This window comes from Pseudopipra pipra, chromosome 4 (assembly GCF_036250125.1).
Source record: "Pseudopipra pipra isolate bDixPip1 chromosome 4, bDixPip1.hap1, whole genome shotgun sequence".
NCBI lineage: Eukaryota > Metazoa > Chordata > Aves > Passeriformes > Pipridae > Pseudopipra > Pseudopipra pipra.
Window position 1 is genome coordinate 34,399,790 of NC_087552.1, and position 72,089 is coordinate 34,471,878.

Here is a 72,089-nt window from a genome sequence, read left to right on the forward strand (position 1 = left end):
GCAAACTCAGGCACAGTTATGGAGGCATTAAGAGAGACATGAAGATAATTTGTAGGTTCATGCTAGCTTGCTACAAAGTGAAAGCAAAAAACCCCAAAGATTCCTAGTATATCCCGAGTGTAAAATATTTACATTTAAATAATGTAAATGCTGTATTGCTAACCACTAAAGTATATAGCTAAACAAAACTGAAAAAAAATCATAAGAGAAGGTCAGAAATGTTTCATTTGCAAAGGCAGACACTTGAAGGATTGTATTTTTGTTTTCTTATGCAGCTTTAATCCTGAGTGAGACAATACCCTGTGGTGAATATATGTGATTCTGAAGTTGAAGATCATGTCATGTTGCATAAACATAATGACAAAGAAATTACAGTTTTCCAAGGAGGTGTAAATCTTTCATGATTTAACATTTGAGATTATCAACCTAGATAACCCTAATTTAAACTATTTTGTATAAAGATTATGTAATTGATTAAGATTGACATTTAATGAAAACCAGTTGAAAACCTATGAGTGTGTTTTCTCCAATGTAATGTAGAACTAAATTAAATTTACAAGATCTGAGCATCTTGGGGGAAACATGGAATTCCTGTACTATGTTTATTGATGTTACTATTTTTGTGTTGCTGTGTACTTGTCACATTAAAGCATCCAGTATTATTCTCTGCTTTTTCAGAAATGCTTGCACAGAAGGACGTGTGAGTTTATGATGCAAAGGAAACTAAACACCTCTTCCACTGGGGAAATGAGGGGAGGGACGTGCTTTCTTAGCCTGAAGGTTTTTCCCTGTCAAAGTTCACAGGCTTTGGCAACTAAGGAAATGGATGTATTAGATTGTCTTGAAAATCTCCTGTCAGCTTTTCGTTTACTATACAAATGGCTTTTTACAATTTCAGAGCAGAAAATACAGCAAATTTTGTTAAATATAAAGAGTAGACAACAGAGCCCTGATCTGATCTGTCTGATCTGTGCTTTCCTGCTTTTTTAATTTATTTTATTTTTCCCATCTTCCTTGGTTCTCTTTCTTGAATCCCTGTTATTTTTGCTTCAGAAGTAGTATTTTGATTCAGAAAGTATGATCATTGTTGACAGTACAGACTGCTGGGTAACAGCAACAACTGTACCATTTCTTCCTGCGTGGACATGATCCCTTGTGAGGGTCTTAATGGCTGCAGGAGAGCAGAAGGCAGGCTCTGTCCCCTCAGCTGTCTTCGCCTAATGGGGAAATGTTATATTTTTTTATGTTTAAACACTGGAAGTACTTCTAAACCTATGCATAACACGAATGGAGATGTCTGAGAGTAAATTTCTGGTTCTAAACTGTGCTTCCAACCATGATTCACTTAAAAAAAACTATTATAGTGGTTTATATTATAGTGGTTTAATCACAGAGCCTGTACTTTGCCACTATTACAAATCTAAAAATCTCTTCTCTCATACGTTGGGGCTCTATATTACTGCTAGGACAAACCTCAACAGTTCTTGTCAACTGGTAACAGTTTACTATATTTATAAAAAAATATATGTACAGATTGGAAAGCACTCTATTATTATTGGCATAAATCTACTAGAAAAATTCAGATATGTGCAAGTTTGGAAAGTCATCTATGTGTGTTGACATATTATAATGTGACAAGAAGGAACATTTCTTCATCTGATGATGTTCATCCATATATGATGATACATGCAATTAATGGTATTGATAGCCTGGATTTAACCTTATTATATTTTGACTTTGAATTACAAAAACTTTAGCAGGTTGGGTTTTTTTCCAGTTTAGGTCTAGCTGTTTGATCATTAGACCTTGTTTCTTTAAAATAGCTGGAACATTTTTTAAAAATTAAAATAACAACTGTGCAGTGCTCTAACACTTCTAACTTTAGGCATCTGTGGACCATAGAATCCATTTTTATTCCAATTTAGCAGCATAATTCTCATTAACTAAGGTTTCCATTTGATTTCTAGCCTCTTGTTTTATCTAGGACCCAGGCCTTGCTGAAAAGTTTTAACCCAGAATTTAGCTTAGAAGAATAAAAATACATTTAATGGAAAAACTTATTGTGCTCTTTCTGATACTAAAATTATTTTGAAAATGAGAATAGTAGGCAAGCTATCTATCTTTTTGAGCTTGCAGTTCTGAACCTAAAAAGTTAAAAATGTTGTATTTAAGGTACTGTATATAGGTGCCTTTCAGCTGTTTAGCTTTGCAACCTAAAGATATACTGTAAATATCAGTTCCCTTAATTCTTCCTCCTAGCTCTTTTAATTATACCACGACCAATGATTTTTATGTAGTATCTCCAGTTAAAACTTCCTACCTGTCCAACATTGCAATTTTATATAAAAACAAATAATTTAAAAGATACAGCATTAATTGTTCTACTCAGAATGTCATGTTCTTCAGTTCCTCAAACTCACATGCAATCACTCCTACTCAGGAACAGAATTTTTGCTTGTCCAGCTAACTAGATCTCTGCATACAGCAAAAGGTAGTAACACACAATGGCATGTTATTACAGCAGTAATAAGGTGACTGGATTTTAACAGAACCAAAACAGACACTAAAGACATAATCATGACAGGAAACATGCTTCTTGTGCCTTCTTACATGGCAAGGAAAGCATCTTAATATGCAAAATAAACTGTCATTCCAGTGTTTTGTGGCTCAGAAGTCTAAACTTTTGAATTGTTTTAGTCAACACAGAACAATATTTTCTCTACTTTCCAGACCGTAACAAGTTTATGCTCTGCTCACTTGGTGCTTTCATAAACTCAGATCTGTCTGCTTGCCTGTGTATATGCTTACTGGATCTTGAACTATTTTCTTCCGCGAGGGTTCTTTTAGGTGGGAAACAATCAGAATCATAGTGATTGTTCTCTCCCATGTTAAGCATATTCAGCTGCAAGCCTTCTACTACACTTTTGCCCTTGGAAAAGTCTCATAAGGTGCAGATTATTTGGGGAAGCTCACAGAATATTTGCTTTTACCATACCAGGGTCTACTTCTACATCCTTTAAAGAGTGGTGGTTGAGTATGCACTGTTTTCTCCTCCTTTGCTTCAGCTAAGGTAGGACTACACGTATCTTTCTGGGGATAAATCTTACTACAGTATTTTGGACTTCATTTCAGGATCCTAATTTTGCATCTCATCTATAAAAGCTGATAGCAAATGTGTATTTTCTAGGCTTGTGGATTGAAAAAAAACAACTGTAACAACCAAAAGTATCTCCTAGCATTTCTCTTTATCTGGCCTTATGGTAAGAATACAAGTTCCAATAAAATGGGTATTATTCCAAGAACTCATGCACATGCTCATATTGTTTAGAGCCCTGTTTTTTTCATCTCTATTTCTCACAGCATAAAGAGATACAATTCATACTCATTTTCTTCTGTATTTACAAGATACAGTCTAAACTCTGAGACTAGAGATGTTAAGTGCTGAAGATGGCAGTTGAGGAGCAATGAATAATCTCCACTATAGCTGGTGAGACACCCATTTAGCAGGAGTTACTCCTTTTGAATCCTATATGCCTTCTACTTTCCACATCTGTTATTTTTATTCTTATTGAAGGTAAAGTAATCCTTTTTTGTATCCACTGGAGAACTTGAGCATTTTAATGACTGAGCTCTTAAGGAGAAATTAGACTGACTTCGCTCACCAGCCAGTCATCCTTGAAATAAAACCTAATAAAATAAATTTTTCTCTTGGAAACTAGAGTAAGATGAACATAGCATTCCCTTTATATGTTCAGATACTAAAGAGAACAGAACCTTTCTAATATGCCAAGCAGCAAAATGAGCTCAATGAGCTGATACTTCTGTAAGCATTTTTGCCATTGCATCAGGAAATGGTTGCTATGGAGCGAAGGTCACTGCTAAGGTGACTGTAAAGTAACGTTTCTTTCTTTCTTCCTTTATTTTCTTGGAAGACCCTATGTTTTACACTTGTTGAAATGGTAACATTTTATTTTTCTTAAGGAATGACAAGTATTCCAAAACATGCAGTGGACCTGAATCAGTGAGAATATAAAATAGTAATTACTACCTTATTGAAAACATATACAAAAACTTCCCATTCACTGTAATTTCCAATAAATTCCTCTACATTTCCTGCTGCCTATTTGATATCATAATTACCCAAAGATAAACTTATTTTCCCTTTCATCTCTTGATCTGCTTTCCTTTCATTATTATTAAGCATAATTACTTATATCCAGCTCCTACTGGCTGATGTCAAGAAACAGTTTCTGATGTAGTGAAAATATGAGCTACTGTTTTGCTGTGAGTGTATTATCTGAAATATGATGACTGTGACAGAGCTCTGGTCAGTCTTCTATTACGTGCAATGAAGGTGACCTTGCTGTTTGCTGTGGTATGTAGACCTTTGCAGTGAAATATGTTGCAGATATGTAAAACATGTTACTACTTGGAATTTTGAGTCATTATTCTGTTTTGCTTTTTCTTTTTTTGAACTTTCTGTTGCAAAGAGATAAGTATTAGTAGGGTTTTAATTTAATGTATGTGCATTTTTCATATTACTAACACTTAATACTTAAATGTTCCTTATTACAATTAGAAAATTATATTATAAACTGATTAGAGGTGACTATTAATTTTTCATGGATCACATGCAGTCGTCTAATGAATTTCATTCAGCAGAAAATCCTCAATTTCTGGTTCTTTCAGTTTTTAAAAGACCCATTTCAGGATGGAGTAAGTCTGTACTCCTATGTGTTTCCTTTCATGACTCATTCCAATAAAGAAATCAGATTAAGAAAACAGAAGCTTATGAAAATAGCACCTTCTAGAGCTAAGAGTAAAAATCTCAACTTCCTAGAAGTGTTCTTCCAGATAGTTCTATGCACCTATGAATATAATTAAAGCTGAATGAATGAAGCTAATTTCTTATTAGGGAGGTTTTGTTTCTTTATTTACTTATCTGTTTATTCTCGTTGACTGCTCTGAGAGTCACAGGATGTCAGGAAGGATATATAACAGATATATACCTATATATATCTCAGGATATAAGGAAGCTACCACACATGGAATTCAGTGGCTGCTGAAAGGAAGGTATTACTTACCCGAATAAAATTTTTCTAGGCATTAAATACTCAAGGAGCCTGTATCACCTCTTTCTATTTTTCAAATTGATTTTTTCCCCCCTTCTTTTTAGAATATTGGTGTTACTTGGAAGTGTAAAAGTGGATCAACACTAGGAAAGACAGTGGTGCAAGATGTTTGGCATATGATGAGTAAAAGTACCCATCCATAGCAGAAAGCACAAGTTTGACTCCGTAGAGGTGTTTCTCTTGTTTTGAACAGGTATGTGGGGCATGAGTAAAGAAAAAGGATGCAGATAGCATTCCATCTTCAAAGGTCATAAATCAAATATATTGTTTCTTATTAGTTCCAGAGTATTGTCAATCAATCAAATCTTCTTTTAGGGATGGATCAGTTTTTATTGGCATTATGGACTAACCAGCCAGAAAAAATATTACTCAAGTTTACAGTGCTCTGTGTGATCCACTGCTAGAGCACAACTAGCACTGCTGCACTGTTGCAATAATTTACTTAGTGTATTTTTAAAAATACAATTGCATAGTAATCTGAACTGTGAGACTATATCCATTTTATCAAAAAATCTTTACTATGCAGAATATTTTTTTCAGTTTCCATTACGATGGCATGTACCTGTGTGTACACAGACATAGTGTATGTGTGTGTCTGTGTATGCATGTATGTCGTGTGGTCTATATGTAAATTTCTGTAATCTCCAGTAAATAACTGGAAAAAATATAATATTATTTGTTCTATGTCCCCTCAAAAATATATTTGCATTATGAAACAAGCTGTTCATGTTAAACTTAGCACAAATTAACTGTAACCATTCCTCAAACACAGCACATCTGCATGTACTTCATACAACTGTGGTTGCTGGTATTTCTCTCATGTTGTAGTCTTGATCTCCTTTTTCCCCCCTCATTATTCCTTTTATTAAGTAGCTTCAGAAAATCTCTTCATGAAGCAGAGGCAAATGAATACTTGATCTTGTAATCTTTTAGCAAAGTACTTGAAGGGATTACTGAAATGTATTTGATCCTTTTCGTGCTATTTTTAATGTGCATTAAAAGCATGCATAACCTTCCAAATATTTCTGGACAGCTCCCTGATTTTAGACTGCCATCCTACATTTAGAATCACGTAATTCCTGATTTTAAAACCAGAGCTGTAGGCTACAATATAAATGAGTATGCATGTATAATATTTGTATTGGTCTCAATATGGAGAAGATATAAATATTTTATAAAATAGACATATGAATTAAAAAAAAAAAAGCCAGTACCTTTCCTTGTTTTTCATATGTGGAAAACACTGTGATAATTCTCAGCTCCCGATACATTTTTCTTCTTATTTTTAGTATTTTTTTCCCACAACATTTTGGAAGAACTATTGTTAATCTATTCTTATGACTTAAATATTTGAGAAAAGGGGGGAGGTCTTGAATCCCATGGGCTGGTCCAGTGCCATTTCATTTTACCACACATGTGATGCTTTGTAAGTTAAGGCATAACAGAATGTGACTGCAGCTGGATGTAGAGGTTCTCTGGACATCATGAAGAGAGTTCTTGAAGTCAGCTCTTCTAGTCAGCCCTCGAAAAAGAAGCAGCACAGCCTTTTTGGTGCATCACTGTGGGCCTAGCTGCCTGGCTGAGTGGTAAGGTTAATTAAACAGGTCTCATTGCTATGCAAACATCTATCTTCTTCCTGGGATCCAAGTTAACAAGACCACTGAGTATATGGCTGTGCTGTACAACATGTGCAATGCTTAGTGTGACATCTCTACATGGTGATGCCTTCTACAATTCAGACATGACCTGAGGCACAACTCAGCTCTTAATGCCTTTTAGGAAAACTCCAACATGCTATTGCTTTTCCCTGCATTTCTCCTTCCAATCTTATCTCCTTTCTACCTCTGAAAGTGACTGTATGTGTATTCATTGGCAGAGAGGAGATTAAGTGAATCCTCAATTTTCTCTGATTTTTATGGGACAAGTGAAAACCAACTCAAAGAGTCAGGTGAAGATGTCAAGAGATAAATTTCAGCATTTTTTGTTTCATTTTATATCTTGTGAATATTTCTTGGTAAAATGTAGTCCCAAATTTGTAATGGAGAATTCTGAGGAGATATTTTGAATACCATCTCTGTTCTTTATAGTCCCTCAAATGAAACCTTGGGGAACAATTTTCATAGGCGAATACTCTTACTTTCAGATCTTTCTTCACTCTTTCCCTTTGAAATATCTAACTCTGTGAAAATTTGGGTGTACACTACTGTATTTCTGTTCGTTATAAAATGTATCTGAGACACTTTCTCTGGTATGCTAATTTGTTTAGCTTATCTTTCTTTGCATGCTCCTTTGTCTGTCCAGGTCAGCAAAGTCTTACAAACTCCTTCATGGAATATTTTGATTATACTGTAGAATCTACAGTTTTAAAATCCTTGAGAGTTTTTATGCCTGCAGAGTTGAAACTTACCTTGTACATCCAAGGTCTTTCTCAAATCAGAATTTTAAATATAATGTCTTTATTTTGTGCCTTTCCTGTGTGTTCTGTTTATGAAATAAGAAGACTGAAAGCAGACAAGCAGGTCAGCTTCCCTAGTGAAAATGGATGCTTTACCTTTTGGGTGTATAGTATTTCTCAAAATATTTTAAATAATTATAAATACATAAATTTAATTTTAAAAAATCCCTAAAAAAAAGGTTTATAATTTAATGTAATTCATTTATGAACTTTTGGTTATTATCAATACAATTTTATAAACACTAAGGTTACAAAAATAATTAGTTTCTTTTTTTGCCATAATCATACTTTAATTCCTGTCTCAATGGAGCAAAAATAATTTGTTAAGATAAGAGGACGTTGTCTGTCTGTATAGGTGAATACAAAGCTACTTTAGTTCATCAACTGATGAGATGTACTGTAAAGTTTTGTTTCATTTATAAATAAAATTGCTTCATTCTTGTCCCTGCCTCTGTCTCCCTAAATGACATAGAGTACTCAGGAACAATACAATACTATGCTGCTGTTTCAGTCAGCCTTGCCCTGAGCTGGAACTACTTCAGGGAGGCAGATTATTCCTTTAATCTTTAGCTGCTTGTGCTGGTTTTAGCTGGGGTATGGTTAATTGTCTTTTCAATAGCTAGCGTGAGGCTGTATTTTGGATTTGTACTGAAAACAGTGTTAAAAATCCAGGTATGTTTTAATTATGACTAAACACTGTTTACACAGAGACAAGGCCTTTTATGCTTCTCACCCCACCAGCAAGGAGGCTGGGAGTGCATAAGAAGTTGGGAGGAAACGCAGCCAGGACAGGTGATACCAACTCACCATAAGGATATTCCATACCATGTGGCATCATGCTCAGCATATAAAGATGGATAAAGAAGAATGAAGGCACATTTGAGATGATGACATTTGCATTCTCAAGTAACCCTCACATGTGATGGAGCCCTGCTTTCCTGGGGATAGCTGAACATCTGCCTGCCCATGGGAAGTGGTGAATGAATTCCTTGTTTTGCTTTGTTTGTGTGCATAGCTTTTGCTTTACCTATTAAACTGTCTTTACCTCAACTTCTGAATTTTCTCACTTCCACTCTTCCGATTCTCTCCCCCATTCCATTGGGTTGAAGTGGGATAGTGAATGCATGATGCTTAGTTGCCAGCTGGGGTTGAACCGTGACACTGCTCTGCTGGGATTGCTGTCTACAGGTCTCATGTGCAATACTGCCCACTGCAGAATGAATGCATATGAAATGATTCTCTGTACGTGTCTCACGGTCCACTAAACAACCATAAAATGAAATTAGTTTTTCTTCATTACCAACTCAAATCATATTCAAGTGAAAATATTATGAAAAATCATTCCTGATTATCAATTTTCCGACCCATCTACTATAGCCTGACTTGGAGCTTTTGTGCAATTGATGTAGGGTTTGGGGTTTTTTAAAGGCAATAGTTTCTGATTCAAGCAAATAGCACCTAGAAAAACTCTAAAGCTTCCTCCCTCTCTCCTTTGCTTTGAGTATGATAAAAAACTTTGATTATAATTGTAAATGTAAATGCTTACTCTTTAGTCATCCTATTGTATGTCTTTGTCCTTGTGTTATCTTACATACCTTCCACAAACTAGCTTTAGGTTTCCTTTTCTAGTGTACCATTTCCATTATGAGTAAGCCCTAAGGAGAAGGTATTAAGATAAAATGTTTTCTCTGGTTTTGTCCACCTCTTCTGTCTTTTAATTTATTTAGATATTTAATCTATACTTCCCATTTTACCTGAGAATACTTAAAATATTACAAAATCCTGATGTCTGCTTATTAAAGGGTGTGATCTTCTGTCCTGTTCTACAAATTGGCAAATGATGATCTTTCATGAAGGCCTAGTAGACTTCAAATAAACAGATGGTGACATTTTATTCGATGCACACAGGTAGTTTAGTAACCCTGAGATTAGGTCAGTTGATTAGAGCATAGTACTAGTAACACTAAGGTTGTGGGGTAGATCCCCATATAGGCCATTAAGATCAGAATTGGACTCGATGATCCGTATGGGCTCCTTCCCACTCAGAATAATCTGTGAAGATGAGGGAGAATAATTCTTTCATTGACTGAGTACTACACCAAGAAAGGAATTTCTGTAGACAGCATAACTTGAGTTGAAAACAATGCACTCAAATACATACAGCCTTCCAATGGCAACCATCAAGTTTTACATTTTCCTAGAGGAACACACATAAACATAGGGACAGATTAGCCTGGGGATGGATAGAGGAATGAGTAGAAGATGAGCGACTTTATAGTATCAAGTTGAGTTATGCCAGATAATGAGTTTTTTGTTTGTTTGTTTGTTTGTTTTTTTAATTGGTGATTTATTAGTTTTATGAAAAGAAAAAAAAAAAAGGACAGGTATAGCTTGCTGCCTTTCAAAACAAAAAACCCTACTCTCTTTCAAGTTGGAAGCAGCATACAGCCAAATATTACAGTACCTGGGAGAGAAATCCTTAGGTAAGATTCTTGTGCCAGGAGCTGGCAGCAGGAGCTGCAGGAGTGGCCTCTGAGACCTCTAACTACCCTGTGCCAGACACAGCCCATCCCAACAGACTCACTACAGGGTACAACTGAACCTCTCAGCCACACTCATGACATTTCTTGGAAAATGCTCAAGAATCACCAAAAAGAGAGGAGGAGAGAATAAAAAGTTTGATGAAGGCCACTGTCAGGTGAGGGGGAGGTGTTGATGTAACAAACCAACAAAATTAATTTAAATTTCTCCAAGTTGAACCTATTCTGACCAGAGTAATAACTGGTAAGTAATTTCCCTGCCTTCATCCTGACCCACAGACTTTCTCCTTCACGTTTTTCCCATTTCCTCCCCTGTCCCACAGAGAGTGGGGAGTGAGTGAGTGGCCAGGTAGCTACTTGGCTGCTAGCCTAGGTGGTCATGGACTCAAACTAGAGCACTATATGAAGCAATAGCAGTTGCAGAAATATATGAGAACAGCAAGGGAAGCTGGAATTTGCCCCACTCCCTCCTTTTCTATAAGTCAACAACACATCAACAACTGCATCAGGTGAAGATCATCAGATTTAAAAGGTGCTTGCTGTTTTTTTCAGGCAAAACCAATAGAATTGATAAATATTGCAACTGGATGAGACAATATACACAGTTTTGTCTTCCAGGGAGCTTCTCAGTAATTTTGGTGCACTGGCCAAACCAGATATTTTTGGCAGTTCAAAGAGGGGCCAGCTGAGCAATGGTGCCAGCAGAGCAGTGAGTGTCACTTGTAGTTGTCATTCTTATTACAAAGCTGTTGGTCCCTCAGGAGGCCACTGGTGGACTTTAAAGTTGCCTTAACAACTCTGCGTTACTCTCAGCTTCCACCTTTCCACATTGGGTTGCTTAGTGAATACCATCTCTCTTGAGTATTTTATGGAAGAGGCAAGTTTAGAACAGTATTTCGTTAAGAGACAAAAAATAGTACAATTAATGTAAATGTCATGATTTCTTAGTCACTACTTTTTTTAATATTGGCACAATAGATTTGCACTTCTGTTTAATAGACAAAATGGACTTAATGCTGCCAATTTTATAGCTTTTATTAATTGAATCTAAAACATGTTAAATAAACATATGGTTCTTTTCAGCTGTCTTTCATGCAAATAACAAGCAGAAATATTTATTTGTTTTCCCAGATATTAAATTTCTCTTGGCCAAATTGTGCCTGTGGGTATAACAATGCTGAGGGTGTTTAAAGTATGTTTTTGTTTTCTGCAATGATTAATGTGTTAGGGAATCTAGGAAAACTTGCCTGAAGAAATTTTTCTTTATAGTGACAGGAACAAACACCTATTCATTGAAAGGATAAAACAGAACAATTTTCATTGTCTAAAGAACATTATAAATTAATGAAACTCCAAAGAGGGATCAGTTATTTTGTTTCAAAAAGCATTTGCTTGGATTTCTCATTAATAAAATATGAATTCAAGTATGAAAGTTAATAAAATTGATTTTGTACCAATCAACACATATTGCCTGCCTATGGCATTAATATTATGCTGATGTGCTCGGTAAGAGTGGTCTGAGATCAATTTGAAAACACTTAAAGCAATGTTCATGACTTTCAGCTGTTATGTTTTCAGACTGTTTGCTTTATAATTAACTAAGCCAACAAATTGTATGAAGAAAAAAATATTAAACCATGCAGATTTTCTGAGAAGGAAAACAGAATATTATTAGCACTAAAGGTATTCATTATTCATCTGATACAACAAATTATGTAATTTTTTTTATATGAAAATGCAACTATGGAAATGGCTTTAAGTTTTCTGGAATACAGAAACATCTGGATGCATTTGGGCTATATTTAATTTGGAAATTGGTATTTTCTTGTCAACATGAACATTCAGATTGATAATTTTTTGTTTGTTTACCATTTTTTGTCATATTTATTTTCATTTGGACTATAAGATCTTTATGATCAGCACCATGTCTTCACATACTTTTGTATCAGCACAATGGTACTGTTATATGGATGAGAACTTCTGAATTCATTTGTAAGATCTTACTGTGTAAGATCAATTACACAGTGATTGCAGTGACTGTTAGCAAATTCCAACTTCCAGTGATCTAGGAAAGATTTTATTTTTATGTTTAATTTTAACCACAACTGAGAAAAAAAAAGGCAATGTGTGGTACAAATGCTAATAATTAAACTGATGCCAGTTTAAACACTGAAAATGTTTGTAGAAGTCTAACTGCTTGATGAGGTGATGCTCCCTGGTTCATAAATATTTCAATTTATAAAAACCAAACAAACCCCAAAAAACCTCCATGCAGGAAATAACACTCCAGTACCCAAAAGTTCAGTAATTTCTTGTAACTAGATTTTCTTAGAACAATTAAATTATCCCAGAACACATATTTGAAATTACTAAGAAATATCTATAACCCAAAAAGCAAGACAGCTGATGCAGCCTTCCACAAGGGCCCAGAGCAGCGCAGAACAATCACATGTCTCCTTTGTGTTTACTCTTCAAAATGTTAACAGGTCTGACAGGGACTTAAATATTTAGAGTAGAAATTAAATTTTTATAGTTACTATGGGGACTGTGGGGAAACAAGTAATAGCAACCTTACAGTAAAAACAGCTTTAGAAGACAAGTGACATTTAGTTCATACAAGGCAGCATATGCTTTGTCTCCTTCCTTCAGCTGTGGAAATGCTCAGGCTTTGGCTCTGTTCCTACAAGATGATGGCTAGCCTCAACTTCAAGTTCTGTTCTCCTTCTTTACTGAAGTAAATCTGGAGACATCTCATTTATCAGGACAATTGCCACTGATTCACATCAGTGTAGAGTAGCAGAATTGGGCATTTACTTAGGTTGCAGTGCAGGGTTCTTCAAAACATGTAGAGTGAGACCCTTAATTTGCCATATGTTTGAAAGAGCAAACTACCACCGAGGAAATTAGCACACATCTTTGTAATTTTTTTTTTCTTGGTATAATTGCTGATTTTTTTCTCCCTCTCCTGTCATAACTTGCCTGTACAGATCAAAGACTGCATAAAATATGAAAAATATGCATAGGAACACCAGAGCGAGAACATGTTGAGGCATACAGCTGTATGGCTGGGTCGAACCATGGGTCATGTGGAAGGCGATGCCTCCTGGAGCTCATTTGTCTACAAGACTGTGCACAAACTCACACCTCACAGTGGGGTGCAGCACTGTCCCTCCGCACAATGTCTCTCCCTTGCTATAGCTTTACCAGTGTACTGCCCCTTACTCTACATCTTTGGAACAGCATGCAGACTCAGAGAAGATCAGGGGTTGAAGCATCAATTCTGTCTGGCCCATATGCTGGAAAAAAGGACAGGAAAAAAGACAAGGCATGTTATCCTCCACACCTGAAACAAACCAGCCAGGCATACTGCGGCTCAGATTTGTTAAGGTGTTCTTTTCATTAAACTAAAGATAAGCAACTCATAAAGAACAAATGTACTACAGAATTACAGTCTTTTATCTTGCTGAATTAAAATTGTTATTTATGTTTAACAATAATCAAAAGACACTGAAAGCACGTAAATAAATCATACTACAGTTGTAGATTACTTTGGTTTCTAAGTTATCTATAAGAGCCACTTAGGATGTTAAATCATATTATTGGAAACTTTGTTAAACATCTCCTTATTTTCGGTTAATGCAGTTACTTTTATCCTTAAAACTACCATCACGACTGCTAGGTGAGTTATAAGTGATAGATATATATATGTATCAGATGGGGATTGTAGTTATGTGCAGCTGAATCATTAACAGTCTAGTTATTTATCAAGAGCCAGATTCTATCAAGAGCTTAGTCACTCAGAGTGAGGCTTTTAAGTAGGGATAATTTGGGACTTGGTGCTTCTGTGGAGTAGGGTGTTGGAGTAGGGATACCATTTGTGCCCTGCACCAAGGGTAACACCATATTTAGAGTGCTAAAGAAGTAACATCATGAATTATGTGTGTGGTTTAGGTATTCACATAAACTGCGAGGTTTTATTTTGTATTATTTATTTTATATAATAACACTGCATCTGCTATGAGAAGATGGTTGCATGAGATTTTCTGTGTTTGCTAATTATATGAGATCATCTTCCTACTCACAGGAAAAATTAAGTTGTGGATCAAATACTTTTGAAATAACTTTGGCTTTGTTTAGAACATTTTTCCTTGAAGACACATCTCATATGCCAAAATCTGTTCTTTCATTGTTTGCAAATGTTATTTATCACTTCTATGAAGGTTTTGTCTTAAAGAAAACAATATCTAAGTATTGTGTTGATTTTCATGGATGTAAGCTCTTTATAAATATTGCAAATTTATTGCACAGTATCCAAGCACATAGGAACATTGACAGCTTTTTTTCAAGAAGGGAAAACTGAGGCATCTATTGACAAAGGCCAAAACTATCAAGTGGCATCTAAACTTTCCACGCTTAATTTGATAAACCTACTCTTGTGTTGTGGGCATGTAGTATTTTGGGGGATTTTTTTTGGGGGGGAAGGGGTGTTTGTTTGTTTGGGGGGTATTTTGTCTTTTTTGTTTGGTTGGTTTGGTTTGTTTTTGTGGTTTTTTTAAATTTTTTTTCCCCTTGATAGGTTAATAATTCTGCAGTACTGCACATGTTCAAAATTGATTCTGGTTACATTTGGATGCAGTCATGAATACTCACTAATTCTACAAATGCAGTTACAGATATCTCATACTAGGCATATAGAAAAGGAGGAAGACAAGATTAATGATAATTCATGTTCCACTTGCTAAGCATCCTATTCATGGACAACGTTTCTGTCTAGTTGTCTATACTAAATTTTTCCTAATTGCAAAATAGTCTCTTTTCCTGTCCTTGCACCATGAATTCCCTCTCAATCACAGCAATGACTGAAGCATAGCTAAGATTGTTCTCTAGTACACAAATAACATTCGTTCTCTGAATTCTGTTTTTCTGAAGTCATATCCAAGTAGTTAAATTGCAATTAAATATTTACAAATAATTAAAGATTGTGACTGAAAAGCATTTCTCAAAAATGGTATCAAGTCACCTCCTGGACATGAACTTTATAAAAAAAACCATTATCATCTAGAAAATTATATGGTAAGTTAGAAAGAAAAAAAAGAGTAAGGAAGGAAGGACTAGAGGAAACAAACACAATTAAAGAACAATTAAAAGGAAGAACAAGTAAAAATTATTCTTTAACAATTTTTTTAAAGAATTAAAACTGATGTAAAATACAGCACTGTCTGTGCTGTCTGTTAGCATTTAATGTGCATCATCAATTTGCATTTAGGCAGCTTTACTCCATGGCAGAGATTGAAGCCAGCTGAAAATAAACAAACAAACAAACAAACAAATAAATAAATAAATAAATACATACAGTTAACTAAGGAATTTAAATAATAATGTCATTATTTATCAAATAATTTGAAAAATAGTATTTTGACTGCTACAGAATTGGTTGACTATCATAAGAAGTATTTGTTGAATAAATTAGTCAATAAAAAATGACAAAAATTTAGTGAGTAACGCATTTGATAAATAGTATTTAGCAAGCTCAACTGAATACATAATTTTATTTTCTGAATCCTGTATTAAGTAATTTTCTTAAAAAGCAGAAATAGTCAATTTTTTTTCCCTCCAGCTCTCCTATGGTCAAGTGGGAACTGCTGGTTTTTTTTCTTGCAATACTGTTCCTCTAGTTGTACGTGAATGAAACTGAAAATTAGATATTTGCCCTAGGAAAAACATATCTGATAGAGTTCATGACATTAAGGTGTGAGGGACTGGAAAAAGTTATGAAAAAGTTATTAAAAAGTTATAAATGGCTTAAAACAATCCTGGGTAGGGAGGGGGCAGGACAATTTCTGCCAAGTCAGGATGCTGCACTGCCTGATCATAAGCCTTGAGCCACCGGTGCACCACTGGTGCAGCTCTCAGTCACTGGCACATCCAGGAGTGCTGCCCCATCCCCCCTGACCCTGGAGCTTTTGGTCCAACGCCATGTTTGCTGTTGATTAAATGTGTGTTTTAAACTTTTGTCAAGTTCCCTTATTTTCCAAAATTTGCCAGTAAAGTGTGTTATTTTGACCCCCTGAGAGGTGTTGTAACGTCTCTCCTGTGGGCGGTCTCAAGGTGTAAATGAACTGAAGGCCTCTTTTAATGGATCCATTGGACGAGTTTTGGGAGCCTTATATATTTTTAATGTAAAACCCCTTCTATGAGCTCATGATAAGAGCCTGGAGTGTTACATAAGGACAGGAAAGTTTTCATCTTAGGTTTAAAGTTATGGCAAGTTTTTGTAGTGTTCCACATTTTAAACATAGTGGAAGTTGTTGCTTAAATTCAAAATCCAATTTTAATTGCACCTCTTTTCTTTTTGGTAAATGCACAATGATGATTGTAGACATATGCAGACATACTAAAAGCACTATTTCTTACCATAAAAATCAAACATTCCAATACAAACTAGAAATGAGGATTACATAAAAAAAAAAAAAGCCCAAAACTCTCATGTTTAAAACTTACTTTATTTCAAATTTACATTTTTAGTGTCTTTAATTCAGTAGAGTTTTAAGCTTCTTCAACTGAGTAGGTGATGAACTTCCACTACTCTTTTCTGTGTGTATGTGTGTTCTTTCTTCCTATAACCTGAGAATTACAACTATTAATTCTCTCAAAATGTTTAGGAGCAACCCTAGAAAGAAAAAAAGAAGATCGTGTTGGTTATTTGAAGTCATACGTCATCTTCATTCTCTCTCTATGAGATATTTCAAAGATTTTTCTAAGACATTTTAAAATCATCTCCAAAGGGATGTTATTTAATGCCCTTATGTAGGAGGTCAGTATATCTGGCTAATACTGTTCTCCCTTTACTCTTCAGATGTCCTGGTTAGTGCTTGCAGGTATAAAAAATATGAATTCAGGAAGAGATGTAGATCAGAAGAAGAAAACAAATGTCAAGACTGAGAGGCCCCCTTGGCCTTGCAGAACTTGAAAGGGAAGGGCGGGCACAGTAGCAGAGATTGTCTGTATGGGTCCTCAGGCACCAGCAGTTCCTTAGTGTGTGCTGTACCCTACCTGAACCTCATGTTTTAATTTTTCTGCAGATTGAAATATTTTGCTTGCTAAAGTTTTTTCACCTGATAGAACATATCTGAATGAAACCCAGTGGTTTTTGATTTAAGACAGGACAGACAATGTGGTAATTGAAATTTCTAAGGAAGGATGGCACAGCAGGGGTTAGAGATAAAAAGGTGTTTTTGAGGCCTTGGGCTGCCAGTGTGTCTGGCTTATGCTGCAGCTCCCTGTGGGCTGCTTGAGACCCTGCAGAATGTTCCATCTTGTTTTACATTCACATCTTCTTAAGAAGAAATTGTATGTGTAGGATCATGCAATGGTACTGCTGGATTCAATTTGTATGATGTGATGAAATTTCCAGAGGAATAAACACTTTGTGTCATCTTATACAGAAGGAGTTCAGTTCTGACATTAACTGTGGAAGGATGAAACTGTATAAAGAATCTGTCAAAAAATGAGTATATTTTGCTGTACTGTAGTGATATAAACAGGATGAATACTGCCTTCATTGCAGACAATGAGATATTTATGCTTGGTTTAGTAAAGTCAAGAGGTCATCACACACAGAGTTAAATCAGATGTTAAAATAAGCCTTTGTCCTTCTTTGGATTCAGCAAATATTTTAACCATCATCTAAGTTAGATAAAAATATTGACAGTGTGCATTTAAACATCTGCTTGGATAGTTTAACTGTTAATATAGAATCATGTTGTAATACTCCAGACTAGTGAATGTGGAGTGAAAAGTCCTAATAGCAACAACTCTTAATTTCTTTGTGATACACAGAAGTATATTTTACCAGTTTCCTCATGTTAGCTTAAACAAAATAGTGAACAAACTAATAAAACCAACCAAACCAGATAAACATTAAATACAATAACCCCAAATAAACTATCTAAACCCTACCTTTACTCCTTAATCTATAAACAATGCTGCATCAGGAAACAAATGAGAGAGCAGCTGCCATTAACCCGGCACGTGTTAGCAGTATCGGTGTATCAAGCTGCTGCATGTGCTAAAGCTGCAGTGCTTCTGGCATAGGTCCAATCAGGTTTAGAGTGATGACAAGGGGATTCACTGGCCTGCACAATTAGATGGCTGCACACCTTTCAGCTGTCATCGAATGTAACAGCTCTGATGAGTGTCACAGTCACATGCAAGCTTGTGGGGTGTGTTATCTCACTTTCCCTCTCGCTGCATATAGAGCACATGAAGTGAAAAATATCCAGAGGACCTCTTTGAGTACAGAAAAGAGTCACCACAGTGTTACTTTTTTTTTTTTTTTGTTGAAGCTGCAGGGTTAGGATGTCTGTTTATTTCAGTGAAGAACCTAGGGATTTAAAATAAAACCTCCTTAAATTTGGTGTCTTAATTACTGAGTGCATTCACATGTCATTTCTAATTTAACCACAGGTAGTCCGCCTTCTAGCTGTCATGTTGTGCTTTCAGGATAAGCTATACCAGTTTAGACAAGTATGTTTTCCTCATGTTCAGCTGCTGAAATTTAGAAATGAAGTAACAGATTCAAACCAGTGAAAGCTGTTTAATTTTGTTAATGAAAACTGGAAGCGTCCTACATGTTATGCTTTTGAAACTGTCATATCCTTACCCAAAGCTGAAGTCATAAACTGCACAAAATGCACTATATGGACTTTGAAAGGGAGCCACTCTAATGCAAATAGCATATATATATGCCATGGCCAGACAGCAGGTAATATGTTTTTATAGCCTTGTCACAAAGACAAAAAAAAAGTTAGACATTAGTTTTAGACATTGACAGTGAACCAAGGACTGTTGCTATTAAAGTCTATGTCAAAACTTCCACTAAAACTTCCAGAGCAGAGTACTGACACCTTGCAATTCCAGAACAAATTTCATAATTTTGCTGTTTCAGTTGCATTTTCCCCCTAATGTTTCTGCACCTTTGATTATAAAGATCCACTGATTTTTTCTCTCTCAGTTGGTTCAGAAAAAGCATCTTATTAATGAGAACAGTAGCTTTAAGTTTTCAAGTATAGTTTTTCGCGGTACTGTTCTGAACCTTTTTTAAATTATACTATTAAAGTTTGTGCCCTGACTGTGCCATGCCACAGAGAACTCAATTTGTTTTACACACAGGGTGATGACAGAACATTAAGAAGGAGATATGAAAGCTTGTGAGTGTCAAGACCAAAAAAAGGAAGAGAAAAGTGACACGGGGTAGTCTAATGGAGGAAGGGTTGAAGGAGTGAAGGGCAAAGCATAGACTTAAACCAAATGGAAAGAACAAGAACAAATAGGAGAGGATATGTCAGAGAGGCTACCTTTAATCCCAACATACCAGCTAACAAATTGAGTTTCACTCTACACTTACATGGCATGTAAAAACACATACATGTAAATATTTTAATGCAGGTAAATACATGTATTAGGTAATATTCAAAGAAAAATGTGAGTGCATGCAAATAAGTAAAAATATTGACATGTAAAATATTTACACTGACTCCCTTTCTGCATGAAGAGGGGAAAGAGAGTGAGTGAGCGACACAGCATGCCTTACATTTCTCTTACGAAGATGAGCACATTTTCAGGGAGTCTGTTGACATTTGTGCAAAATTGTTGTTTCATAGGAACAAATGGAAAGTACAGATAAAAAAGGGGCTTAGAACTGTGCCTCTAGGACAGTCCAAGGATTGATTTGATCACATATTATAACATTTAAGAACAAGTCCAAAGTGATTGCTCTGTTATTTCAAGGCAAAAAAATTAGATTTTATTACATGAAAAGAAAATAATGCCAGGGTAGTCATGCTAGTAAACCAAACACTTTCTGGAATATCTGCTGATGCTCTAACTGAACAACATGAACTCCCCTGTAGATTAAAATGTAAATTTTATTGAGCAAAATCAGCAATGCATGAAAGAGTAGACTTTCCACTTTCTGCAGAAACCCTGCAATTAATCCCTCAATACCTTCAAGCATCCTATTCTTACCTCCCCATAAAATATCAGTGTGGTCAGCCCTATCCAGTGTTAACTTTTGAACTGGAGATATCTTCACACTATCAACTGTTGGTCTAAATGATTTTGGTAAATTTAATTCGAGCCTATCATCCTGAAACATTGTGGGCTCAGCATGATGGGTTTGGCTGGAGTAGAGTGGCTGGTGTGGGGCTGTGTTTTGGATTTATGCTGAACACTGGGTTGATAATACAGTGATGTTTTTGTTACTGCTGAGCAGTGCTTACACAGAGACAAGGCCTTGTCTGCTTTTCATGCTGCCGCACTGGCAAGGAAGTTGGGGATGTGTGGGAGACTGGGAGGAGACACAGCCAGGACATGTGACCCAAACTGACCAAAGGGATATTCCATACCATATGACATAATGTTCAGTATATAAAATGGGGGGAAGAAGGAGAAAGGGGGGGATGTTTGGAGTGATGGTATTTGTGTTCCCAAGTAATCATTGCCTGTGATGGGGCCCCGCTCTTCTGGAGATGGCTGAACACCCACCTGCCCATGGAGAGCAGTGAATTAATTCCTTGTTTTTCTTTGCTTGTATGTGCAGCTTTTGCTTTCCCTATTAAACTATCTTCATCTCAACCCACAAGTTTTCTGCCTTTTACTCTTTCAATTCTCTTCCCAATCCTGCTGGTGGGGGAGTAAGTGAGTGGCTGTGGGGGCTTGGCTGCTGGCTGGGGTGAAACCATGACAGCTCAACAAGACCTACTCAGTAGCTACTAACAAGGAAACAGGTCTGGTTTGTGGTCTTTTAAATATATGAAAGTTAAAAGAAAAAGCCAGTGCAATCACTGTAATGGCAAAAGAGTTGAGAAATATAAGACATGTACATTGACAGCTTTCTTACTATTCTTAAGTATGTTTAGAATCAGAGATTAATTTGCTACTTTAAAAGTAGCAAACTTTTATAAAAAGTTTACAGAAAGGTGTTTCTTGCATTTGCAACTGAGAGCCCTCCTGTTGGTTCTTATGGAGTTTATTCTCGTAGTAGAGGGATTATAAATAAGTTATTAATATAAGCATGAAACATAGACCTTTTGAATTAACAGAGATTGTCACATTCAGATATGACATTTGCCGTTTTTTCTGTTTTATTGGTATTACCCCAGGAAGTGGAGACCATTTTAATTCTGAATACTGACAACTAGTGGAACAGAGGTGAATAATGTGTTTCCTAGCTAATCTGAGTGAGGAGCTGCAAACATGATGCACAGTGTTTTGTTTTCTTGCACAAGATCTGGGAGATGTCATAACTACCAAGCTAAGGCAGGTGGTTATTCTCTCTAGGTTTCCTCTACAAACAAACTAGAAAGAGGAGGATCCTTTAGATGTTAATCCAAGGAATATTTCTTGTAGGTTCCTTAATAGTACAATAAATATCTCAAATGACTAGAAAACCACTAGAAAAAGTACTTAACTCACTTAGCTTTTTAGTTTGGTGCCCAAAGTCAGATGATATGAAAGCTCTTGCATTATGCGTAAGATATTGGATTCAAATCTAATTGAATTATTGATACAACTTGGATCCAACTCACTGTGAGTGAGTATGTGTGTGTGGGGAAGGGGCCTAAGGCCTGCTGAGAGCACATGGCCTGCAGCCAACAGGGCCAGGCCCCAGAGAGCACATGGAGAGCCGGAAGGGCTGCAGCCAACACGGCTGTGCCCGTGCAGAGCACACGGTATCACTGAATATAGCTGGGCTGTCAGTCAAGGAAGGCCGGCCTGTAGCCCGCCCACACCACGCCCCTGGAGCCTGCGATGGCTACGGCACACTTCCCTCTGGCCTAGAAGGCACTGAATGGTCAGTGACTGGATATCCTGCCTGGGAGGAAAAACCAAACAGTATAAATACAGGAGGCTCCATATGAGCACTCTCTCCTTTTCACCTCCTGTTCCAACCTGCACCATGTGCACCACTGAATCATGTCATTAACTACTTTTCTTTCCTCACTCTCCTTCTCTTTTTCTCCTTTTTTTACTCTATTAATCTGTTTTCTTCTTTACTCGTTTCCTTCTCCTGTGGGTAACTTAAAACCAAGGAACTGTGTTTTGCTAAAGCTGGCATATCGATTGTTTATAGTGAGTGTTTTCTGTGGAATGGGTCTTTGTGCTGGCTGTTTTAGCAAAATATTTTTCTTGGTTGTATTTTATTCCTGTAAAACATTTCGCCAAAACGTCATATTTTTCTCACTAAATTAAAAGAAATTCTCTTAGATAAAGCATAGCTGCGTTTTGTCCGAACACAAACTCGAGGCTATAATGAACCAAAAGGCTTTTAAAAAGTCTTAAATAAGTGTAATCATTCTGGGCAGCCTACGGCTTAAAATCCAGAGTGTACCATTATGCTATCTTTAAAACGTTGTCACTGCTTCACTTTTAAGGCATGGACAACAAAAGCATAGGTACAGATGCAATTTAGTGTCATCATACTCTGTGTGATCCTAATAGTAATATCTCTGTACTCCAGCTGTGTCCCCACAGTTTTGCTAGGAAGAATTACCAATTTTGAACTGCATGTTAAAAAGCCATCTGGACACAGTTCTCTCTAGAACCACCACCTCCACTCTAAATGGCCCTGCTTGAGTGTGCGAGGTTGGAGTCAGACAAGATGATGCTCAGAGGTCTCTTTCAACCTCAAAAATGTTGTGATTCTGTGATTCCTAATTTCATGAAAATACTTGTCATTCTCATTTAGATGTTATGAAATAATAGTAATTTTGATTATATATTAAAACACATCACCTGAAGACTCATGAAGGTCTGTTCTGGGATTCATAAGACTACAAAAAACTCCTATAGCATTGTTTCCAGGATAAAATATATTCTGACTTCACAGAAGAACTAAAAAAATTTTGAATGATACATGAAATAAAAAAAAAAATCTGACCTACTGCTTAGAGAAAATGCAGTCAGCATTGTGCTTTCATATTTGGGAGAGACGTGTCTGTTAGCTGTGAAAAATACACTCTGAGAGAACAAAAAAAGCTCAAACATCTTCACATTAAAAGCCTACTCCTAACCCATATCAATATTTTCTGCTTTCTTTGCCTTCCTTAGGTAGTCAATAGCTTGGAATCACTGTAAAACAGAAAACCTGCTTTCTTACAAAAACTCCAACTCCCCAACTGCCCTTTTTCACCTTGAAAATGAAAGGTAAAATATAGAAAACTTATTTCAGTTGAACCTTGGAAAAGTCTTGAGAACTTCTAAGTAATTTCTTCAATTATGCCCTTTTCATTTGACTATTTTTTACTTTTTCTCACATTTAAACCATAAACTGGTTTGTATAAAAAATATAAACTAGAGTTGGAAAAGTTAGAAAGGTCAGAAGACAAAGAAAGCAACTTCTCAAGGAAACAGCTGGAGTGCTTTCAGTGGCAGAGAATGTTCATGCTGAAAATTTGGTGGCAAAATCAATAGTGGTAGGAAGATTACACTTTTACCACTTTAATGATCATATATTCAGCAAAAAGTTTAGAGTTCTAACAGAATTATCAGAATGGAGGTTCCTCTGGAAAAAAAAAAAACAAACAGTAAAATGTCTATCAAAGGCTTTGGCTTTTATTTTCTGCACTCTTATATGGAGAAGGTCTGGTTATACATCTATCGTGAAAGTATTATTCATGATTAGAGACCATATGGTGCAATAGAAACGTGCTTATGATAAATTAGACTCAGACTATTAGCTAGAAGTAAAAAGTGCATAAAAGAGGGTCAGAAAGAGAGAGAGATACAAAGAGCTTTTCCTCCACTTGCAGAAGGATGGATCAGCTTGGCTCTTCACCTCTCTTATTTAAGGATAATGTGAGTCTGATATTAATGCAGAAACTGAAGTCGTGAACATCAGAATAATATTGACTCCAAATGAATGGGAGCAAAGTTCCTCCGTTGGCTGCAAGGAAACAAGCTGAAACAATCTCAGAAGTTTCTTGTGTTGTTTCTGCACATTGGGAGATTCCAAATCCCTCCTTTAGCCTTTCTAGTTTTTTGACTATCCTTAACCTGAACCTCTAATGTCTCAGTTATAACAAGGACAATATAAATACTATAGGACTCATCAAGACAAGGACAGAGATACTGACAAAAGAGAGTCAGCACGGTTCAACAACACAATATTATTAACTCTGGCTTACTACAAAATATATGTGACACAGGCTGGCATTTTCAAATACGTGTAGGTGTTTCTGCACTGTGCTTCTTATAGTCTCGGTCCTGGGGAGACTGACCAGCTTCAGTGCTTGATCAGTTCTTACCACAGCACGTCTGCCCTTCCACTGTAGCTTGAGCTGAAGTGAACACTGGAAAAAAACTTGGCCTATTTTCAGAGGCAGTTAAGATTCACCTAAGCTTATTAAAGGGAAACTGATGTGTTATATTGATATTTCTGTAAGTACTTTATCTAAGAATGTAACTCAGTATTCAGTATAAAATGAACAAAACCGCAAAGCTACTGCTAGGGAGATATAGGCAAAGACATAATATTGTGAAGCATCTTGGAATTTTTGGCTGGCCTTTTGAATCCTAGCTGAAAACTAAACCAAACCAAACCAGAAAATAACATAAACCCAACCAAGCACTCTCCTCAAATTCACAAAAAACACCATAAAACTTTTTCCTAGAATACTGTTTTATTATAGAATTTTCCTAACTTTTCATACCAGCTGAAATTCCTTTGAATGTCAGTGTAAACTACAATTATAAAATATTTTTTCTAATATTTCTCAAAAAGAAGTCTTCATAAGCGAATGAAAACAGACTTGATATTTGTTTGAAGGGAAATTATGTTGCATATGATTTTGAAAGTGATAATAACTACACATTGACAACAATAAATATTTCAGGATAGCCTGTCATGCATTTCAAATTCTTGGCTTCTCTATCTGACATGCGTCCTATTTAAATTAAAGCCGTACAGCAGGAATAGAGAAGTTTCTCGGACAATGTTATCAGTATAGATCCAGTTAAGTCAATTGACCAGAGCTAGATAGAATACAAATTAGTTGAAGTAATCTTGTTTCTGATTTAGGTTTTAAATAGTTAATTTACAATTCTTCATCTACTTTCCTTGTGACTCTTATTCATAACCAAATTGGGAAACTGTGAATGAATCATACAGAACTCTATCAGATAATCTCCTGTTTCTGTTAGTTCTTTGATTCAAGTGCTCTGTCAGGCACAGATTCAGACATTGTCTCCTTTTTGTCCCCTGCTTTTCTCAGCATCTTTCTTTTCCCTGTCATATCTCTTCTCCTGTCTTATATTGTATATCCGTGGCATCTGAAAGAATGAGACTTTTTTTTTTTTCTACTGAGCTACTGTGTAAGTGGAAGGAGTTAATATTTGAGAAGCTCATGGAAAAGCATCTCCAAGAGCACAGAAAATGGGGTAGAAAAGTACTCAGATGATGGAGATAAAACGGGTTGGATAAGATGATGAGTATGCAAGTAAAATATAAAAAGAAAAAAAGAATAGGAAGAAAAAAAAACAACTAGTATTACAAGGGCATAGCTGTGGAGAAAGCAACAGCTTGGAGAAACAGGAAAAATGAGACCAAGTGAGATGAAAGAAGAAAGAGCAGCAGGAGTTTATTTGAGGCTGAATAAAATCCCAAAGTGAACACATTGGAATTGTCTATTCATCCATCATGGTGGATTTGACAGATTCCTCCTAAAGTATCAAGAATTACTTTGCCAGACTGTGAGGCAGTAAAAGAATTAGAATACGAAAGGATTTCAAGTGTTATTTTTCTCATCTAAAAAAAAATAAAAGTAGGTGGAAGGACTGAATAAACCGTGATAATAGATGTGGAGGTAAAATAACATTGACTAGATTTTCAAGACCTTCAACCATATATAGATGTTCAGAAACACAACACTATGAGTGGATGAAGTCCATTTTGGAGAAAAACAGCCTTCAGATTGCCATGATTGCTAAGATCCTGAAATTCAAAGGGTACAAGTTTGCACTCGCTATGTGATTGTCATGCCTACTTTTAACACACAAAAAAAAAAAAAAGGGAAAAAAAGTCACATGGGACATTGCAATAGATAGAGAATGATTGGGAAGAAGATTTAATAACACAATATCAAATTAGATGACAAATGTTCATGAAAGAGTTGCATATAGATAGTTTTGTGTAGTCAAGAAGAAATAACTGAAAAGTTTACAAACAAGTCCAAAGACAGACCCAGGTGGGTAAACAAAGAGAAGAACCACAACTACATGTGTGGATATTATATAGATATTTGAAACATACTGGGCTAGTCATTAAGTGGAAGTCAATTAGTAAAAATTAAAAAATCAAGAAGCATTATAAAAGTGTTCAAGGAGGAGCAAGCATTGAAGAGCTAAAAAAACCCACAGAAAAAAAATGGAATGAAAATACAGTAATAGCAGAATTAACCTGGATCAAAATAATTTTAAAAAAGGTAAAAAAATTGTAAAAGGCATGGCAGGTTGTTTTCTTTTTAATTATTCACATTAATGAACAAATAAGAGATGACTCTATATTAGATTCAGTTTTGGTAAGAATTAACTGAGGCTTACTGAGTGAAGATAACGTCTGTTTAGGTGACAGTAAGTTAATTCACAGCTGTGCTGGGCAGGGCATGTCTCAAGGATGAAGGACCACCGCCTCCCTAAGGTCTTGCTTTATGGTGAACTTGCCACCGGCTGCCGCAAGAGAGGAGCCCCGAAGAGGAGATACAAGGACTCCCTGAAACAACATCTTAGCCTTGGCCATATTGATCACCATAACTGGTCTGCTCTGGCCTCCAATCGGAAGGTCTGGAGACACACCACCTATAACGCAGCTGATGCCTTTGAGAACACACGCAGGATCACTCTAGGGGAGAAAAGACAACGAAAGAAAAGAAAGGATCGTACCCTGCAGAATATACCACCTAAGGAGTCTTTCTGCTGTGCCTTTTGCAACCGGTTGTGCCTGTCTTGTACTGGCCTTTTTAGCCACCAGTGCACTTGTAACAAATGTGGGTAGAGCCCTCCCCAAATCTTCATTTGCAAAGCCCAGCCATGATGATGAAGTTAATTCAGTTTTTTATTTCAGTAGGTGGAAAAAGGCTGTGTGATATAAGGTCTTCAAATTCAAAAGATGATGAGCGTTTAAGAAACCGCAAATTTCTTCACGCTAGAAAAACTGTGTATAGAATATGAAAATGTTATATGCCTGGCAATCTTAATAAAGGTGCCTTTTACTGCCAGTAGTGAGTTTTAGATTTAAAATCATGGTTTATTTACTTTTATTTCTTTTAACCAGGTGTGAGAGACTGAAATAGTTAATGGCTTAAACGTTGTTAAGATCACCAAAAGACTTGTCCATTGCAGCAAACTGTGCAGAGAAGCAACTGCTAACTAAAGCCCACCCCTCCCTGAATATACGTACTAATTTGGACTGTGAGGGGCACTTGAGATAAGATAAAGGTGGTACTATTGTCCAGTTATCCCAGGAGGAGAACATATCCACAGGTGTGAGAGACTGGAATGCTAACAGCTCAAACAATCAGGGTGCAAGCTGACAATGTGCAAAGTAACCACCCAGGTGCTGAGGGCATGCACAGCCAACACCTCAGGCTACAACCTGGGTGTTGAATGAGACAAGGAGAGAGGCAAATCCTGCAAGGCGGGTTAATATTTCTTTGTCCTTACACAAATTACTCAGCTGTGATAACTCCCAGGGAACTGCCAGAACATTCACAGGAAGCCTGAAGATAGATATTCATCTCTGCTGTTGGGCCATAATGGGCCATGATGGACTCAACTGTGCTGACACAACAGGAAGCTCTAATATCTTAGAAGGTGTCAAAGACTCACGGAATGTCCCTTGATCCACTATTACATCATCCATTGTAAAACTCCCCACTCCACAGGACATACCAGGGCATTTCTACCTAGCCTTAGCCTAATAAATACACGGACTATCTTCCCTTACCACATAGGTTTCTTCTCTCACCACAACAGACTTCTTCCCTCACCACACGAGGCCTTCCCTCAACACCCTGGGCTTCCCTCAATGGATCCAGACTGCAACCATCAATTTGACAAGACTGGAACTCTCATGCCTGAGAAGACCACAAGAAGAGAATCAATGGGATGCTGCTGGAACCCATGATATGGTGATACTTTTTCTACTTAATCTATCTCTCTGTCACTCTCTTTGTCTCTCCCCACTCTCTCTTTTTCCTATTTCTTTCTATCTCTACTTCACATTTACTGTTAAATAAAAAGCTGTAATATTGACTTTGGCATATGATTTCATTTGCACCTTAATTCAGGCAGAGGCATCTCTCTAATAATTTAAAGAACTGAATGATAACACCTGGAAATAAGACATTTGGGTTATCTGATTCTGCACTGAAAGGTTATAATGTGAATATCACCACTTTCTTTACTTTGTCTGGGGCATTTGTAGTGGTTAACTATTGTCAGTATAACTTCAGAGTTCTTGCAATTATTTCGAAAAAGCATGCTGCTGTTATAATTGCTAACTACATATCATTTCTCACTGTTCTTAAGTGGAACCAATTTTTATGACATTTCCGGATAATCATGTCTTAAACCTTTCTGAAGTAAACTTGAATTTTAATAAAGGATTCCTAGCTTCAAAAACATGAACTTTCCAATACACAGATTGAGAGCTTTAGATTTAATGCACTTATTTGTTGCTGAAAGGTGTGAGAGGGTCAGGAATGAAAATACAGATACTGTGCTAATGCTGGCAGTTTCAATCCTGCATCTGTTGGCATCTCCATATTGCAGATGAACTCTGATAAGTTATACCAATTTGTAATTCTAAAGCAGTCCCATGGGGATCTTTTTTTGCATTTTGGTATTTTTTTGCATTTTCATAGCAAATGTTCAGACACTTTTTTCACTGTAATTGTCATGCTGTACATGAAGACTGCATTAGGATTTGAGAAAAGGCTGTTGAGTGCATCCTTTATGATAGCTGTCACCTCAGCTAATGTATACTTTGATTCTGTTAGTCCAGGCACTACGTGAGACAGTAGAGATACTTATTTGATTTGATTCACATGAATTCATAAGAAAAAGCCTGACAAGTGTCTCAAGAGATCAGTTCCTCTGCTCACCCCAAAGACTGAAAAGATACACAGAAGACTCCATGCAGAGAAACATACGGTTAAAATTCTGTGTGCCACACTGTTAATATATACTTATGATAGACTCCCTAATGCCTGATGATAATTTTTAGTTGTGATTATACTGTATGCACAAAATGTACAAGATAAAACACTTAAGAGGAAAATTAACATGTTAAGTAAAACAAAGTTGTTTGTGTAATTTTAAAAACTATTGATTATTCTGGTCTAAAGCTCTTTTTCCTTGCTTGCTTAGATTACATTTTACAAGAAAGAATCATACTATTTTTGCAATATCACACTGTGGGAAAAAAAATCTCTTTTTTAAATTTAGAAAGATGGCATAAACTCAGGGAACAAAGAAACAAAGAAGAATTTATTTGGCATGCTGGGTCTTTCCCCCACTGAGTTTCTGGGGAAAAAGACCCTTTGACCTTACATCTCATACATTTTATAGTTTCACAAAATCCCACCCTTTTCCAGATAAGTTTAATATATTCATTTTTGCCTAAAAAGGTTTATTTTCTCTGAAATGGGGCTTTCCTTTTATACTGATTGGCTGCAAGGTGTCCACTGTCAAGGATGACGGATCTTTCTTTAGCCCAAAGAGAGAAAAGAACTCTTTTGTACAAAAATGGCCCCAAAAGATTTTAAGAACTCTTGCATTTCCCTTATCCAGATGAAAAAGACCTTGATACTCAAGTCTAGGGTTTTTTTGGAACTTGGATATCTTACAATTTCGCGATATGTCTATAAAAAAAATCATATTTTTATTTCTCATAACATGATTTAGTATTTTCAATATAAAGACAAATATTTCAAGTATAGGGAGGGTTTTGATGCTTTGTTTTTATTTGTGTGGTGTTGAACAAGAACACAATTTGAAATAAACTACTGGAAGCTTTCTTCTAATTTTTATACTTATTTACCAATAACGTTTTTACATTTACATCATGGTAGAATATTATTTTAAAGTTATTTAGGACAATCAAGTATCAGTGGATCTTTCAAATTTGAAATGTTAATGAATATGAACATAACCATATACATCCCTTAGAGAAATATGCCACATTGAATGTGTTGACCTATCTGATTTTTATCATCAAGAATAGACTTCATCCTAACTTACTATTCATCATTATTTCCATCACATCACAGTTTATGATGGAATTAAGTGATATTTATGTATTTGCTGCTGCATTATTTCATTATCCATCATTGAGTTTTATGACATTTCTAAGTAAATTAATTATACACGTCTCCCTACTCCTCAGTCTGCACACTTATGAGCAGGGGCCATTTGAATAAGTGTCTGTATATATCCTGAACTGGAGAGCTGGATTTGAGATACTTTTGCATACATTTGTAGTATGGAAATTCCATTAAAATACAACAATAAAATAAGGCAAGAACATCGGAAATAAAAATGAGCAGAAAACGATTTAATCATGTTTAGTATATATAATGTATTAGCTTGCACTTATGTTCCATATGATAATGGAACTGCAAACATATTTAAGTATTATTCATTCTAGCTAATGTTAAAATTCTGTTAAACAGAACGATTAAATATTTACTTAAACTGCTAGTTTTTATGGTACCAAAATATGATATGCTTGTACCATGTTAGTTACTATGATGTAGTAGTTCTAAAGAATATTCACATAGGAATTAATTTATTCTTCCACTAGTTATAGCACATATTAAAAATGATTCTGCAATAAGTGACATTATACAATTAAAATCATATTAAGAATAATTAGATGGGTGTTGCAATCCAAAATGAATGTTAACTTTTTAATTCTTCCCTATATTTAACTGATTTATAAAGGGAAATATTTCAGTTTACAGTAATAAGGAAAAATATTAGTTGGAACAAATAACAACTATAAAGGGAATGTGGTGGCACAAAACTGTATGAGCATTTGACATAACATGATCACTGAAAACAAAATTAAGCACCTCTTGTTTTTCCGAAATATTAAATACCACCTGATCGTTAATTACACACTTGTATAGTTTGGAAAAGGAAATAGAATTTCATAAGAAAAAATCTTTTGTTTCATGTTTGCTGAACATTATGCAGCTCAATATTCTACAAAGCCCTCTGCTCGGCCACTTTCAAGTTTCTAAAATAGTCTTTCCATGAAGATAAACCAGAAAAATTGTGCTCATCTTTCAACACAGAGTTGACCCTTCCTGGCTGTTAGCACTTTTGTGTGAAATGTTGGCAAATAGAATGAACTATGATAGTCTGAGTAAATATAAAACTTTCTTGCTACTGTAGTATTTAGCTTGGAAAATTACAGCCATCTCCAATTTTAAAAATGACCCATCTTGTTTCCCTCCTTTTTGTTGTTAGCTTTGTACTAGTTTCATGAGAAAGAAAAAATAAGGTGAGATTGTGAGAAAAGAGGGATTGGTTTTATTTATCATAACATACATATTTGTAGCTGTCTGTGTACTGACATACTGATTTTATTCCTAGCATAAGTAAAAAGCAGTGGAGATGGTGCCAAAAATGATAAATAGGTTTCCCTTAGTACTAAAGCATATTAAGGTAGATTCATAATTGCAATGGCTTTTATTTAAAAACAAAAATGGAGAAATGCTATACCGTCAGTAAAATTTCCTCTGTGTTTTGAACACTGCTAAAGTCTGTTACATGCCCAGACAGTAAAAGTGACACAAATATATGCGATGCCCTCTTCTGGGCCATATAACAGATTTAAATATATTGCATTAAAGCAAAACTCATCCCAATTTTCACTATCAGCCACTAATAGTTGCATGAGCACAACCATAGTCCCATGAAGTTTTACATCAAACAGATTGCATAGATCATTTTCCAAGATGCAAAATTAGATAAAGTGCTGGGTTTCATGCCTTAATTGTAACCATATGTGTTTTGGCACTGAAATTTGACAGGAAATTTAAGTACTGAAGGTTAAGTTTAAAATGTAACATTATTCACAATGCTCAAAACAAATCTCTGCACAATGACATGGTAATCATGAACACAAAAAACTCTTCTGAAAATTACCTGGAAGATGGAAGCTTCCATTTAGGAAATGTTTTTTGCATGTTATTTGTTCATTGAGAGGTAAAGATGTATCTCCTCAAAATTTGGTTTTGATACACAGAAGACCGTGTATCACAGTGGTCACATCCATAACAAACTGATTTAATATCTTCATTAATGTACACTGGTAATTAAATAATTTTGCAATACTAAGGAATATGAATTGGTCGCTATCTGCCAGTCTCAAGGTAATATCTTTTGTAAAATGAGAATGTAATTTGATGCATTTTAAAAGTTTAAATTTTGAGGTGAAGTGTAAAGAAATATCAGTACTGATCAAGGAAAATATCAGTACTGATCAAGCAAAGTTATAGCTCTGCAAAACAGTTACTTGGGAAGATTTAAGCTGATTATAAAGCTGATGGTTATTTTATATGCTGATAAGAACTTAGGGTGATGTTTTGAGGTGTGATTTATTGTCATGATCAGTGTTGAAGACATAAAAACGGAGTTCAGTTTAAATGCAATCTCCAAATTCCTGTGCCAAAATTTGATCTAAAATGTCCATTTGTTCATATATCTGCTGAAGGGACAAAAAAGAAAAAAAAAAATCTCTTGTATTCTAGCTGAATTTGTATTCAAATTGCATTAGCAAAAGCAGCTCTTAAATTTTAAGAAGACAATATTTGAATCTAATTGTTATGACAGTGGTTGGATAGAATCCCCGGAATGCTTAGATGGGTGGACAGTGGCAACTGTTTGTACTTTCTGAAATTTTTATTGTCTATGGTTCCTTAAAAACTCTGTTCTGCAACGGTTAACACTCATGGATGAGTATTGGGAAATAAATGCATACTAGAGAAATGCTTGAACTTTAAGGAAATAATGTTGAATTTTATCGGAAGATATAGGCAGTAACTTCCCATTACTCCTTCCTTACATAGATAAGGTAGAATAATGAGCATACCATCTTCTTAGGATATTGAGAATATTTTGAAAAGTATATATTTTGCATATTATACAAAATATTGATTCCTAACATTTTCAACACAATAGTCAAGGGACGTCAGCATCAAACAGAGTAAAGATGTGAAAACTTACCTCTTTTTTTTGTTTGTTTTTGATTTTCAAACATAAGACTAAAACTATGTTTAAATATTTTTGTAGTTTTGCCTTAAAGAGACCAAAAGGAAAAAAAAACAACAACCAAATTTAGCTACCTTTGCACCAGTGCTGCAAGCTGAATTATGGAAAGAATTTCAGTCATAAATGGAATACAAATTAGTTATTTTTGCATCATCAATCCTACATGTCATCACAATGCGCTTTACATAGAATCAACCGCAAGCCTCAGAGCACATTAAGATTTTAAGGTAAGATTTAAATCAGGAAATAGGTTCAATACATATGTGAAAATTAGAAAGAGAACTTTATATTCACTGGACATCACTGTTTTATAGAACCTTGTGCTTAGAAAATAAGTAATTGCTTAGCAGTGACTGGGACATGAGTTTAGACGAAATAGCAGTGATCATTTTAGGGACCTAAAAGAAAAGGAAATGGGATTTAGTGGAGAGCAGAGTAGGAAAATATGCACTCTTACATATGTACATAATTTTGCAACATACGAGTGACAAATGTGTTTGTGCAACTGGGACTCATTTTTGTATGAATATAAACCAGCCTAAAATAATAATGAATTCAATGATTAATGCCCAAGTCTTTGAGGATGACTAGACCTATTGTTCCAGGCACAAACTTGAGCTCTTAGAGGAAAAGCGATTAGTGTGTTGCTTTTTTTCCATTGTTGATTTTTTTTCTGCAATGCACAGGAACAACAGAAATATAAGCAAGCAGGACTCCACCTTTTTAGGAGAAACTCCACTTGCTTAACAGAGCACAAGGAACTGCATCTTTTGTGATTAAAAAAAAAAAGAAAAAAAAGGAAAAGTATTCTAAGTAGGTTCAGGGGCATGGTTTACAAAACAATAAAAAAAATTCTAAAAATAGCTATGCCAGAATTTGGGTAAGCATTTTAAAGAATAAAGGAAAAAATACTTTCAGCTATAAATTAGAAATACTTTCTACTATAAATTATGACACCTTCATATTTGTAAAGGAGTAAATATGTACGCAATATTATTTAAAAGTATTTTTCTCACATAATTATGCAAAGTGTATTAAGGGAGTGGAGCATTTCTCATACAAGGATACAAGGAGAGGCTGAGGCCTGGGACTGTTTAGCCTAAAGAAGAGTAGGTTCAGAGAGATCTTATAAATGTCTACAAATGCCTGACAGGGGAGTACAGGAGCCAGAGCCAGTCTCTTCTTGGTGAAAAGATGAGCGGCACAAACTGAAATATTTCATTTAATCAAAAGAAAACCCCCTCATTTCCTGTAAGGGTGATTGAACACTGGAACAGGCTGCCTAGGCTTGTTGTGGAGTCTCCATCCCTGGATCTGTTAATAACCTAACTGGACATGGCCCTGAGCAACCTGCCTTTGAGCACACTGACCTTTCTCTGAGCAGAATATGGGAGTAGAAAATCTCCCAACCTCAGTGATTTTGTGACACATTTTATATTACTGTATATGAATAAGCATTCTAAAGAAGAAATTGTTCTGGCAGAAAAAAATGTAGAATTGACCAGACTCCGCTTGTCATACTTGCCAGTTAGATGAGTTGCTTGCCTTCTTTTTTTTTTTCTCTTGCTTGAAACTGGCCCTGCCCTGCCAGTGATTGCCATGACAATGAAATTGTCTGACATGTCTTTTGATTTACTCTGGCAATAAGCATATAAAAAATATTGCACTCTCTGCACAATAAACTATGTGTGTCTGTTGGGAGCCTTTGCATAGCTAAAACATTATGGGCTAAGTCAGCAAAGGACCTCCAACTGTCAGAAAAAAGTGCTGTATTGGAGGACTTAGTTTTCTGCTGGGTACAATCCTCCTATGAACAAGCTGTTCAATGAAATTATAGCTTCATACATATATGAAAAAGTCAGATCTCCTGCCAAGATAGATCTCTATCTTATCTATCTTATCTATCTTATCTATCAAATTCCAATTTTGATTGGAAGAAAGGAGTTGTTGTTCTGACAAAATCTGCTAAACTATGATCAAAACTAGGGATTAACTGACTGACCGTAATGTCACACTATATATAAAATATGATATATGAATGCTTTTTAAATGCCTGAAGTTCAGTGTTTATGCACTCAGTTTTTATCACTGTTCAGTCTTAATTCAAGAACACATTTGTATTCAGGAACACATAAGCATCTGAATAAGTTTGGCCCTAACACATCAGAAAACTCAGTTATAAGATGTAGCATAAACTACTAGGCTAGAAGAAGAAAATATGATAATCAGATGAAAGAGATGCCTCTGTTTGACACCAGACTGTGAAAGAATGAAAATAGACATTGTAGTCATACTGGAGCCATAAGTCTGCGTAATTTTCTAGCAGACCAAGATTCGTATGTGTGTATGTGATTGGTAGGAAAGTCCGTATTCCTTCATGTGGCATTTTGCCTGGTACATTTCATTTCCATTGTTTTGCAGGTCAGTGTGTGACCTCAGTGTATTTCGTGTCAAGACAAGTGCTCATGTAACATAGATGTTTGCAATTCAAGGTAATGTTTAGTAGAAAAGGCTACATTACCTTAGTGAATGTGACAAGGCTGTGACATGTGCCCAGCACATAAATGTTTATCTGTTGCATTTTTAGAACAGTGGCTGACACAGGTCAGCTAAGACTTTCAGTAGCGAACAATTCCTATTTTCTGGCATAGGAGATATATCTTAAGGTAGAGAATGCTACTCCTGAGCAGTATGGCCAAAGCCATGTAATTTTTCTACACTACCTTTTTCTTCCCCACACAGGTCTCAATATAGCCTGCCCCCCCATGCACTGCTACACCCATGTCTTCATCCCTCTTGACACATATCATGAAGTCCTACTGTGAAAAAACCCTAATACTGAGAACTCCAGAACTTCACCTTCCTGGCTTGAGTGATTTGCCCTAAGTGTTTCAAATTGCAAAGGAGGCCCAGCTGAAAGGCTGACAGCCTCTGTTCATGACCTTGCAGTGGCTCCCGCTGTTGATGGTCCACATTCTGAGATTAACATTGTCCTGAAGATGCACCTTCAAAGGATGAAAGGGAAGGTGTTGGAGAGCAGTCATCTTTTACACAGTGGCTTACCATCACCCATACTGATGTGCCTGACAGTGTTATCAGCCCACAATCTCAGATCTGGTAAAAAAAAAGTGCCTTGAAACATGTTTGAAAGTGCTAGGTTGAAGCAAAAAGATAAGGATACTTGCAAGCTCTTGTCACAAAATGGCATTTGAAGACAAACTTAATTCTGATGCAGTTTAAATTATAGCAATTGAACTGTATTAAAGTTAATTTTGAGTTATTATAGTTTAAATTCTGGCTGCCAGAGGATGGAAGAGCTACTTTTCACTGAAGAAGCAAGAATTTGCTTTTATATTTTACCTGAATGATGTAATAAGAATGACTTAATAACTACAGACTGAGAAAATGATATATGTTGGCTATGACTCAGGTAGGTTATTCTCTGTTACTGAAAAAAGCTCATGTGAAAATAGATTGCTTTTCAGTTGGTTTTACATTGTAGAAGTGTACTGAGCATTCTGTAAGTGCCCATTCGTTACATTTACTGTCAAATGTTTTACATGAATAATTCACAGCAAATGATCTCCAAAAATTTAAATCTACAAAGCCACTGGATATGCAGAAGCAAAGCTTTTATATTAATTAGAAATAGATATGACTTTTCCCCTGACATGTGGGGGGAAAAACCCCCAAAGATAAGAAATCTTTTAGAGTCTTAGTAATTAGTACTTATCAGTTATTTACTAAAATGAAATGTGCTGTCCTAGCATTGCCAGTAGCACCAGTGTCCTTAAGAGTATGGTGTGGTCTGGTTCTGGTGTGTAGGAGTTTTCAGGGTCCTTCGTTATGGTCTTATGTTGTCTCCTAGTGGGAACCCAATCAGTCAAAAAAACATAGATAAAACTGGGGAGTACAATGCTTCTTTTTCATAATGATACGTAAAATATTGCCTTAGTGTGCAAATAAGCACTTACAACCATAGCCTGGAATGCAGGAGAGTTACGTCTTTTTACCCTATTGTTTATGGGGAGTCACTCAGTAATGCTTCAGCAGTTTGTAATATTTTTTTTTTAAAGTTGATTATATTGCTTCTTTTCTCAATTTTAAAGGTTTAAATAATATTTTGGAGTATGAATTCTCCTTTTTCTTCTCTGTACTTGAAGCATTCCTAATATCATTAGCCCCAGCTACTACTGGTGATATCTACATAATTTTGTGCATGATGTCTAATGTCTTCACTGCTCAGTGGTTAACAACGTATAGAATTTTTGGTCCTTGTGGTCTCTATCCTTGGGTTGGAGCTATAGCATAGGCCAAGGAAGCCCCACTGTAGACATCAGGGACAAGCTTGTACCGGGTTTATTTCTTTCTCTTGTCAAACAGAAATCTCCCAACACTAGATGAGAAGGCATTGCATTCTTCATCCTTCTTACTTGCATCACACACCCATCAATTTCATGCTGTGACAGTCTTTTCAGAAACTGCCTGTACAGTCTTCATATTATTTCATATATGTTCAATTGAACACATAGGCACATATACACAAACAAAAGTGATTACCATGTCTTAGGAGTATTGCAGGAAATTTGGTGTTAGATACATGGAATGCAGCCAACCTCCAGGATTTGTCCTCAAAGCCAGAGGCTCCCAACCATATGTGTCTACCAGCTTTTTTTCTTAACATGATTCATGTAGTCATTGGTGTCTTCTAGCACTTAAATAAAAAAAAAAAATAATTCACCCTCTTGCTTAAAATCTTGCAGAAAATATTGCCATGAGGAAGACTTTTCAGTTTACAGAATGGCACCCACCTCTCATACAGGATATGGCCCTTACAAGTGAGCCCTTCAGCAGTGACATGCCAAACATCATCACTGTGCTAAGCCCAGTTCATTGAGTTAATTAAGTGAGGGAGACTGTGTCAGGGAGAAATTTACACCCACTCAAACACATATACTCACATTGTTTGTGCTCAATTGCTGTTCAATTACATAGTTACCAGTTTTATACCCATCACCCAACCAGTTAATGAGACATTGCCATTTCGAATGGGGAAAAGTGGAATCGTTCAATAGAAAACTAAGATATATATTCAACCCTTAGATGCAGAGACTGTATTACATACTGGATATGGTAAACAACACCCTAAACTAAGGCCTTTCTTTAGTGCTATCCCACTCACTGCTTCGTAGGCTACTAGATGTTTTGTAACAGGGGGCCTCCAACGTCACGTTGGATATTTTAAAGGATAAAATTTGGTTTGCTTAGCCTTTCAGAAGCTACACCAATGTATTAAGATATTTAAGAAGTAGCTGAGTAGCTGCCAGTACTTCTGAAGTCATCATTAAGCTGCAACAAGTCATTCAGACTCTGCTATACTTAATATTTTGCACTGGCCAACTATTTTCCTAATCAGTAACCGAAACTTGCTGCCAGAGGCAATTGTTCCCAGCTGTGTAACTGATTCCTAGGAATCAGATACAGTCAAAAGTAACTCTGTGTTCAAAAAAACACCTTTGTAATTAATGAGTTGGAAAGAGAAGCTGAAGTGTACCCCTCGTTATGATAGTACAAACGTGACATCAATAGTAGCACATATAAAGAATCACTTCTACTTCCACAGTTATAACATTTACAAGCTTTCCTCCGAACTTCAAAATCAAAGAAAATGAAATATATGAGAAACGTAATTTATTGCTTACTCTTCTTAATACTACCTGCCAGATACTAAGCAGAGTAAGAGTTTATGAGCAACTGCAGTTAAAAGGTTGGGTTTTCTTGTGTGTGAATCAGTGCATTCTTAAAAGAGCAGCTTTTTCTTTCAAGCCCACAGCGTGAAGGAACATATTACTCAAGCACGCAATGAAATGTCTTTATCATCCGCGGCTATTCTCATTAGAACAAAGAAAATATTGTAATTGTCTTCAGCAAAAACTCAGTTGACCCTTTGCTAGCACAGTATCTATTATGCAGATCCCAATTATGTTTCTGTAGACTTGATTATGCTTTTTATAATATTTTAATAGGGGTAAAAACTTAGCTTTCACAAGTGAAAATTCTTCATTAATCAACCCTATTCTTTAATAATTTGTTTGCTACTTACATAAGTATTTACAGACTCCAGAGCAATGTTTTGGTTGATGGTGTTATTTCACCCTTTGTGGAGAACCATTCCCCTGAGTCATGCGGTATTAATTCTGATATGCATGAATGCAACAATTTAAAAATGATGTAACAAGAAAAATAATTAGTACTTTATGCCCCATTTGAATTGTCAGGGTGAAAAAATTTAACCAGGGAATGGAAAAAAAAAACATTAATGAGAAGATTTAACAAGCAACTGTGAGCCAAAGTCATTGTTTTCATTTACGTATCAGTTTGCATTACTCAAGCAGCATTAGGAGAAGAGAGACTTACCAGCATAAATAAATTAATTAAAACAGTTATAAAGATAGGAGCAATAGAGAAAATATATATATTTAGAGAAGATTAAAAAAGTAGAAGATGTGTGTAGACTACGATATATAAGAAGGCTGATTTTTCTAAAAGAAATGGATGGAATTGGAAATAAGTGACCAGTATAGCAGATGTGATTGGTCTATAGACATAAGAGTCTGGAAAGAAACAGTCACAGCAATATTTAAGAAATTGGAAGGAAGCATTTGAAAGCAACTAAATGTCAGTAGTCTGTTGAATCATCTTTAGACGTAAAACAAATGTACTTTCTTAAGCAGAGGGTGTGAAAATATTAGCAGGAAAGAAAACAAAACATATATTTGCACGGAATTAACTAGTTATTAACCAAACCAAGACATGTCTGGAAAAATGTAATTCATGCACATTAGAAAAGGAGTCGGTCTTGATGCAAACCTGGGAAGATATTGGATATTTTGTGTCACATGATAACAAATGATATCAAGAAAGATTGAATGATCACAAATGCAGAATCAATATTCAGTTTGTCAGATAAATGGTTACTTCCAGGCATACTAAGAAATGTAGAAAACCAAACCTAAAATGGCAAATGTTCCTACCACTTCTCCCTCTTCTCCTACACAATATCCTCTACACTACTTTCATCAATTACACAAATGCTAGCAGATGGATGTGTTAATATGTCACACTGGGAGCTCCCATCTCTGAAAGGTGGAATGACACCACCAACCAGCAGATTGAGGGAAGTGATTCTACCCCTCTACTCCACTCTGGTGAGACCCCATGTGGAGTACTGCATCTAGGTCTGGGGTCCCTAGCACAGGAAAGACATGGACCTGTTGGAGTGGGTTCAGAGCAGGACCATGGAAATTATCAGGAGGCTGGAACACTTCCCATATGAGGAAAGGCAGAGAGAACTGGAGTTGCTCAACCTGGAGAAGAGAAAGCTCTTATAGCAGCCTTCCGGTATTTAAATGGGGCTTATAAGAAAGATGGAGATAGATTTTTTTAGCAGTGCCTGTAGCAACAAGACAAGGAGTAATGGTTCTAAACTAAAAGAATGGTAAATTCAGACTAAATATAAGGAAGAAATTTCTTATAATGAGGGTGGTGAAGTACTGGCACAGGTTGCCCAGAGAGGCAGTAGATGCTCCATCCCTGGAAACATTCAAAGTCAGGTTTGATGGGGCTCTGAGTAACCTGGTCTAGTTGAAGATGTCCCTGCTTATTGCAGAGGGGTTATTCTAGATGACCTGTAAAGGACCCTTCCAGCCCAAACCATTCTATGATTTTATGACACAGTACCTGGATAGTGAGTGATGACCTGTATTCCAGTCCAAGCAACTGTTCCTAATATTGTGCCTATCACTGGTATTATAGATATGGAAATAATTTTAACAGCAAAAATCCTCACATTATTACTTTTTCATTGACTACACTGTCTAGCATGTGGGGTTTTTTTGTGGATAATCTTGCAACTGTCTTTATTATGGTAGGCTTTTTACTTCATCTTTTTTACTTAAGTAATTTTTTTCTCTGTCTTATTTCCAAAGACAGACATACTCTGATTATATCTGAATGCTAACTGTAGCTAATAATTGTATGTTTAAACAGAAATCGGAACTAAGGGTCTACCTCCACACAGAAGGTTGAAAGTTAAAAAGTTTGATTCTCTACCACTCTGTACAGTCATATAACCAAATTGACACTTCCAGAGACTTTTGAAGACTGACACCTGCCCATCTTATTGTCATCATGTCCAAGAAAATGTTGCATAGAAAAATTTCTGAGGCACAAATCAAAACATGCAGAGGAATTTTTTTTTCTTTCCCAGGTGTCAATATATATCTATACATAATGAGAAAATCTTCTTCCCTGTTTTTTCCCTCTTCCCATAACAGTATTTTTTGTAATCAATTATATTCTTCATTTTAGCACACTGTTAACAGGATTTTTTAGCTAGTTATGAATATTTTTCATTTCATGACCCTCTAATTATTAATACTTAAATGACATCAGTGATAACTCATTTACCTGTTGCTCCTTTACTGAACATTGAATTCCACTTCTTTTTCTACCTCTAATTTTTGTCTGTCTTATGTATGCACATGCTGGTTTTGAAGATATAATAGCTAGTTTATTTAATTTATTGATTCACACTATTGCGACATCAATGCAAATTCCACAATCACAGATCCTTGCAGATAGAAAGAAATTAATCTCCGTGACAGTCATGACTATTATCGTTACTGACAGTTTCAAGAATGCCTGGTAGAGCCACAGAATTTTGATCTTGCTTGAGATCCTTTTGAGAGGAGTGGCACTTTTTTTGTGATTATGGGTAATGCTGAGAAGCAAGTGCACCTTAGTAGCTAATGCTTATTTATTCCTAGTAAAAAAATAATTACTTTCACTATGTTTTTTATTCTGTAGGTAAGCATTACCTACTTTCAAAGCTATTCATATGTTTTGTGATCTGCCACATATAACTTTAGAGGTGAAATAATAATGTGGCAAACTGGACCACCTAAAGTTTTCATGCAATCACGTTGTCTCACATTGTATTTTATTTGTAAAGGAAAATGTTTTTACACAGTGATTACTCTTTGTGAGTGATTTCAGCAGAACAAAAATAGGTATTGTGTTGATACAACTCCACTGAAGCATGAGGTGATTTGAGACTTTTGAAGACGCAACTGGGAGACTGCCTTTAAATTCACATGAGTACAGTCCAATGTAGCCTTCAGGGTGAAGAATATTGCAAGTATTATACATAGCCCACAGGACACAGTAAACTTGCATCTTTTAACTGCCTACTGAATCCTGACCCTATATATTTCATTCATTACTGAGTTGCAAAAAAACATTTTTATATACAAATATTATGAGCAATTATACAGAACCACAACAACCAGGAGATAGTGTTGACATCCACTTCATTGTGTCACAGTGCCTTAATACTGCTTTAAATACAGTCTGATTCAGATTTTATTTGCATTATCTAATGACTCTCTCATTCTAGTATGACTTTGAATTCCTGATACATTTTCATACCATTTTGAAATTACCTTTTCAGAAGCTAAATAAATAGGTACAACCACCTCTACTAGACTGGAGGGGGAATAATCACAACTAGCTCCACATTCCCACTACTCAAAAAACTGTGCATTTCTCAAATTCATGGGGTGCTATATTTGATGAGAAGATGGAAGCAGTGACTGCTGATATATGTTCTACCACTTTATTAAAGTTTTCAATAGAAAACAATATATTTGGGCTTTTAGGGAGCAGGAAGAAGCCAAAAATAAATAGGCAGGGATACACAAGAAGGGCCTCCCTCCTTTGCCTCCCCTGCCCCCTAGTAGCTGGCTAAACCAGTCCAGTTATAATCTCCAGTAAGTCAGCATAGCTCAGGCCTATGCTAATACGTGACCAAATAACCTAACCACAGGGCTGAGCTGTATTCCAGGGTAAATTTCTCTGCTGTGGGAAATGCTACCTTTCAATTAAGAGGCTGCAGTGTTCAGTGGAGCAAGGACTAGAGTCTGCACATGAATCAACCTTTTGTTTCTTCCCTCTCCTTTCTTTTTGTTCCAGTGACTATTTCATTACTTTCTGGTAGGGAAATTAATTAAATACCTTCAGCTGAAGAAATTTAGAGCAAGAGAGATATGTCCCTGACTGTCTGGTAACATTGCAATTAGGGCACTCTGCTGAGATGGAAAATACTTTCATCAAAATGCAATCAGATATGGAAGAGACATTTACTTAGTCCCAGCTGAGCACCCTGTCAGTTCTGCAGCTGTGCTCCATGCCAGGAGTGGACACTTCTCCGTGGTTTTTTTGCAAGGGATTCAGATTGCTTTGAGCTCATCTGCAAGATCCTACCCTGGAGGTCTAATCTCTGAATCCCACTGTCATTGAGATGCATCATAGACAAAGGCTAGCTTTACTGTAGGCATTGCTGTTCATCCTGAGCAGCAGAAATGCCAGCATTTCAGAGCTTTGCTGGGTGTTTCGATGCTATAAGTTCCAGTGACTTCATCGGGTGTGTGCCAGTGCACCTTTCTGAGCTAGAGGAGGAGCTGCAATAACGTTCTCATCCACAGTACACTGTAATGTACTGGGCATCATCCTCCTCCCCACACAGAGGAGCAACTAAATGTGGTCTCTGAGTTTCCAAGGTTTACTACATAACATACTGCTGTTGACTGCCATTTCCTATTTTATGCAGCAAGTTATGTGGCTGAAAGACAAGACAATGTGGCCAGGTTCAGTGGGTAATCTCACACTTTGCTTTACCATTAGATTTGCCATTACCTATTTATTTCGGGGAAAAGGATTCATTCTGTGCCACAATAGCACACCAGGCAGGAATATGTATGTGTGATCTGTAATTCAGATAAAACTCTTCTACCAGAGAATTCAAAACAGTTTCTGTTCAGTCTGTATCAAACAGATTTATAAAGTATTTTATTATTTTTTTAAAGGCAAGGAAAGAAAAATTAGGTCGGAAACTATGACACCTAGTTAGAACAATCAGGAGATTCACTGCAAAATGCATCTGTGAAAAGCATAAGCAAATCATGGCCTGGGGAGTAGAAATAAGACATCTGTTTAATGTACTTGTGACCTGACAGTTTGTAGATCTTCCATTTTCCTTGATGTTTAGCAGTTTATATTTTAAAAAATCTGAAAAAAATACATGAAAACTTTCTGGAAAGGACTAGCTCATAAGATTGCTTTTTCAGTTTCTCTCTTAAGTATTCTTTCCATGTCAGTGTGTTTTCATGCTTGTCAGTATGTGACTATCTGAAGGGCTCCTGCAATGCTGAAAGTGACAAACATACATCTCCATAATCAAATCTCACTGCTGGTCAGAATATAGCATTCTTTTTCCTTTCTATCATTTTTGTGCTCTATGCCTTAGCAAGACTTTGAAAACCACACCTTAGCTCCCTGTTGTTGCAGTTCGAAATTTGGATACCAACAGAAAAAGAACTGCTAGGATTAAACAGGAAACCTTGGGCCACAGGTGCTGGGGAAAAACCCACCATCTAAAAGGCCAGACAAGATCCATTGACCTGCCTCCCCCACCAGGATGTGGAGAGACTTTGCACGATGCTATCAGATATACCATTGTTTTTTCCTCTTCCTGTGTAATCCTTATTTCAGGAAAAGCTGACCACCCTTCCCCAGTATAATCTTGCTTACTGGAAATATCAAATCCTTTTTCCCCCAAATGTAAATACTGGATTCAAGAAATGTAAATCCCTTTTTTCCCTTATGCCACCCCTGCTACTGGAAATGCTAATAGATTGTGAAATCCCCTATTTGGCATAACCCTGCCTCTATTAGCATGTTAAGCCCCGAGACCCTTAAATAGCGGTTCGCGTATTCAGTAAGGTATTCCAGTTTTTACCCCTGAACTGGGATGGTTTTAGCGTTATTGGACCCTTATACTCTGTACCAAGGGGCTTGCAAGGAGTTTCACATGAACTTACATCATTCAAATGAAATGATAGTGGGCCAATAGTTAGCCATTTAGATTACACACAAACAAATTATAATTTTCTATAGATATTTTTCCAGATATTGTTCTATAGATGTTGTCAACCAGAGTTTGACAACATCTGGCCACATAATGGAGACCTGCAGCAACATAAGAAGTAAATAAGAAGCAAGCTGGTCAGCTAATCTGTCCTTTATACCTGAAAAGAGGGCATCTTTCTTGGAGGCTGCAAAGCCCCCTACAAAAGGAAATCTGTTAATTGTTGTCAGGAACCATTGATATCTGCTGCAAGTTTTTATTTTTCTACTTTAGTCCTCTTTTCTTTAACTACTTTTTGTGGTTTTGTTTGTTATTCTTTTATATAATATTCCTTTTTTTTCTTTATGAGAATTGTTACAAAATTTCACATAAACTTACAAAAAGTAGAACGGAACATTCCATTGTAGAACTTTTTATATTGTTTTATTTTATTTAATCTGTTTTAATTAATTTAATCAATTAACTTCATTATTGACCTGCAGATGATTTTTTTTTACTTTACAGAGAAAACAACAGCTCCAAACTTTTCCAAGCCTAAATTGTCCACTGAATCCAGTCCGGGATAGGTGAGCAATTAGACAGTGATGAAGAACATTAAATACTATTTGAAGATCAAGAAAAGCAAGGTATAGTCAAAGGCAAAAACATTGTTTCCAACATTTTTCAAATGTTGGTATCTCCCAAACAAGATCACAATGAAAAAAGAGGACAAAGAGGATAATCAGTTATATAATTCCTAAATGTCCTATGCAGGTATTGCACATTTGCATTTGAACTATGTTAAATATCTTTAAATGCATGCAGTTACCATCACCTTATGGGTTTGAAAGTTCAATATATTAGAACTCTTTGAAAGAGATAAACCCCAGATTTTGCTAGTGGGAAAAACAACATGTGTAGGCTCATGCTGCTGCATACAATAAGAGAATTTAGACAAGGTGATATTTAAAATAAAAATAATTTTTGAAATATTTGTTTTACTTCTATGAGAGTCTAATATTCATAGCCTTTTTTGTCTCCTCCTTCATAGGGACTGTATGTCTAGACATCAACATGCTAAGAATTAACACATACTAGGATTGATAATTTGTCTAGTTAATATTAGTGCAGTGGGAAGAGCATTAATATAGTAGTTAATAGCCTTTAAGAAAAAGTACTAGACCATTAAACTCTTAAATAATTCACTCTAATTTACTCTACACTTATCAATAGTTAGGACTAATTGTCCCATGTTAACAGTTCTTACTGAAAACCATATCTTTGATTGAGTGAGGAAAATTTTCCTAAGAGTTCAATTCTTCATTATTTTTTTCCAAGATTTTCAATAATATTTTCTTTTCCTGTGTTTTAGAGGTGTTTCAAAATCATTGTGAACACATTTAAATGCAAAGTACTCACAAGACATTATTTCATAGAACAGAGCCACCCTTAATGCATGAAGTGTCCGTTTGATAAATGATCTGAAGTGAGTGATTCAGGTCTTTTTCAAATTGCTATCTTAATCTTTGGTCGGACCAAAGCATTATAGTATTCTAGTAAATCTTCTGATAGTCTTTTATAATATGTGTCCGATTCAGAGCAAATCTTGTTTTCTTTGACTTCCGTTTTTAGGAAGACCAACTGATGCTTAAGACAACCAAGGATTAAGAAGATGCAAGTTAAAAAAGAGAAAAAATACTCCTGTGAAAGATGAATTCCAATACCATCTGTTCTTCAAGCACTTTTAGAGTAGAGAAGTTAAGTAGTGCTGGCAGTCTGCCCTGAAAGTGATCACATGAAAGCTATGAATAAAGCAGGTTGCTGACATGATTGGGTAGCAGGCCCAAAAGAAAGAGTTAATGGAACTTTCTGCTATGTTGCACTTGTATAACTGAACCACAGACCTGCTCTATATTTCTAAATAGAAGTAAAAATTTGTATACATGCGTTATAAAGAAAAATATTTCTAGTACAGTATTGTTATCCTGTGTTTCTCTTGTTCAGGGGAACTTGTGACCACACTAAGAACTGGTCTATGATTCGCTTCCTTTAGGTTCCCTGCTTCAAGTTGCTAATTACTTTCAGAAAATGCATTTAGGACAGACTTCCTGTTAAGAAGCACCAAGCACAATTCTACAACATGAATTAAACATTAATAGTATAATCTTTTTTAATACCTGTTCATACTGAGAAAAAAAAATCAAATCAAAACACATGCTTTCAGTCAGAAAAATTATTTCTTGTACATGACTCTGAAGTACTTTATTAGAAAATCCCTCTGATATATGACACACGGGACAAGAAGCAGTCCTGTTCTGCAATCTGGTTTAGCTTGAAAACAATGATTCTCTGGGCGGCGAGACATAGCAGGACCACATGTAGGCTTCCTGTCCAGAACCATACAAAGGGGTGTCAGATCATTTCTGCCATCCTTCCACTCAGTGTTCTTTTATATCTCACATCCCTTAACAGAGTTCTGTAGAACAACTGAGGATATTCTTGCTAACTATTCAAAGGGAAACAAGTTCCTGTATGTGTAAGTCCTATCTCTCAGAGCTAGTCCACATTAGCGTATAAAGTTCTAGGTGTTAATTACAAATCACATGCAATGAAATCGAATCGGTAGTCAGACCATTAAATCCCCTGGAATATTAATATGTTAGTACAGGATATTTGTGATTCTTTTGCTGCAATTGTTTTGGTTCTCTTTTTTCCATGTCATTAAACAATAATATTTGAAAAATTTTTTTTAGTATCTGAAAAATATCCCATTTTATGATTTCTCTTACCATTTCTGCACACACAGACCTGAACTCCCAGGGGACTCCATGAAAGCTTTTTTCCATTAACTCAGAAACACAGTGGCAAAATGTAATTTTTTTGTTATGTTTAAAATGGTACTGATATACTAAAAGAAAAATGACAAGGTAATTACTGTGTGGGAGACAGCCTTCTGTAGCTATGTGGATTTTTTTTCAATTTTTCAGTTCTTCAATGTCAAAGACTGTGTGTCATTGCTAGATCTACTGATGTGCATTTGAATACTTCAGGAGGAATACTGTATGTTAGCTCAGTTTCAAAGACTTTGCTGAATAGGTACTTTCCCTGCCCACACCCCCACTCCCTGCTCCAAGATTACTGGGAACAGTATTAAATTGTGTAATATATAGATGATCTTTTGTTTTATTTATAGAAACGTCATCCTCATCCACCTAAAGAAGAAAGAAAAACAACCAGTTCCATTATTTCAGATGAAAACTGTGTGCTAGAATACCAGAAAACAGATAAAATTCAGTGCATTTATAACAAAGGGGAAATGCAAAACAAACAAGCAAACAAAAAATAAAGAAGCAAAATACTAAGTAGGGCATATAGGAGACAAATGGAGATGAAACTGGTTTGGTTGATTCCTAATGTGGTACCTTGAAAACTGAAAGAAATATGATAATGAAGGGAGACCCATGGTAACCTCAGAGGTAATTTCTTGAAAAGAGGCAAATATCTGAAAGAAGAAATGGACTAAAAATATGTCAAGAACCCGTTGATAGCTTAAAAAAAGATGTGTCAATCACTGCCTGTCAGAAAAGAGCAGGGTTTAAGAATATAGTTCCTTAATGAAAAATACCAAAAGAAAACCAACAGAGTACACAAAAGAGAGGCTACTTCCAAATTAAAGTATGTGTTTGTGAGATCGCAAAATTAGAAAATAGAGATGGAAGGCACCTGAAGATTCTGTCTAAGCTATTTCTCCATCAAAAGATATGATCCACTACATCAAAACTGTTCCTGAGAGATAGTTTTTTAATCTCCTCCTAAAAATGTCTGAGAATCCTAAAGTCTAAGAAAAGTGTTCTTGGAAAATAGATGAAAATTCTGTGCCATTTACAATACAGTCTGCTTAACAATATCCCAGTCAATTACAAAAGCTGTTACCAGAGGCAAGGTTCAAATTTGAGAAGGACTAAGGGAAACATACCAATGTGCTTTTAACAATAACTTTTCCTAGTCTGATTTATTATTTCTTTTCCTTTAAGCTTTTTATGTTAAATACAATTACATTGTAAGTACATGTGTTTTTTTCTTAGAAGCAGTACAGCACAAATAATGCTTCTAATAGAGATATTTTACTATTTATTTTTTTAAATATATTGACATACCTGAATTCCACTCAAGGATGATTATCCTCACTACAAGATCACTTGAACTTCTTTAGTTTATTGGGAATGATATTGACTTGCCACTGTTATCAGATTGAAGCAGGAAGAAAAAGGGAGAGTCACTACTTGTTTTCAGTGAAAACTATGCATTTTCCCAATCAATCAACATTTCAGCTCATTTCCCGTAGAAATTAGTTCTAAGTCTCAAACAAACCAACCCAAATGAAGAATTTTTCAAGTCAAAATCTCTCAGATATCTAGCTCAAACAGCTTAACTCTGTTGTTTATTTCTGATTTCAGTCTTATGCCTCAATAGTCTAACAAAAGAAAGGACAAAACACATATGTCTTGGAGATGCACTTGTTTGTAATTTGCTGATGCCATCCTGGTTTATTGATATAGAAACTTAATAAGTGAATATACTCTTGTTAAATGAATACCGGGGCATTTGGTCTCCTGCCTTTAAATAAGTAGGCACCAAATAGCCAATTCCTCACTCCCATGTTCAAATCATGAATTTGTGGAGAAACTTAGAACTTTCTTGAATTCAACTGATGACATATTTGGGTTTTATATGAGGAAAGAATTTCACAGAGTGGGAAAACTAGATTATAGTTTTTGAAAGTAAAAGATCAAGTAATAAAATAATGGAGACTAGAATAAAGTGAAATAGAAAGCAATTTATGAGAAAAGGACAGAGATATAATAAATAATATCAGTTGGGTGACAAACTAGAAGGCTAATGAAAAAAAAGCAACAGAAACTAAAAGCAGCAGGAGATATAAGAACTGGAAATTCACTAGATGGTTAGGCATAACAGATGAAAAAATGAGTGTGCCTGGGGGAACAATGACAAAAACCCCACAGTAATCTGCTGCATACATCTCAAAATCTTTGGCACAGAAAGGTGTTATGTTAATTATGTGATCTATATTTATTAAGGTAATTGAAATAGCAGAGTCTAAAGGAAGAACTGCCCTGGTGATGTGCAGGTTGCTTGTTGATACCTTGCAGTTGTTTCTCCCAACGTGTGGTGCTGGGGAATAGGCTCTGCAGAGTGTTCTTAACATGGAAGGCCAGCAGAAAACCCTGCACTCCAACTATTTTTTTTCCAATTTGAAAATATTTATGTTACAAAATGCCCCCCTCATTATTTCAGTACTGAGCTGATTAATAAAGTTTCACCTTCCTGCCGAAGGCATCAAAGCTACAGATCAGCTCTGGAGATAATAGGCTGCATGGAAGGAGAAGGAATCAGGCTCTGTGACATTTGAAGCTTTTTTCCTGTGTTCTCCAGTGGAATACTAGCATTAGTCAGGGTGAGAACACAGAAGGCCCTAAGGACAGCATGGAGATGACGGGAAGATAGATCCTCCTCATAGGTCCTCTTCCCAGGATACAAAGAAGCCATCTGGACAATTGCTTTGCTAGTCTTTATTCAGGGAGGGTATATGCACCTCAAGCTCTGAATAACTATGAGGGTTTACTGATTACAGAATATTTCCTGAGAATAAACACTTTATGTAGAATAACATAGCAATTAATACAAACACAACTGGGAGTATGGACTCAGTTGGGCATGGGAAGTCATGGTTTTCAAATGGCTTGCTGATTTTGTAATAGCTGACTTGAAAGTCCAGCTGTGTGATATGCAGCTATTGAGCATTATAGTTATTTGAAAGTTATTTGAATACACTGAGCATAAAAAGAACATGCAAATGAGCTATTTTTTCATCGGTACATTTTGATGTCTTATATACTGGCAGCCTTCACAAGGATTAATATGACACGTGTTTCAGAATAGTAAATACTGTTTGCTAGTGGATCAGAGAAGAAGACCCCCATGAATAAAAAGATCGTGCTTTGCAAAGAAGGATGTGTAAGAACTGTTATAGCTCCTTTGCATTGTGAAAGATAAAACTATACAATTTTACTTGGGAAATTGAACTCGGTAGAAAGAATAATCTCCAGTTTAAATATTATTTACTCCCAACTTTCTTAAACACTGCATTACTGTAGGAACCAAAAAGAAACTTGACTAAATTGCCTTATCTTTTAGATAACTATAGGAAGCAAAATCCAGTGATGACTGAAATGATCAAGTATAACTATATATACACAGGGAAAAAGGAATGTTTTGAGTGTCTTTTTTAAAGTAGCTTTTGGTGATTTGTTTTGATTAGAAATGGTAATTCAAGCAACCTTAGACAGCACTCTGAACATAGTAGCATAGTTACTAACTCCTGTAAATCCCGCATTTCAGTCAGAAAGAGGATAATCACCTGTGAGGAGTTACAGCAAAGAAAGCTTTATCTTCTTTCCTCACCCTTCTTTCCTCATTCTCCTAAGTAGACTGGTTTCAATGATTTGTCTCTATTCACACCATTGCAGTGAGGGGTGAATTCAGTGTACACTTTAAATAAGAGAAGACATTGCATGTTCCCTAGCAAACTGCTGCCTTTAAAGTTCTGTTTTCCCTAATGGAGAACGATCAGCAGTGAGAGCTGAGAACAACTTCCTTTTAGCATTAGCTAAAGTAATGAAAAATTGTCATTCTTTACTCAATGGCATGATGTTTCTGTAAATTTCAAAGAAAATTAGAATGACAGCATAGTAAGTAATTGCTGAGTTTATGACTGCTTTGAAATATCACTGACAAGTGTTTTATTTCTACAAAGAGCTGTTAAAGTGTTACTCTAATGTATTTTTGAATATTTGAAAAAGGCAGGAGTAGTTATTTGCCATTATTTCAAATGTATTGTTCAGTATATATAATTTTCATCTTATATCTATGGAAATAGAGTAGAATCTTATATAAACTGCCTTCTGCTATGTTTTTGTTTGCTGAAAAGGATATGCTGACAGGTTTTGAAGTTAAATTGGGAAATCAAACCAGTATTTTCCTTCATATATTACCCTTATATTTATTTTCACTATTAATAATGTGCATGTCATACATATATTCTATTTTCTTTTGGAATTATACTTTGAGATACTATAATTTAGAAGAATGTAGAAAATAAATTGGCAGGAGTTTCACTGAAACAGATAAGGTTGGTAATAATAATCAGATTTTTTTATAATATACTGGTAATGCAGAAGTATCAGTTCTTTTTGTAGAATTCTAAGTTTTCCACGGCTTTGTTTTGAACTGTTGTGAACTTTCATTCTGAACTTTGAAACTTCAGGCCAGACCTCACTCCACACTTTCCAGCAACATAGATAACATTGAAGATCGCCATAGAGTGGGTTTGGCTGTAGTGGATTTCTTTTTCTTCATGGTGGCTTGTATGCTACTGTGTTTTGAATTTGCGACTTAAGCAGTATTGATAAAAATACAATTTTTAGGCTACTGGCGAGCAGCACTTGTACAGCATCAAGGCCTTTTCTTTTTCTCACTCCACCTCCCTCTATGGGAGAGGGAAAGAAGCTGGGAGTGGACATGGTCAGGAGAGCTGACCCAGGCTGGCCAAAGGGATGTATCATGCAACATTGTGCTCAGCCATAAACAAAAAAGAGAAGGAAGGGGGATAATTTGTGGTTATTGCTTTCACCTTCCCAAGTAAGCCACAGAATAACAGAATTACAGAATACGCCGAGTTGGAAGGGACCCACAAGGATCATCAAGTCCAACTCCTGACCCTGCACAGAACCATCCCCAAACATTTCACCATATGCCCAAGAGTATCATCCAAACACTTCTTGAACTCTGTCAGGCTTGGTGCTGTGACCACTTCCCTGGGGAGCCTCTTCCAGTGCCCAACCACCCTCTGGGTGATGAATCTTTTCCTAATATCCAACCTAAACCTCCCCTGACACAACTTCAGGCCGTTCCCTCAGGTGATGTCACTGGTAACCACAGAGAAGTGATCAGTGTCTGCCACATCTCTTCCCCTCACTAAGAAGTTGTAGACTACAGTCTTCTCTTCTCCAAGCTGAACAGACCAAGTGACCTCAGCTGCTCCTCTTGCAGCTTCCTGTTACAAGTACCCTTCTTTTCCTGTTAACAGAGAAGATCTTGTTGTTGGGTACAGGTAGTATAGTTTTAGGAGGCCCCACTACTCCCAGAAAGACCTTCTCCTACCTCATCAATTGTCTGGCCTTCTAGTTCCAGAAGTTAGTGATTGTCCAGCCTTCTACTTGTTGTAGAAGGTGCCGTCCTACCTGTCAAATTCTGAGAAGGAGGAGGAACCTTCCTCCTGGTACATATGGTGACCACCTTCTAGCCTTCATCTTTAATAAACCCTGGAGTAACAGTCCTCTGACTAATTACCCTGCAGGGTTCCGAGTCCACCTGCTTTTCCACTACAAAGGAAGTTCAATACTCCTGAGAGTCTTCAGACTGTAGCATCTCTGAAAATAATCGCTCTCCCTCTTGCTCATTTCACCCAAATACTACAAAGCCTGTTCACTTCATTCCATAGCTCCTTCACCTGATGACACAGCTCTTCATCCACGGCACACCTTCTGCAAAAAAACTACTTGTCTGCCCCAGCTACATAGAGAGGCATTGGGCACTCCTGGCAACCTGTGACCTGGAGAGCTGCGTCTGCCATCAGCAGGTCTGGCTGGCTGGAGGCCTCTCACACAGCTGGTATAGTGATTCCAGCAGCTACAGAGGATAGAGCTTTACAGCGTGTCAGCACCATAACAGAGGAAGCTCAAACTAGTATGTTAACAAGACTGGGGCTGACAGGACTGAGGTTTTTCAGGAACTAGCTGGACATCCGCCTGCCAAAGACAAATCGTGAATAAATTCCTTAATTTGCTCTGTTTTTGCAAATAGTTTTACTTCACTTATTAAACTATCCTTATCTTGAACCATGAGTTTTTCTCATTTTGACCCTTTGAAATCATTCTCCTAGTCAGCTGGGGGGGTGAGTAGGCGGGTGGAGTCTTATCTCCCAACCAGTGTCAATGGCATGTATGATTATAATGGCGTAAGTGGAGAAACCAGACTGCCCAAGTGGTCAATAAGATTTTCAGAGAAATTCTTTGAGACCAGCTAGGGACACTGGAAGAAGTTAATAAGGCTTTATTTGGGCTGCAGATAGGAAAAAGGGAATATAAAGGTTTTTTTCCTGAGTGTTTTTGAAGTTAGTGATTGGTATTAGGTAAGGACGGGGGAGGTTGGGAGAAACCAGGTTTGGCCCTGAAACCTTAGGGAAGGCAGGGTTTGAAGATGAAACACTGGAAGAGAACACAGGAGTTTTGCTCTGCCTCTTTTTAGAAGGTTTCTCGCGAGTCCCTCAGGATCATTAGCAGCAGTGAATTCTGAAAGGAAGAGGCAACAGGTGATTGTCTGGGGTACAGACGCTGCTGAAAGAACAAGTTCCTTCTCTAGAAGAGGCAAACAAGCACTGTCAACAGAGATAGTTATTTACTTGATATATGGCTAATACTAACCTTGCTCTAGATACATTTAGGTTATCACATTTGTGAAAATACTGAAAAACATATACCAGAAGAAAGGGTATGTGAATGTACTGGTGTATCCAGGTAGATTTTGTTTGTGTGAGTTTATTTTTTTCTTTTTGGTTTGGTTTTTTTGGGGGTTTGGTTTGATTTGGTTTTTTTGTTGTTTTTTTTTTTTTATTACCACTATCCTGCTTTTCAGAGATACATATTGAAAACAGAGAGAAGGAAGTATAATGATGAAAAAAAACCCCAAACAACACTAGTCAAAACTCAAACAAAGGAAATGCTCTAAACCATGAAAAATTCAAGTGCACCAGTTCTCTGAGTTATGCAAATTGAGAGTTGAATAAGTCTTGGATAACACACAGACAAATAAAAGTTCTGACTATGGTGTTACACCATAGTCATTCTCATTCTTAAAATGGAGGAATGTCCTGAAAGCTTTTGTTTCATCCATACAAGTTTTCATAGTACTATCTTTTTTTTCAAAAAAAAGTTACCTTATTAATTTATTTAATTTTTAATTTGGCTTTTTTTTTTTTTTTTTTTTTTTTGGCAGCAGTTGCAATTTGCAGTATTCAAGAAGGGCAATAATTCACATTTCTAGCAAGATGCTGATGTGGAACTCTTTCAGGGAAAGAAAAAAACCCCTGCTGTTAGAGGTATGTAGACAACCTCTTGCAGGGGTAGTATGCATTGAGTTTACTAGATTTCAGTTAAACTTTTGTGGATATTTTTTCTGGGTTTGCCTTTTTAATCTATTCCCTTGGTGGTTCATTTTACAGCAGGCAGACATGCATACTCACAATACATTGAAATAAGCTTGTAACCTGCTTTCCAAAATACATACTTTACTGTATTTTTCAGATGGTATGCACCATTTTTAATTTTTGTGAAGTCTAGGAAAACTATCAGTAAATCCAAATGTGGCTTAGAAGCATAGAATCATAGAATCAACCACATTGGAAAAGACCTCTAAGATCACCGAGTCCAACCTATGATCGAACAACACCTTGTCAACTAGACCATGGCACTCAGTGCCACATCCAGTCTCAGCTTAAAAATCTCCAGGGACGGTGAATCCACCACCCCCCCGGGCAGTCCATTCCACTGTCTGATCACTCTCTCTGTAAAAAATTTCTTCCTAATAGCCAACCTAAGCCTCCCCTGGCAGAGCTTAAGACAGTGCCCTCTTGTTCTACTGTTGGTTGCCTGGGAGAAGAGACCAACCCTCACTTGACTACAACCTCCTTTCAGGTAGTTATAAAGAGTGATGAAGCCTCTCCTGAGATTCCTCTTCTCCAGCCTAAACAACCCCAGCTCCCTCAACCTCTCCTCGCAGAACTTGTGCTCCAGTCCCTTCACCAGCCTTATTGTTTTTCTCTGGACCTGCTCCAGCACCTCAATATCCTTCCTGAACTGAGGGGCCCAGGACTGGACACAGCAGTCCAGGTGTGGCTTCACCAGTGCTGAGTACAGAGGAAGAATCACTTCCCTGTTCCTGCTGGCCGCGCTGTTCCTGACATAGGCCAGGATGCTATTGGCCTTCTTGGCCACCTTGGCACACTGCTGGTTTGACATAAAACATATTTAAATCTTATGAAAGTTCAGGCCTGCACTACAGTGAATGTCTGTATACAAAGCACATTCTTGGCCAGATACACAGCAAAAATCCAGGTTGCCTAATTTAGCTGTTTCATGCATAAATCATGGGTGGTTGGCTCTGTAATGCTCATTATAAGTATACAATTTAAGGTCTCTCCGTGGAATTCAGACTTGGATGGATCTAAAACCATCCTGGCCATATTGGCTAGATATGAGCTCTTTCTTGTAACAGATAGTAACAGAGCTGTTAGTAAAGAGTCCAACCTTATGTACTTTGCCTTTCATTGTAACTTCCTTTATCAGAAAGACTGCTCGTCATAACTTACAGCAAAAGGATCCACAGATTAATGCGAAGCAAGCAACTGGTCCTCTGGAAGAACCTACTGCCTTATTGTATGATTTAATTCTTTCTTTCTGTGTTGAAGTAATTGTTGAGGGGGGAGATACTTCATTCTACTTTCCTGTATATAGTACTTTATATTTGTCTTTAGTTCTTATTGAATTTTATCTTATTGATTTCAGTCTGTTTCTGCACCATCAAGAACATTGTGAATTCTAATCCTATCCTCCAAAGTGCTTGCAAAGGTTCCCACTGAATTTTATAGGGAAATACTTTATTCCATAATGAAAAGCATTAATGGAGATGTTGACCACTATCTTGTCCAGTACAGACCACTGAAAATCTCCTCTAATGTAGCCTGAGAGTTAGTTATGAATCAGTGAAGTCAATGTTAAAAAAGTAGTGGTTCCTAAGATTTCATGACTACAGCTTTCCCCATTGTTGTCCAAGTCACTTTTTCAGACTGTGAAACTAAAAAGAAAAAGAAAAAAATACACTGTTTTGATTTTATTTCTTCCTAATAAATTCACTGTTCATTTGATATTTGGACACCTTTTTATTCTATTCAACCAAATTCTGGTCTTTTAAAATTTTGCTTATAGTAGATCTCTAATCCATGTAGCTTCACAGGAATGATGATATGTTCAAATAATTTTTACGTCAAGCATTCATTTCTGGAAATTGCAGCTGGATATGTTATGTTTTTATTTCACTATTTTTAAGAGGTAACACAAATTATTACCAGAGCTACTCATTTTCAAACTTGTGTCTTAAGCTTTACTGTATCCTTTGACTGCATTAATTTTCATTGGTTTGAGCACAATAGAGAGACAGACAGGGTAAGTTTATTTCCAAGTACTTGAAACTGTAACCTACTGAATTTCTCTCGCAGAAATAACCTTCACTGACACATATCTAGCCTGTTACTTGGCAACCTTGACACACTGGGTATTAGCTGACATCAATGTCACTTTCTTACCCCACCAAAAAAAAAAAAAGGAAGAAGAAGAAAGACTGAGGTTTTTAATAGACAAACCAAAGCTGAGTTCTGTCTTTCCAAACCAGTGAAACATTTTCTATTTTGACAGCTCATTTTGTCAAAGTCTATACTATTAACAATTATTCAAAACAGAGAATATACCTCTGACATCAAGTCTATAAATAGAGAATTATCTGCCAGCAGACAAAATAGGGCTTTATATTTCATGTTGCTATTAATGTCCAGTAATGCCTTTTTACCATTCTTTTTCTGTGCCTTCTTTTTCTTTGGAAGGACAAAAGAAAAAGAGAAATCTGCAAAGGCTGTCTCTATCATGTTGGTATGAAGAGTAGACCATATATTCAAATTCAAATAGGTATCATAGCATCTAAGAAACAGGACTATATCTTTTATGCAATAAGACTGAATTCTTAATGAGAATAATGAGTATTTTCTGAAGTATATCAGAAGGACCAGAAAGATACTGAAATGTTTTATTCATTTAAATGAGCCAATACACAGGTTATTGTGTCTTTAATCTGTCCCAAGGACAGATCAAATGCCAATAGTCTTTTTAAGTGCAATGTGTGTCTTTGGGAAAGATGTGAGAGATTCAGCCTCTAAACCATTAGAGAGAATAAAATTCTCACTATAAATCTAATCATCAGATGAGGAACATCTGATTGAAGAAGACATCTGAAGAGAGACAAATCATCAGCATTAGTTTAACAAAAAAGGTTTGCTTATTATACTCAGAAACAACATACATTATGGAAATCTCTTTGATTTGCTAAGAATGCTTCACTTTTGTTATAGCTTCCAGTCTCACCAGAAAACACTTCTTGTATCTGTTTGATTAACACTCACAAATATATATGCCACAATCTTTTCCTTATCCGCTGACATTGAATAAAAACTGATGAATTAAACTCTACAGAACATACACAAGATAGGACCTTTAGTTCAACCTCATTTATGCTGTTGAAATAGTTGGTGGAGCTAGAATGGTTTTAAACTTAAATGATGAGTCAAATGGTACTACCACTTCAAGATACCTAAGAACTTCACCACATAGTGAAGATTCAATTAATGTCATCTCTTGCCAGGAAATTTACAGCTTTTTCCTTCCAATCCAGGGACCTCAAAGGTAGATTTACTTATCCTTTTTTTTTTCCTTCTTTTTCTGGCACTAGAGTAATTTAGGAAACCTGTCATTCGAACTTCAGTAACTGGACTACAGAAAAGCATTAAATAATTTAAATCTTCAAGTTTGATTTTCCTTATCCCATCTAGCCGCTTTTGATGCCTTGACTTGATGTATATCACATGTTCTTAGAAGAAGATGGTGGTATAGAAAGAGCCTGTGATTACTGCTGCTTTCCTCACCTCCTCGCTGGTACAGCTGAGTGACCTGCTGTAGCTCAGAGAATTTCACTGGCATTTATAGCAACCTTATGAATCTCCCTGAATTTCATAATTTAATTGTGAAAGGGCAACTGTTCTGGAGATGAGAGGCATGAGAGCAGAAGCTAGTGTACTAAAAGGTATAGGAAGCTGGTATGATGCAAATTTTCAACTAATGGTTGTATTGTGTAACTAACGGTGCTACTCTGTGCAGAAAAGAAAATTAGAGTTGTGAAGCTTAGAAGAAATATAAGGACAGAATAAAATGTGAGAATATTGAAACAATCAAAATGGAAGCTTTTATGTTCTAAATTGACCCAATTGGACCAATAAGAGGATACTGCCATGGAGAGTAAGAACAAAGTTGTATAATTTGTGCATAGTCAAAGAAGAGGTGGAAACTGGAATACATGGGAAATGATTAAACCGAAAGATCAGAGCTAGCACAAGTACAAAACTTTTCACAGCAAGAAGTCAAGATCAATGAGGAGTGTTGTGTTCAAATGATACAACAGAACTTTTTTGTCTGTGGCAAAGATCCTCAGTTTACCATATCTGTCCCTTTACTTCATTATCTGCTGAGCCAAACAAGAAAACTGGTTTACTTTGATCTGACATCCATTGCAACATTGAAAAAAATGGGTACAAAATCTACTACCATCAAAGCTTTGGTGGATGAAGAAATACATGATGCAGAAATGTTAGCAGTTTTGAGGGGTAATGTTTATGCATGTGATATGGAAGTATAAAGCAATGTTGAAGGAATAATTGACTACTGGAATAATTGTGAGGTGCCAAAACCAAGGACAAATATCTGCAGATTTAATGGAGGATTAACTGTGCATCATTTTGATCAGGAGACCGGGTGTGATGCTAAGAAAAAGAAGAAAAATCATCCTAGATGAATTCAGAGGTCATCTAACACCAGCTGTGAAGAATACCAACAAGAAAATGAGTATCAATCTTGTGGTTATATCAAGGGAAAGACATCAAAACTCTTTGTGTAGTAGCGAACATGCTCCTTAAAGACCATTTAAATATTTTCACTCAGAATGGCTATTGGCAGTGATTGAGCATTGAAATGGGCTGCCCAGGGAGATGGTGGAGTCACCATCCCTGGAGGTGTTTAAGAAGAGACTGGATGTGACAGTTAGTGCCATGGTCTAGTTGACAAGGTGGTTTGGTTGTAGGTTGGACTCAATGATCTCAGAGGTCTTTTCCAACCTGGTTGATTCCGTGAAAAGTTTGTGCTGTTACTAGTCTTCCCTAGACATCTGCCAAGGGTCACTTTTGGAGAAATAGTGTTAGGTTAGGTTGACTGTTGGCCTCAGCCAGTGAAACGATTTTCATAATCTTGTGCCCGATTGAAGCCTAGCAAAACCATTAGCTTTGAAGGACTGTGGATCATGTGGATTAAATGCTGCACTAGCAAAAAGATGGGCAGTGAATGGGCATCCTTAAGTCTGTAATCAATAATACATCTAAGTATTCTCATCAAACTCTTTTTCAAATAGTAAGACTACTCTTAAGCTAGACAAAGGTGTCTGTAAGGAGTCCTTGTGATATGATAAGGACAGTGCAACTGCCATAGTTTTTCACTGGGATATGAACTTTGATTAGACCCACAGGAAATCTGAACCATCATCACTTATGGTATGTTTTTCACCATGCAATGAATATGCTCTGGCATATTTCCCAGTTGTTACAAGAATCACCTGGTTTCACATCATCTGTTGTTATACCTAACAACATTTATCACATCACAGCTAATAATAAGGCCAGGGTTTCACTGCTGAAGGAATAAAAGATAATCATAACAACAAAGGAGCAGTCCTCCAGGTTATGGAAAAGTCCAGGCTGCCACCAAGCCTGCAGTGAACTGAATAAAAGTGCATAAATGTTGTTTTCCAAAGCATTATCATTCCTGTCCAGTCCTATTGATTTATGAAAGCACAGTGGCAGCTGGGATAACTATCAGTTAAACCCTGAGATTAGTTTCATACTTAAAGATGTTCTGGAGTGCTTTTCTGGACCTGGGCCAGATGCTCAGCGTCTTCCAGGACCAAGTTCATGTTTATGAATGCTTCATGAGTGAAGAAAATCATAAAATTGAATGGTTTTGTTCCCATAAAAAGGGAAATATAAAGCACTCAGTGCAAAGTAACCATGTGTTAAGTACCCATAGAACATTTTTTCTTTTGTTAATTAAGCAAAAATTTCATCTGGGGTGGGGCATTTCCTGGCAGCTGATGTTGAGGCAAGAGTCATGGGTTTTAATTGCCACTTAAATTTGGGGCATTTCATTGAACAAACAGGTGGAGCATATCCACTTTGAATGTATGCAAACAGCTTGCTTTATCATAGAGAGGAGAATGAGTTTCTGATTGATTAGTTCCTTTTTATTCCAAGCAGATTGTGGCCAATTGCAGTAACTGCAGATTTTCTGCATTGAATGTTAACAGTTTACATAGAAAACTAATTCAAAGGAACACTTAGAGTTTTAAAATCTGTACTAATGTGAAAGAGGAAAAAAATCAAACAAGCAAGCATATATCATTTATAACTCATGCAAATGGGAATTATTAATGGAAATATATGGCTGAAAATGAAAAGAATCTATTTAAATCTGACAAGTGTCACTAGCTCTAAACAAGCAGCCGTTTCTAGGCTGACACTTTGTAGGATATAAGGGTTAGCTAGGAAGCAGCTATTAAAGTACATTAAGTAGTTATCAAGCTACATTCTGTGATCTGGAGAACAACTCAGTAGTTTATATTTTTGTTTTTAACATAAAGAGAAAGGGACAATGCATTTGTGAAATGCATTCAATTTTATTCTAATAATAAGCGGTTAGTGATGAAAAAAGCTTTCTTTCCTCTGAATCAGCTGCCAACACAAAGGTAACTCATGCAAGCAGCTCTCAGAGTCAACACATTAATTCATTGCATTTTCAGAGGTTTAGATGAGGTGATAATAGATAATATGCAATTTATCTATATAGATGCGTAAGTGCAAGGCTGAAGAGCACTTCAGAGCTAAGTAGCTGTAAACTGGATCTAAATCTTTATCCTTTTAGAATTAGTTTATACTTTTGATTTTCAGTTACTGAAGCCCTTAATTCCATTATCAGTGTGTTAATATGTGAAAATATGTAATTTGACCCTTACTTTGTGACATGCATCACTTTATTCATGTGAACCAGATGAAAATTTGCAATTAGCTTACAAAGGACTGTGTCTGATATTTATTTATTTTTTATGACTAAGGTAAAACAAATCTTCAAAAAGTTTTACTGCTGTCTACAATTTTCTTCTGCATATTTTATCTTTGTTCTTTATTTCTTCAAGAATAATTTTAGAGCTAAAATGAGAGGATGCAATGCTTCTTCATATTACACAAGAGTATTAAAGGGATGTTATTTTTTGAAAGGAAAGTTACATGACCTTCAGGTCATTTTGACTGGTTAAATCTGCACTGGGTTTATTTTGAAGACAATGCTAGCCATCACAACTGATATATGAACTAATGTCTAAACTGCAGAGAGAAGGAAAGGAATAACTTAGGAGGAGCAGCGGGACTGTGGTTAAAAGCAGGCCAAAGTGTGATAGAAAACTCAGGTACTGCAACCCAGAGGACCAAGTCAGGAGCACGATGGGAGGTCAGATAAATGGTCAGCTAAATGAGGAACCACAGCATTGAATATGCTCTTGGGATATTAAGTAAAAAGGAAACAAGGGGATGTAAACTGATTTTGAGTACAAATAAACCCTGAAAAGACATGAAGCACAGAGAATAAATGGTATGGCAAGGGAGTATCAGTAAAGATATCAACTGACAGAGGTATGTTTCACTTGAAGCCATAGGGCTGTGCCTACATGATATTGCACTGCAGCTTGCATCATCTCTATAAATGCATCACAAAATAAAACCAGTTTTTAATTGTCACAATGATCAGTTTTTAAGTTCTTTTCATCAAGAATAACTGTTTTTTCCTGCTATTAAGTCTCCTGGTGATGGACCTCTTAAGATTTTTTACTTATGCTATTTCATTAGTGGCATCATAGCAGTCTTGCAATGCACAAAATTTAAGTTGACCATGACTTTCTTTTAATGTTTCAGCATAAGGTTCAAGTCTCTATCAGGTTTCAAGCATCTATTGTCTCTTTCTATTGCATTAATATGTAATACTTTTCTTCAGTATTAATCCTTCCTTAAAGATTACCCTCGTAGTTCCCTTTCCAAGACCACTAGGTACTTGCAGGTCTACTTACCTTTTCATATCTTGGACACTTCTCAGGAGTGGCTTATCTCTGTTGATTATCTAGGAATCAGATTAAGACAACATGCTTAACTTTGAGAAGGTTAACCTTTCCTAACCCCTTCTTCTGGAAAGTTCAAGTGTGGGTTTTTTTTTCCTCTTTATCTTTCTTTTTCCAATTATCTATGCACTATTTCCACTTGTCTTAAGATTAATTTATCTGCAAGCTCTTTCTGCTGCACTGTTCTAGATAATTGATTGTCTTGAAAGGAGCTAAGGAGCTTTATTTCCTGATGCTTTCCTGCCAGATATTTGGCATGTGTTACCTTTTGCTTTTGCAGCACTGCATTTCACATCTGTCTGAAGAAATACAGCCAAGTGTTAGAAGACAAAGAGCAATAAGATTCGTGAGAATGCTTTTTCTTGTAATGGTATTGCTGTGGAGTTGAATAGATATTACTTTTAATGATAAATTATTTTGAGAGGAGTCTTTATTTTATCATTTTTCTAAAATTATTTTTTATATGGAGAATTCTTAAAATAGCAGGTCTTTCAATAATGGAAGTCTTCTAAAAGAATAAAATTACAATATTTGTTGAGGCATGAGTTAGGGACATATTTGAACCATATCAACATTAATATATTCATCTCTAAATGTTTATTTAATGAAATGTTCATGTGTTTGTTAGGAATTTTTAGGCAAATAAAGTAATTTTAAAATCTATTATTTTTATTATTTTTTACTGCTTCTGTTTCAAGCATCTGCTTCTGATTATGCTTATTCTTACTATTATTACAAATATATGCTTCAGAAATCATGTTAAAAAAAGACAAAATATGTATGATAAAATTAAAAATCTGTCAAAATAAGAACAAAAGTCATTAAACTTGATATTCATTTCTTAGGCTCTGTAAAACAGTTTTCTTTTACTGCTTGGTAATTGTCAGTTCTGTATTTCTTTTTAGAATACAATAAAGCAATTATGGAAATTTTAATGTTTATAAATATTACAAATATTGTCTATATTATCAGTAGTCTACAGCTTCACCCATTTGTAGCATTGTTCAACTGTGATATGTAAGAATGCAAATAGAGTCCTAATGTAATTAAAAAGCAATTATTTTCTGTGGAATTTCACAAATATATTTTTACTCAGACTAAATTTTTGTAAGACTTCAGTAAAATTAATTCAGTCACTGTAAGGTAGAGAAAGGTACGATTTAATGGTCCTAAGAAATTCTAGGGATTTCTCTGAGCATAGACAGAATCATTGTGTTATAAGAAAGATATCTAGTATTTGATAGGATTTGGTCAGGAATACGCTACTCATTATAGAGGAGAGGAAATGGTAAGAGAGAAGTGAGAATTGCAATTGAGGTAGTGGGCATTAATTCAGCTGTGAGACAGATGGAGAGGGAGAAGCATAAAGACTGAGAGATCCCACAGACACTGACAGTGAATATAGAACTGTGCCCTGATAAACAAGAGCATGGGCTAAGCAGGACAGGGGAAGTCCTGGCATGAGTTAGGTTGCACAAAAAGAGAAGAGAGAAACTGATTTAGTGAGACACAGGAAGCAAGAAGAAGTTATTCTGTCTGAGCAAAGAAGGAGGAATCTGTCAGGGAAACACTAGTAATAAAAGGTGATCGAGCAAGAAAATTAAGGAGATGAGAGAATTAATGGGGACAGGGAGAACTGGATATGAAATGAGCAACCTGAAGAAATGAATGCTGTAATACACAGTCATTAAGTAACTATGTGCATTCATTATTAGGTAAGATTATAATAAATAAGATATGGAATAGCAAAGGGTTTTAGTGTCATTTCTGGCAGTGTCTGTCAAGTACTATTCCTTTGGAAAAAAAGGACAGAGTGTGCTCTGTGCTGGAAGTTTCCACATCAGGTGGTAGAACGGTACTAGGATGAGGATGAGGGTGGGATGAAAGTCAATGTAAGAGAGACTGCAGGGTAAGAAGGGAGTGCTGTGTTTGGTTAAAGCATTCATCAGAGTTAGTGTTTTTTGAAACATTGCAACAGAAGAATAATAGCCATCAGAGACTAAATAGTATGTAGAGTAAATAGTTTTTTAGGACAAGCTTCACTAATACATAATAAGTTAGAAGGTGATCAAGATGGAGAAAAAGCACCACAAACAGTAAACCTCTGCTCCCCTTAACAACTTAACTAGAAAATTACAGCTCTGTGTATATGCTTCTTAGAAAGTGGGTTTCTATCAACTAATGCAGTTGCATGACATTGCCTCTCACAGTTCACCAGAAACCCCCACAGTTTCCTAACTTTGAAACAATGTTTTGAAAGCACTTCCAATAGAATATTTTTCTATGGGCAGCATATAATTCTCTAATACTAATACTACTCAGAATTGACCAGATTTTGTGCTGATTCTAGGAAGATGTAATCTTCTGATGAAGCATTCATAATTCAAAGCCTCAGTCCTGTAAGCAGCTCTTCTGAGATTTTTCTAGTGTAAAGTCTGAGAGGTCTATTGCCTCCTACAATTGTTAAAGAGCATAAGATATATAGTTAAAGATCACCTTCCTAACAGTCATGCAGCTGTCTAAGCCTCTAATAGAGCTATTCAAGAAGCAGCATATAGCAACTTCAGAAATAGTTGGGTCAGCATGGTTCCTTGGGGAACCATATAGGTTTCTGGATGCCCAAAAGAAAAATTGCCACTGATACTAGCTGGCAGTACTTAGCAGAGCTAAGCTATGAAGCAATCCAGCTGTACTCAGCTGTGGTAATACAGTCCAATATCAATGCTATCAAATGCCACTGAAACTGTAAGACTGAAAAAAAGTAACTGTAAACTGAAACAAATAAGACTGGCCAACTTTTTAAATTCTCCTAACTAGGTTAGTTTGCACCTGAAAAATGCCAGTTTCTTGAAACTAGAAATGAATTTTTAGATTGAAAGAAATTAAATGTAAAGAACTTAACATTAAACATGCAGTTCCTTTAATGTATAGCTTTTTGTTTGGTTGTTTGGTTCTTTTTCCTGAGGAAGCTGTAATCCATTTTAAGGGAGGATAAATAAGTTTCACCAGTGCCCTTTTCTCATCTATGTTCACATTTTCTTTTCTCAGTAGTATTTGATAAAAAGAAGAAAAAATTAAAAAAAAAAGTCAAAACCAAAACCCATCCCTTATCCAAGAACAAGAAACCAGCATCAGTCAATGTACCAAGTGCGTCCTCAAAACCAACATGTGGTCTTTGGTCAGACAAAAATCAGGCTGGGATCCTTCTCAGTAGTTAGTTATCTAAATCCCAGAAAATATTATACATATATAAATCTCTAGACCCTGAATTGAACTGAAATTCAGAAATCTTCAGTCCTAACCTGAAATTCTAAGCTCACATACACTTCTGTTTTGGTTTGGTTTGGGGTTTTTTTGCTTATAAATTCAGAGAAATAAGTCACTGTTTTACCTTTGACTGTGTGGGATTTAAACATAACAGTAACTTAACTCTAAAATAATCTTTTTAGCAGTAGATGAGAAAATGAACAAAATCTACATCTTAGCATTAGGCCAGGTAAGTGCTACCCACTGGTGGGGCATTATGAGTAGCCCACATATGGATAGGGGACTCTCAGTCCAGGGTGAAACAAGTGGGGACCCACACCTCATGGGTGCATGTGGGACATCATGGAGGGGTTTTCTTATGTGAAAGAAACTCATTTAATAAGACTAATAATTTTTTGGGGGGAGGCATGAGGCATAAGGCACAATAAAAAATGACAAAAAATACGGTAAAATGTATTTCAATATGTCTTCATATTGAAATGTCAATCATGATACAAAAGAAATAGCACAAGTCTTTATGGTTTTCTAATATAACACAGAATACCTGTTCTCATATTTATATTATACTTTTTAATCATTACATATCTTTTGAAAAGGAACCCAGAAACCATAATGGCAACATAAGTGCTATTCATTTACAAAAGTGAGAAATAAAGGCAGTTAGGATAGAGACTTCTCATGGTGCTGAATCTATATTTTCTGTATAGATAGGTATATAAAGTCCATCAAAGTACAGGCAATCCTGCACCTGTCTTTAAAGTGAATACTACAATTTAGGTTCTAGGAATCTTCTGTTCTTAAGTTCTTTTGATGAATCAAATTACCTTTTGAGTTTGCTGATTTGAAAATGTCTTGAGTTATTCCTACCCTGTAAACTTTAATACTCTTACCAATATGCAGAGGGTCTAAGAGTTATTAACAAAAAAGAAGACTTCTTTTGGAAGCTCCAGGACTAATTTCTTACTAACCAAGAGCTAAACACACCATAAAAGCAATCTCTGCAATAGTCAAATTCTTTATTAGTCAAGATTATTCAGAATTGTTCTGGTTATTCAGGAAAATGTCTGGTTTCTATCACAAAGCCACTGATCTGACACAATACCACTAGTGTTCAGAATTGCTGAAAATGACATAATTCTTTTTCCTTAAAAGGGGTTTGGAACTGAAGCAAGAGTTTTCACGGTATATGGAAGGCCACCAATCCTGAAAACCTTCAAAGAAACTTCATCATTTTTGGCAAATCAGGAAGCTGCAGCTATTCGCAAAGATAATATTATTGCTATTACTTTAGCTATCAGAAGTACCAAAAGAAAATTATAGTTTTTTGTCTAGGATTAGCACTAATAGAGTTATTGTCACCATCACCAAAGTCTCTGCTTACCATTTGCAGCCAACATAGTTTCAGTTCCCACCAGCCGATTTCGCTGTTTGACATATTTGCAGGGATGCAGATGTTGTATTTGGTCAGCCTCAAGAACAACAGGTTTGAGAAGTCTGTGCTACCAAACTAATTAAAACATTGTTTTAGTGGTTTTAAACAGAAATTATGATAAGGTTGAGGATTTTAATGTACCCACAATAATGAATAGATTGTTCAGATTATAGTATTTTCCAAATAAATCCTTAAGAAAGTCAATAAGAAAGCAACCTTTTAAGATTTCTTTTGGCTAAGAGACTACTTTTTAATCATGCTCCTGACTTAGGATATTTTGGCTTGTGTTTGCTAAAGTTCTTTACTAAAGTAAAATCTAAATCTTTCATAATCTGCATTTGACCCAAAGAGAAATAAATATGGAACTGCACCAAAATTAGCAGATGGGAGAATCCATGCCGTAATTCCCCCTCTCCTGGGTTGACTTTTAGCTATTTTACTTTTATCTCCTCTCTGACATTTTACTGAGATTTGGATGCATTTAGTTTCTTCATTGTAGAAGTAGTAAATATTTAAAATAGATTAAAGTAAATTTCTTTTAAAAATTATGAGCAGATTTGGGAGTGTTGTGGTTTAGGAATGGTACTCCCCAATTTAGTTCTCCCACTGAGACTCTCCAAACCATGCTGCTGTCACTTGCTCTCCCCCCCACACTTCTTCCACACTCCCTCGCAGGTGGCCAGATAAGAACAATTTATTGGAAACAGCAATGAGATAAGAAAACAGACAGTGACAGCAACAATATTAACAACAAAAGTCTAAGAAAGAGAGAGTGATTCACATGCAAAATGCTTACTGAACCCAACCCAACATGACGCGACCACAGCTGGTGCCACCCCACCACTCGATCCATCATGTTTACTTGACTGAAAAGAAACCCTTCTCCCTGGAAGAGGGGGAGAATCACTTTCCCCCATGCCTGGCAATGAGATGAGGTGGTATTCAATAACCTCCACGTCCTAGCCATGCTTCCTCCCGGCTATTACAAAAAATTAACCCTGTTCTGGCTGGAATCAGGACAGGGAGGGATGTTTTGGGAAAATCCAGGAGGTTATGTTGTTTTGCACAAAAAAGCCCCAAACAACCACAACAACAGCAGCAGCTCCGGCCACCACCAATTGTAAAGTAAGTACATGTCCATTTCCTGAGATCTGCAAGAAAAGCCAAGCGCCACATATGAAACTGAAGAATATTTGATAGAATTGTCAGATTTCATTTAGACTGATCATAAAATGAATATTACCAGACATTATATCACCTTACTAAAGTACAGTATCTGTTCTATTTTTATACTGGAAAAATAATTTTCATTTTGTATAGTTATAACCTGTCAAGTGATCCCATAGATCAATACAGAACTTAAGCTTAAGGAAAGTACAATCAAACTTCCTCTTTTGAAAGGTTTGACACTGAAAACAGATGCATTTAGTGTTTCAGAGTTAATAAATTAAGACTTCTTTTGAAAGTCAGCAGTTACAGACACATTGAGTGCTTCTGTTGATTTCAATGTCATTGCATTTCTATAGCTGAAATGTTATAATATGCATTTTCAGCTAACACTGACAGGGAGAAACTGAAGGCAGTTTCAGATATGCCATGTCAGAGCTCCTGCGTTCTTGGCTACTTGATGCTGCAGGAGAGAATAACTTGCACATACGTTGTTTTCATCAGTTCTTGCTCAGCCACTGCATGAATTAGTTGTTTTCCTCTCTAGGAAAAAGAAATTTGTCTGTTATGCTGATTTAAAGTGGACATCTGCAAATAGAAGGACCTGATCTAGAGGAACGTTATAAAATAATTTTAGTACACAACCTATCAATTTCTTAAGACATTCACATTTCAGCTCATCTCTCCTTTGTGCTGTTTTTCATTTCACCAACATAAACAGTTTCTTATAATAGGTAGAGAGAAGACTGAAAAAACAACTTGAAATTCTTCGTTATGACAGCATGAAAGTTGCACGTTGTTCTGTGCCCACTTTTTTAAATGCTTATCAGTATAATGTCATTGGTTTCTTATTCCCCTCTATATATTTGTTTTAGTAAATTATTCTCTTTCCTTCAATCCTTATATTATTAACAGTTTAGGAAAGCCAGCAGCCTTTGAACTCCTCCTTCTGCAGCATTTAATCTATGAGCTATTGCTGATTCCACTCAAATGTGCTGTAGTAGAAATTTTCAAATCAGCTATACCACATTATATTATGTACTAGATGCAATCATCTCCTGTACAAAAAGAAAAGAAGAAAATATCCTTTCTTTAAGGAAAAATTCAGAATTAAATTCCAAGCTTTCTTATACACTTTAGGGTGTGGTAAATAAGAAAGACGTATTTTTCTAATATAGTTATAAATTATTTTTATACATATACCTGACTAAAATTGGGGTGATTATAGCACTTAAAATATTGGGGCTAAGCAGGCTAAAAAATTAACATACCTATTTCTTATGCCTCATTTTGAGTTCTGGCCTCATTTTATGTTCTCGCATGTGTCTTTTTGAAGTGTCAAAATCTCAGCTTGCTGCATGCAGAGTGATGGTAGTTTCCACATCTTCAGTCATGTCAAATGTAGAGAAAAAAGAGGAAACAGTCTGAAAATGTCAGCCTAGTCATAAGACTAGAACTACAGCAAGACTTTGCAAAGACACAACCTTTTTTAAATTTCAACCCAAATTACAAAAGCTATCACAGTACCTTGGGAAAACTCCTGTTACTTTGGTTTATTCATATACACTCATTTTAAAGTGTCAGAAGGGCATTTCCTTGTCAGGGTTGACATTACTACATTCAAACAGGTTCTATCTCAAAGAACGTCACTAAGGACACATCTAACAGGCTATGCTTCAGTAGTACATTGTAAAGACTTGGAACAAAGGATGTGATGTGATTACTAATTTCTATTATTAAAATACATTTTTATACATATATATACTGTCCAAGATCAAGATTGCTGGCTGGAGTTTAGATCATCTCTTCATTTTTTTGATAGGAAGAGACCTAAAGCAAGCAGATGATTAAGGTGAAAAGTGAAGTGGCTCCCATCCATTTTAGTAGACTCATTCCAACATTCTGATGCATCTATTTGGGAACTTCATAACGACAGTGGTTACATATCACAGGATATGCCATTTACAGCAAATTTGTTCTGTTCATATTTTACTTCTGCAGGTGCAGAAAATATAGCTTTATTCATCATTATCTCCTATGGTTTTCTGTTTCTTATTAGTGTATAAATCCTTCCATATGGATCTCCTAAAGGTAAAGACTGAGTAGACAAGTCTCCTGTTTGCCATCAAAACTACAGGTTTTCCTTACAGAATGTTTCTCCTTTTCCCACTGTGATTTCAAGACTTCAGCACTATGAGAAAACTATAGGTGTGTTGTTTAAGCTACTGTATGTTTAGCTTTCCTCTTTCTTTCTCATACTTATCCAGCTTCACCAGCCTAATCTTCGGTGTCCTTTCAAAACACTCCTCTTTACTGCCCACTCACTCCATTAATAATATAAAATATCAATATAGTTTGATTGATAAATGTGTACATGAATCTCTAAGCATGCCATCAGAGTGGCCAGCTTGAGAAATATGGATTATGAGTTGATCTAAGGTCAACAGGCAGTAAAGTCTTCTGAGCATTTTCCACCTCAGATTAGAATCAATTTCTTGACTGAATAAATACGCAGTCAAACTTCAGCTGACACATAAAAGCAGTAAAAAGTGAGAGTGAAGGTCAGCACTCT

The 72,089-nt window shown here is 36.1% G+C and overlaps 3 long non-coding RNA genes across 4 annotated transcripts; 1 reads left to right on the forward strand and 2 right to left on the reverse strand.

The window, feature by feature from the left end:
* The first annotated feature begins 2,729 nt into the window (after positions 1–2,729).
* Positions 2,730–8,637, forward strand: LOC135413133 (uncharacterized). The gene is made up of 3 exons (XR_010430101.1): positions 2,730–3,070; positions 5,177–5,325; positions 8,296–8,637. It is a non-coding gene; the product is annotated as an uncharacterized LOC135413133 (long non-coding RNA).
* A 7,974-nt stretch (positions 8,638–16,611) lies between these two features.
* LOC135413850 (uncharacterized) lies at positions 16,612–22,101 on the reverse strand. Its single transcript, XR_010430435.1, has 2 exons — positions 21,603–22,101; positions 16,612–16,797 (listed from the first exon to the last, which is right to left on the reverse strand). It is a non-coding gene; the product is annotated as an uncharacterized LOC135413850 (long non-coding RNA).
* Positions 22,102–47,685: 25,584 nt separating this feature from the next.
* LOC135413851 (uncharacterized) lies at positions 47,686–50,862 on the reverse strand. Of its 2 annotated transcripts, none has more exons than XR_010430437.1 (3): positions 50,772–50,862; positions 49,587–49,669; positions 47,686–47,816 (listed from the first exon to the last, which is right to left on the reverse strand). It is a non-coding gene; the product is annotated as an uncharacterized LOC135413851 (long non-coding RNA). The 2 variants fall into 2 exon arrangements; XR_010430436.1 differs by having other exon boundaries at positions 50,594–50,819.
* Positions 50,863–72,089: the final 21,227 nt, after the last annotated feature.